This window comes from Hippopotamus amphibius, chromosome 3 (genome assembly GCF_030028045.1).
Source record: "Hippopotamus amphibius kiboko isolate mHipAmp2 chromosome 3, mHipAmp2.hap2, whole genome shotgun sequence".
NCBI lineage: Eukaryota > Metazoa > Chordata > Mammalia > Artiodactyla > Hippopotamidae > Hippopotamus > Hippopotamus amphibius.
The window spans coordinates 197,018,617-197,090,705 of NC_080188.1; the positions used below are offsets into that span (position 1 = coordinate 197,018,617).

Below are 72,089 nucleotides of genomic sequence, written 5' to 3' on the forward strand. Positions count from 1 at the left end.
GAAGACACATAATATACATTTTCAGAGCTAGAACCATGGTTGCTCGACTTTGAGATACTTGAGGCTGCTCCTTGCCAACTTATCCCAAGGGACATTGAAGAAAACATTAAAATACTTAACTCAAAAAGCAGATGAGTGTGTGGTCACAAGGTATTGCATAACAGAATTGACAAGGTAATTGAATAAATATCTAAATAAGAGACTGAGAAACTTGGATAATCTAAACTTTTAACTGCCTGAACAAACGCATGCTTTTAAGAGATGAGGCAATTATTTCAGTATCAGCTTGTTCACCTCACTTAACGAATTTGATTAACATTCTAAGAAAATATGAAATCATATTGATAATATTAGAAAAATTGGCATTTATCATAAAATCTATCCACAAAAAAATATTTTTGGCAATATACACTGCTGTATCAGAGGTATCTGGATTTTTTTTCTTAAAACTTAAGTTATAATATTTTCAGTGCCCTACAGGAAAAAAATCCTATTGTCAATTATCTTAGAAAGTGAGAAACTGTGTTGTGAAGCAAATATTTTCCTTCTTATGCCAATTTACCTTCCATTCTCTTAAAGTGAACTCTTCAGATGCCAGTCACATCCTGGCACGAAAAACAATTAGATTGCCCTTAGAAAAAGGAGATTAAAAACTGAGCCCATCCATGCCCCAAAAACACTCTGCCCAAGAGCAAGCAACCTGAAGCTTACTCCCCATCCGGAAAACTGTTCATTCACAGCCCCTCCCATTTCCTCAATACTGTGACCTTCCCCCAGCTGGTGAGCCAGTCCCACAGACCATTTAGACTCCACCGCAAAATAAAATGCACACATACTGTAGCTGTAATTCAATTAATCTTCTCCTTGGGTTTCCTCTGCTCCGTGCCAGGGTCATTTGTAAGGCCATCACTCACTCCAAACTGTTGCACCTGTGCTGCTATGGAAACACCCCCTTCCTCCCTCCCCGTCTCCATCCTCCCAGGCATGGTGCCCTAATCACCTTTTTCCCAGGCACAAAAGCTTTCCTCTGCAAGTGAGGAAGGCTAGAATTCCCCCAAGCACTGGCAAGGAAATATTTAAATGTAATCATAGGATCTTCCTTTGTTTTATTTTTTTTTCCTGGGGAAATTAATCTCTCTAAGGTATTCCATGTATTCTTTTGCTCTTCCGTGAGGCCGCATCACCACACAGTGGCCGAGTGGTCCCAGCTTGCAAAGGCTAAACATTTATTTCTCTTTTCTCTGCGGACACAGATGATACGTGCCTGCTTCTCTCAAGCATCTCTAATTGAATACTTTGATTCGCGTAAACTGTTGTAAACTTGGCTGTGAGACGTGTGTGCGTGCCTCTTCTATTCCTCCCCCACCTGCAGCGCGGATGCAGAATCACCGGCAGCCGCCGTCCCCCGAGAGCCGCCCCTCCCAGCCCGCTGTTCCACGGCCTCCAACAAGCTTCACAAACTTCTCAGCTCACTTCTCCCCAAACACTGCGAGTCTCGGGTCCTTCCAGTTTCATGGAGTTCCCAGTAGAAAAGCTAAACTCTGTTATATATTTTCAAAAGGTTAGAAGTCAAACTGGCCTTCAGTCTCTGCTCTGCCACTTTGGAGCTGTGTGAGCTTAGACACATTACTTGACGTTTCTGAATTTCAGGTTCCTTATTTATAAAGTGAGGGGATAATGTCAACTCGATGGGGTTGCTGTGAGCATTAAGTGGGATGATGGATCTGAGGTGTCTACCATAGTACCTGGCCCATACTCTGCCCTTAAAGGATGCCACGACCCTCCTTCCCGTATTGTTAATTACTGGGTGTGCTCAGATTGTAATCAGATAGAGCAGGCAAAGACGCAGACAAATCTAACCCCACCGCTATCCAAACAAGAAGAAGCAGACAGACCTGAGGGCTCGCGGGGGTCGAAGCTGTGAGGCTGGGGTCCTCCGCTTCAGCCAGCTTCGCCCCAGGAGAGCTGTGAGAACACGGGCCGCGGCGCCCCTCCTCCGGATTCAAGGCCTGGGTGGGCCTTTGAGAATCTGCATTTGTAAGAAGTTCCAGGTGCTGCTGCTGCTGGCTCAGGGACCATATTTTGAGAACCACCACTTTACAGGATGTGACAAGGAGCGGTTTGGGGGAAATAACTGACGTGACGGGATAAACAAAAATCTCACGTTGGAAAGAATCACAGTGGTGGAGTGTTGAGGGAGCGTTACCCGAGGGGAGCCCTGCTTCACAGCAGTGCCTGGGTTACCCAGACAGAGCTCCCGAGTGAAATACTCTCTCCCAGCCCCGGCAGAGACGCTAGTGTCTCGGGCTTTTTGTTGTTGTTGTTTTTGGGGGGGTGGGGAGGATTGGGGGGGACGGTCGTTTTTCAGATGCGCATTGTTTATTTCCTCTTCCGTGCACATTTCGGCCACTGGGGCCGAGGTTAAAGCCTATGATTAATCCCGCAGAGGTAAAGTACTCTATACCCCACTCTGATGGTAAACAGAGGCTGACGACCACCCCCTCCAACAACCCACGTGGCAGGGATGGTGGTGGGACCCGGGGCAGGCCTCCTGGCTACCCAGCTGCTGGGAGAGAGCAGGGAAGCCCCAGGCGGCACAGCAGCTCTGGGGGTGCTGCGGACTCATTTAATCTGGGATTAATTACTTTCACCTGGGGTTCTGTAAGGTCAATGCGACCATTTCCACATGGAATGGAACAAAAAGATACTGCACTCCAATGTTCACAGCAGCACTATGTACAGTAGCTGAGACGTGGAAGTAACCTAAACATCCATCGACAGAGGAACGGGTAAAGAAGATGTGGTCCATATATACAACAGAATGGTAGCCATCAAAAGACTGAAATAATGCCATTTGCAACAACATGGATGGACCTAGAGATTGTCATACTAAGTGAAGTAAATCAAAGACAGGTATCATATGGTCTCACTTACACGTAGAATCTTAAAAAATGATACAAATGAACTTATTTACAAAGAAATAGAGTCACAGATATAGAAAACATGGTTACCAGGGGGTAAGGGGAGGGAGGAATAAATTGGGATTAACACATACACACTATTATATATAAAATAGACAACTAATAAGGACCTACTGGACAGCACAGGGAACTCTACTCAATACTCTGGAATGACCTATATAGGAAAAGAATCTAAAAAAGAGTGGATATATGCATATGTGTAACGATTCACTTTGCTGTACAGCAGAAACTAACACAACATTGTACATCAACTATACTCCAATAAAAGTTTTTAAAAATAGAAATAAATAAACAAATAAAAATGGAATGGAAATTAAATCTCAGACATCATAAGTCACCTTCCCATTCCCCCCATTATTAAGTGATGTAACCTGGTTTTTTCAGGTCTGACTCCGAGGTTTTATTTCCACTCTGCCGTTTCAGTACCTTTTCTGTAAAATGAGGGGGAGTGAACTCTGACTGCTTCCTTCTGGCTGGTTCATTCTGTGATTTACCAGGTTGCCTCTTCCAAATTTACAGTAAAATTTTTTTAAAAGTCCATACGTTTCCAACACAGCAGCATAAGGATTGTCACCCTTTTAAGCTATCAAATATCAATGCAGATCATTTAATAACAGAATTTTTCCCACCTGTGCCTGGTCTTAAGGCTCTATCCTTCCCCCGGGTTGCTGAGAATGAACTAAAGGAATTTTTGCCTCTAGGCTAGTTAATGACCTCTAAGGAAATTATGTAGGTTGTGAGTGGTGGTGTCAGATTCAGCAAGCTAAAATACAAGACACCAGTTATATTTGAATTTTAGACGAATAACAAATAATTTCTAAGTATGCGTTTACCCCCATGTGGTATGCGGAACATAGTCACGCTGGAAAAGTCTTCTTATCTGAAATTCAAGTTTAACTGAGCATCCTGTATTTTATCTGCAACCTGCCATGAAGGTTTCCTCACAGGTCATCCTTAGGCTCCGTGTTGCCAGAGGACAACATGTGAGATAAAAACAGGGGATGGAGGGAAGACCCTTCCCCCTCTGAGAGTTGCTCCTTCCTTCTGCACGTCCCATGCGGTCAGGAGACGTGTTAACTTCGGCTCCAACATCGGTTTATAAATCATCACTCACTTCCTGTCTATTAACATTGTCACACGGCAGGGACAACTGGTGAGCTATTACCCTTGAGTCAACCCCTTGCTCAGAGGTGCGTCAGGAACATTAGCTTGCTAAGTAAATTTGTGCATTTTAATACAGACTTGCTCTTTCCTAAGTCAAATTCTAACTGCCTCCACTGTTACTACCTTTTTTTTAACCCATTGATGCCCTGACTTACTTTCCTCTTTCACTACATCATTATCAAATGACCAAACTTTCCAATTCTTATCATTTTCCCCATCATCAGCAATAAAACAAAGATGGTAAAACACCTAAAGCCACCAGATGACGTAAAAAGTCAGTTCCGACCAGGAGGTCTGCCCTCGGGGACGGGGCTGAGTGTGAGGATACGCGGATGAACAAACCCCGCCAGGGACGGAATCCCCCACCCCTTCACACGTTGAAGCCCTAACCCCCAATGTGATTGGATTTGGTGTTTGAGAGATGATTAGGTTCAGGTAATTCCCAATGAGGTATATCTTCATGGTGGGATTAGCACCCTTTTAAGAGCAGAGAGCTTGCTCTGCCTCTCCATCTCTCCCTACTACATGAGCTGAGAAAGAAGATGGCCGTCCACAAACCAGAAAGAAAGCTCTCCCCAGAACTCGGGCCTCCAGCCTCCAGACCTATGAGCAAACACACTTCTGTTGTTTAATTCACGCAGGCGAGAGTATTTTGTTGTGGCCGCCTGAGCTACCTAATACAATATCCTTTTGTGAACCCATCTAAACATGTAGGAAAATTAAAATGATTTGGAAAATATCCATCAGCCCTCTGGTTGTTCCCTGATGCCCATTCAGCGTACAATTATCTGTTTCTTGGAATTGCCTCCCCCTCCTCGAAAAGCAGGTCCTGGAAGCAATCTTAGTGGCTTCTTTGTGTCCCCAGCAGCTTGGTCATGACTAGTGGGACTGGGGGCACTGCTAATGCAAGTGGCGTCGATTGTATGTCCACACCTGGAAATCTGGGCTTGAGACTGAGAAACAGCAACTGAGCCTCTGAATGTGGTCGGAGCTAGGCTGTGCAAACCAGAGTGCTGGGGACAGAATCATGCCATCTGTGCACTAGAAGCACGGAAAACGCTGGGTACAGAGAAAAGGAGGAAGCAGACAGAAACAAGAGAGGGGAGCCTTTTCTTTTTTACTCACCCATCCATTCAAGATCCATTTGTTAAGTGCCTGCCACACGCCACACATGGCTCTAGACTCTGGGAACAGAGCAGTGACAAGACAGCTGCTGCCCGAGATTAACAATAAATAAACGGAAGGAAGGAAGGAAGGGAAGAAGGAAGGAAGAATATATGTCAGATAAGTGCTAAAAAGAAAAAGTGGAACAGAAATAAGAAGCTCTAGAAAGGTGTAGGACAATTTCAAATAGAGTGGTCAGGAAAACCACTCACTGAGAACTAGATGTTTCAGAAGAGATGGAAGAATGAAGCAGTGAACGCCTTAGGGGAGATAATTTGGCACTTTGGAGGCATTCTGAACTCAACCAGCTGAGACGGCCAACTTCATCATTTAAAGTCTAAAGTACCTTTGCAAACTCCCTGCGGTAGAATAGTCATCTCCTCTGCCTTTGGCAAGTATTCAGCAAACACCTGTTGTGTGTCCACTGTGTGACGTCAAAACAGACAGCTGGATGGAGTGGATGTAGCCCAGTGACCCAGAGGTGCTGATATCAGGGACGAGAAGAGGCAGAGTGACACGTGGCAGAAGGAAGAGCTTTGGGTACACAATGTGGGGCACTGGGTCACAGCCCCCCACAGGCCATACGGAATGCTCATGGCCCCTTCTGTGTCCCAGTCCAGAATTCTGCAGGACATGAGAAAAGAGGCTGCCACCACTCAAGCCTGCCCTTCAGAGAAGCAATATCCTGGGGGAAATGTCAGTGTTCCGTTAAAAGACAGACGTGGTCCAGAACCAAGGTCAGCAGAAGCCACCATCTTGAAAGACCTTGTATGAATGGGTAGCTGAGGACGTTTCATGCTGACTAATGATCTAAAGATAAAATATATTTTGTGCTCTTTATTTAAATAAAATGCATTAAAAGAAAGGCTGCCTCTATTTGTAGATCAGACTATAAGCCAACCTAAAATATGTTTTTATGATGTCATGAAGTCAAAATAATTTGCATAAGCAACAAGTGGGATTTCCTTTGGATGAAAAAATTAGGCATGGCAAACCAGTCTTCACAGGTTGAAAAGCAAATTCCTGAGAGCAGAGAAGAGGGAGAGAAAGTACTTTAAAGGGAAGTAAATAATGATAAAGAGTGAATCATTTAGATGGGGGTGGTAGGGGTGAGCCTGAAATTGAGGCATTAGGGCGGCTGCTGGCGGCCCGGCAGCCGGGTCACGACTAGAGATGCCGGAGACGGAAGAGTTCCCTTTCCTCTGGGTGTCTGCCAGTCTCGGGTGCCACCACAAGGAAGCAATCCGTCTGAATTATTACGCAGGGTGCAGTATTTTCAATCATTTCAGGCTTCATTAGGTTACAGTATCACATAAGTCATATTACACTGTGCTGGGGAGAAGAGGCACGTGTTTATTCCTTTTCTAGGAGTTAAAAGATGGGTTTCCCCCCGTTTCTTTTAAATATGTAAATATCAAAGCTCAAATGACTTCACTTTAACCGATCTATCAACATACACCTTGGCCATAACTATCACTGTATCACAGCGAGGTCAATAGGAACCAATGATGCCATCCCTCAAATCATGTTTTGGCTGCAAATCATCTCAGGTTTAGGATGGAGCGGGGAGGTAGGGCGGAAGCTGAAGCACAGAAGGAAAGGAGAGGACATTATTCGAATGAAGGAAAAATCAAGACCGGAGATGGCAGAGTAAAGACCACCATCACACGGGAGCGCGACTCCGACACCGCCTGGCTGATGCAGCCGGTCCACCCGCCTCTCATCAGAATAACCCATCTGCAGGTGCCGTCACACCTGAGGATTTCAAAATGTCTCTCCCATCCAGAGTTGGTTTTCCCGCTTTTTCTTCCCTAAACGTCCTGCCCTGTTGTGCACCTGCAAACACTGTCTCTCAAGATGCAACGCAATCAGCACGCCCCTAGAATGTTCGGATCATTTGCCTCTCCCCTCTCCCCTCCATGTAAAATGGACCATTCCCTCCAGCGTGCCGTTACAGTGCCAACAGAACACCAGTTATGTTAAACTCAGCTGTCTTCCTACAAGATGGAAAGTTCCCTGAGGCCAGGAATGGTGTCATTCTCATTAGGACATATTTAGATACCAAGATCTACCAACTAAAAGACAAGCAATTCAGTTACATTCAGTCAATTCTCATGACATCAACTGGTATCTTTCGGGTAATTCTCTGATCAGTAGGGAATTCAAGCTAAAACACCTTCTTTCCAAGCTGACCAACTGAGCTTTAACCTCCAAATGACCCCAAGCACAACACATTTGGAAAGATACTGCTAAGAAGCAAGAGGCCAGCTAGAGGAGGTCACCACAGCCTCTTCAGCCCTTTCTGGAAGAATAGGAGTAAAGCAAAGAATGTTTAACTTGTCAGTTACTTACCCTTGAGAGTTTGGAGAAGGGACTCTGTGTGGTCAGAGAGCCAACCTCTTAGCTTTTCTGAGAGGAAATTCATTTCAAATCTTTATCTCCTTAATTCTAGTTCTGTTGTATCCACTAACTATTGGGTATTTCCATGTGGAAGCTCTGTAGTTACTCAAACACAGCTGTTCCAAATTCAAACCCATCCTTGCCTCGCTTAATCATCTCCTTCTGCCAATAACCTCCCCTTCTTGGATCACCTGGCTCAGATACTGGGATCACTGTTAATTCTCTCTTCTTCACACTAGTCTCACACGCTACCATGTTTATCTTGTATTTGCATGAGGCATTAGAGTTTTTTGAACTGTCATAGAAATTGCCTCACGTAATCCTTACAGTAAACCTGTTAGAAATAAGGAAGGTGAAAATTGGAAACATTGATGGAGATCACTAAGTTAGAAGTTAGTGACAGTGGCATATCTGAGATTCAAATCTCACCTTCTGACGCTGAACTCAAGTCTCACATGCAAGCACGAATGAGGTCTACTGCATTTTCTTTGAAACACCCGTCTCTCCCCCAGACTCCTACTGCCATACAGCTACATTGGTGCTGGCTTTCGAATCTTCAAGCCTGGATCTTGGCATTTGTCTCCATGCATTGAAATTCACTCATCTCCGCCCATTCTCTTAATGGTAACACCAAACTAACATGCCTCAGACGCTGCATTTGTCATAGCCATAACTGTACAAGAGACTTCAACAGCATCCTATTGCCCTGAGAATAAACACCAGGGAGAGCAGTTTAGAAATGGTATGGGGTAGGCAGAGGCACTCCCATACACTTCTGGTGGTGGTGGAGATGGGTATGACCTTTCTGGTGATAAATTTGGAAATATCCACCAAATTCAAAATATGAATACCCTATTCCTTAGCAAGTTTATTTTAAAGATTTATTTTATGGAAAATGTTCTTAAGAATACAAATATATATTAAATTCATGATCGTTGCAGAATTGTTTTCAACAGTTAAAATTAAACAATGTAAATGCCCATCAACAGTAAAGTCGTTACTTAAATAAGGTTTCATCTATAGATTGGAATACAGCGTAGTTGCTTAAAAGACTGTTATAGATCTACATGCATCTACATGACAACATGGTCTATATAAAGGGAAATAGACAATAAGGGAAGTGTATTATGACCCATCCCCTTGTGTTAAAAATACATGTATGTGTGTTTGAATAAGATATATGTATTATGGTTATATTCATGTACATAATATTGATTAAACTAGAAATCAATAACAGAAAGATATCTGGAAAAACCCAAATTTTTGGAAAATAAAGAACACACTTCTAAATAACCCAGGTGTTAAAAAGAATATCTCAAGACAAATAAAAATATTTTAAACTGAATGAAAATGAAAATGCAATACATGAAAATATGTAGTTTTGCAGCTAAAGCAAAGATTAAAGAGAATTTTTATAGCATCAAATACATATGTTTTAATAAAAGGTCTCAAATCAGTAACTAATCTTCCCCCTTAAGAAGCTAGAAAGAAAGCAAATTAAGAACAAGGAAAACAGAAGGAAGAAAATAATAAACAGATAGAAATCAATAAAATTGAAAACAGGAAAACAATACAGAAGGTCAAGGAAATCAAAAGTTGATTATTTCAAAAGATTAATGAAATCAATAAACCTCTAGACAGACTGATGAAGAAAAACCAGAGAAGACCCAAATTCCCAAATCAGGAATAAAAGAGGGGGCATCACTACAGACCTTGAGACATTCAAAAGTTAATAAGGGAATACTACCAAAAACTTTATGCCCACAAATTCAACAGCTTAAATGAAAAGTTTCAATTCCTTGAAAGTCAAAAACCACCAAAATCACGCAAGGAGAAATAGAGAATCTGAATATTCTTCCATCTATTTAAGAACTTCAATTTGTAGTTTAAAGCTTTCCCAAAAAAGAAATTTCTAAGCCCAGATAATTTCATTGGTGAATTGTACCAAACATTTAATGAAAAAATAGTAACAATTCTGCATAACATCTTCCAGTAAAAGGATGCCTTCCCAACTCAGTTTATAAAGCCATCATTACCCTGGTACCAAAACCAGACCAAAGCATTATACAAAAATAAAAGTATAGATTAATGTGCGTCATCAACATACATGCAAAATAGTCAACAAAATATTATCAGTCCAAACAAGCAATTTGTAAAAAGAATGAAAAATATCAACTAAGCAAGTTTTTCCCAGGAATACAAGGTTGCTTCAACATTAAAAATTAACCCATGTACTTCATATTAGTAAAGAAAAAAGCTGTATGATCATCTCGGTAGATGTGGAGAAAAGCATCTGAGAAAATTCAATATCCATCCACTCTAAAACCTCTAAGCAAATTGGGAGTAGAAGAGAATTTTCCAAACTTGATCAACAGAATCTACAAAAATCTACAATTAACATTACAGTTAGTCACAAAACATTGACTATCCCCCCAAGAGAGAGAACAAGACAAGAGTGTCCTTTCTCACAACTCCTATTTAATCTAGTACTAGAAGTGCTGGCCAGTGCAATAGGGGGGAAAAAAGGAATAAAAGCATTGAGATGGTAAAGGAAGAAATAAAACTGTTTCTATTAGCAGACAACATGACTGTCTATAAAAAAAAAAAAAAAAGATTCCAAATAACCTACGAAATCTAAAAGAATAAATAAGAGTTTGTCTAAATCATAAAACATAAGGCCAATATACAAAAAGAACTTGCATTTCTATAAAATAGCAATGAATAATTAGAATTCAAATTCATTTTTTTTGAAGTGTCGTGTATAGCATCACCAAAAAGTAAAGAGGAAAAACAATACTGAGATGTAAATCTATATCTAACAAAATATGTACAGATCCTGTATGCTGAATACTATAAAATACTGATAATATAAATCAGAGACCTAAAAAACTGGAGTCCTAAGAATCTGTTCATGGACTGAAATACTCAGTATTATAATATTGTATTGAAATATTATATAATACTGTAATATTATACAGTAATGTAATTATATTATAATGCATTGCATTATATTACAAGTATGTTGTAATTTATTATAATTACAAAATATAATATTGTACAATATTGTTTCATAATGTTGGACAGTATTGTAAAGACAATGTTGTGGAGACTCAAAATTTATCGATCAATTCATTACAGTCACAATCAAAATCCATGCAAGATGGGTTTGTTTTTTGGTTTTTCTTTTTTTCTTTTCTTTTTTTTTTTTTCCAGGGGCAGTGGGGTATAGATTGGCAAGTTGATTTTAAAATGTATATGGAAAGAGAAAGGAACCAAAATGGCCAAAACAATTTTGAGAAAGAACAAAGTTGAGGACTCACACTACCCAATTTCAAAACTTAGTATAAATTGTCAAAAAAGAGACAACAGGCCCCAAATGGAGTCCCTTGTGCTTAGCCTCACATCAGCAAACCAAGACTTAACACCTAACCTAACTGCAGTTTTAGCCCCTCCTGGGAATGTGAACTTTAACCATCAGTGTGGAATTACCTGTTCAGCACTAGTGAGGTAATCTGCCTGATAGACCCCATCTTCCCCCAAAGGAAGGTGACCTTGCCTGAAATGCTCTTTCTAGAATAATGTCCTTGCCCCACCTTCTCCTGCCTAGAAAATCTTCCATTTTGTTTGCTGAGTGGGGTGCTGCAGAATTCATGAATCATTGAATAAAACCAATTAGATCTTCAAATTTACTCAGTTGTATTTTTTTAACAAAAGTGAGATTAATAAAGACAATATGGTAACAGTGAAAAGGTAGACTCAACAGTCAAGGGACTTCCCTGGTGGCGCAGTGGTTAAGAATCCGCCTGCCAATGCAGGGGACATGGGTTCGAGCCCTAGTCCAGGAAGATCCCACATGCCATGGAGCAACCAAGCCCATGCACCACAACTACTGAGCCCACATGCTGCAACTACTGAAGCCTGCATGCCTGGAGCCTGTGCTCTGCAACAAGAGAAGCCACTGCAACAAGAAGCCCATACACCACAAGAAGAGTAGCTCCCCACTCACTGCAACTAGAGAAAGCCCACGTATAGCAAAGACCCAACACAGCCAAAAAAAAAAAAAGAAAGAAAGAAAAAAAAGGTTAAAATCAATTTCCATATAATTAATGTTTAAAAAAAAACCAATCAAATAGAACAGAAGTCCAGAAATAGACCCACACAGGTATAATCAACTCTTTTTTGAAATTAAAAAGTTAAAAAATACACTTAGAATCTGCACTTAGTTTTACCTTAATATTCACTAGATTTCTGTACCAGCACAGCTGACAGATACATACAGTTGTTCTGAGGAAAGCTTGTTTGATCTGGTAACCAAGTTTTTCTGTATGTTTTTCCTGAAATGTTAGGGAAATATTTCCATGTCAAATGAATTGGTACAATGGCCAGATTCAGAGAGAATGATACAGATTCCCCCCTAGAAACCTCCAGCACCTCGGGAGAGTAGATAAAACTTTGGGAAATCTTTCAAGAGTTCCCTAAAATTAGACTTTTCTAACGGCATACATGTTTTTCCATGGATTATTTGTGTTTGTTCTCAAAGGGTTTTTTGTTTATTACATGAGGGAATTGAGGGAGAAGTCACACTGTATCTTTACAATATAGCTTTCAACAACATCATTGGTGAGATTTTATAATCTTGACAAATGTGCAGAAGTCTCAGTATGCTTGATAAAGGTCCTTACAAGACAATGCAATGGAATTATTAACATATTACAACGTCTGTCTTGTACTTATGGGCATGGATGAATACTATTGCAAATATTCTGGTATCCTGGGTACCTTTAGTGAAATCCTCAGCATATTCTGTAATTCCCCAGCTTCAATTTCCTGTGAATGTTCAAGATCATCTAGCAGCGATGATGTGAATGAACCACTATGACAGACAGTTAATAAAAATTATGCTAATGACTTTGCAGGCCACGGTTTCCCTGGGTGGTCTTTTGGTCCTTTTTCTTACAGAACCTTTAGCTCACGTTCTTAAACATTTAAATCAGTTGCTGTTGTAACTCTACAAAACCTGCACGGGAATTGGCATCTCTGAGCGTGTCTGCAGATATTCTAGAGCATGCTTTTCTGGTACTGAGCTGTCCCAGTTACACCATGTTATGCAATGTATGAAATGACCCGTGTTTCTATTAAGTTACTCCCTTAATTACTCTCCCAGGTATTGGCGAAGGTCACTCACCAAACCTCTCTCTGAGTCTTCAACATTTTGTATTTGGTTCAGGGAAAAGACGTAATTGGAAAATATCAGTTTCACATTCACATTATAGTGATCAGGCAAAGTAGCATTTTTTAAAAATCTCCAAAATTAGAAGTGCCTGTCTCACAAGCAGCAGCATTCTCAGACGGCTCTTAGTAGCAATTATGAGATACTTGCAATGAGAGGTGAGGCTGGCGTCATTTATAATTACAAATTTATAAAATATCATAATTGTGGGATTTATCATTTCAATTATATCATAATGCCTTAGCTTTGAGAGTTCCACATGAGTAGTATCACAAAGTACTTCTTTTCAGTGATTACTATTTTATCTCCTTTGGAAAGAGAGAAGATCAATCTATGAATCTAGAAAACAGGATTAACCCGAATCACTATAACCACACACAACCCAAGCATCCTAAGCACAAGAGTCTCAGCAATTTCTGAGTACAGATTTTATTCAATAGTTGGTTACATTTTTATTAAAGAATTTATACTTTCCATTTTCTTCAGATTTCCTTTGATCAGGATCCTGTTCTTAATGCTAGAATACCTGCTGGGATAGAGAAAGGTGATTTTGGGGAACAACCATAAGATAACTGTGCTTGTTCAGATGAAAAACGCATCACGGCTAATCACATTTTAAAATCTTCGAGTCTGGGACTTAGCAACTCAGAGGAACCATTCACTAACAGCATCGTTGTTTCCAACTTGTGTCACGATAATTCTGGAGACAAGAAGACAGAGAAAGCAATCGTCACTAACTTTGTCAAAGCAGGCTGTACCCCATGCTGTCAGGTCTCCTGGAATATATACCTAAATTCAAACCCAGAAGCTGTCCAGCAAGAGGGAGAAAGTCTGGCTTTGTAGAGGTAGATGAGGATTGGCATTTACTTACATTCAGAGAATAAACTCCTGCCCTGTCATGCTGAGTAGGGCTTTCCCATAAATTCAACTCTAATTGTATTCAACCCAAGAGTCAACTTTGTTTCATTTTCCCTGTGTTTTTCCTCTAAGTTAGAGCCTCTGTTCCCTGGGGTGTTGCAACCTCAGCAGTCTAACATCTCAAAACAGGCTCCCTCTGACTCTCTTAGCTTCAGCGAGCACCTTGAACTCTTTCTTCAGTGATCTGTCTTTAACAAATACATAACACAGGCTAAGAAGACCTTTTCCTTCCAATTTTTAAATCCACATTTATTTGAAGAAGTTTATATATGCCTAACTGTTTACCCTCAAATCACCAAGAGAATTGATAGTGAGGCTGATTTGATCACCAGGAAAGCTTTATAAATTATGATACATTTTCAGAAAACTTTTAGACATTTTTCTACAGGAAATTGGGTTTCTTCTGACTATAGCTAATGTGGAGCTTCAAATCTCAGCTCATCTGCTTCTACATGATTGAAACAACCTCTATACTTGGAGACACGCATTTACTTAACCCACAAGGCAATTTCTTTCCTCCATATTTTGTAATCAAATTTTAAAATGTTTAGCAGAGATACGGTGTGAATATCTACTAATTCCAGAGCAGCCCAATTTAGAAATATGCAGACCTACAATACTCCTTCAGTGTGTGTGTTTTTTTTTTTTAATTGAAGCATAGTTGATTCACATTGTGTTAGTTTCAGGTGCACAGCAAAGTGATACACACACACACACACGTGTGTATATATATTCTTTTTCATATTCTTTTCCAGTGTGTATTTTAAATGTAGAAAAATCTGACCTCTGAACTACCAGTTTCAGTTAGAATTTTGAGATAAACAATACCAATCCCTGGTCTTTAAAATATAATTTCAGGTGAACTCAGTACTTGGGAAATATAAGTGAATTAATAGAATTAATTGAAATGTATAAAGACAGATGAAGACACCTTAATTAGAAAGCACACATATGCGTCTAGGTTCTTCACTTCTGAACCTTCTTAAAGAATCTACTGTTTCACCAGAGCTGAGATGTTCTCCTTTTAATATAACAGCAAAATAACAATTCTGTATGTTCCCAGAGTAAAAACAAGGATTGTGCTGATATCATATTTACAACCATCTCTTCCCCGTGTTATTCGTTTATCTCTTCCTCAGCTCGGGTCTTTCATCAGTCAGTCAGCGAAGGTCAGACTCACCTCAACGGCTCAGCACACCAGTCTTCTTTCCATTCCATCTGGAGGCAGGAAATCTGAATCTCTACCATGCTGACCTTATTGTTTTACAAGCTATTGATTGTGGCTATCAAGTCCCAACAGTTCACCGGGGTCAGTCTCTGGAAAAAGAAAGGTAGAAAGAGAAGCCACGTTCCTCTCCCTCCTTCCACCGCACTGACTCCTCCATTAGTTAGATTTGGGTGTAATTAGGATGAATCACTGCAGGCGGCGGCCCCGGTCTCTGCCACCCGCCAGTCGGCTTCACCTAGATTTTTGGCCATACATCAGCGTGCACATCTGGTAGTCATGAGGGATGTGCAGAGCGGAGAGGGGAGGTCAGCGCGAAGTGAATGGGTCCTCCACGGTGATGATTATAGAGTTACTGACGCGCAAATAGATGGCACGTATCACACTCCACAACACTTCGGAAGTGTAAATCTCACCTCTGACATGCCCTTTGGCGAGAGAGAGACTATATGAATCTTTTTCACATCACTAGAGCAGTTTTATACAAGGATACCCTGTCCTGGCATAACTCTCAGCCTCCAAGTGCTTTCCTTATCTATCAGGAGTACGCTTCTTCACCGTCATTTTTTTCAACATATGAAACCTTTCATACAGCAATCATTAAGCCACAGCACTTCTGCTTCACGTGTGATCTTCTCCCTGGGCTGTTTGCCTTCTAATCTTGATTCCTCTAGTAATACTACTATTTATTGAATGCTTGCAACACTCTAGGCATTGTGCTAGGTGATTAACATCATTCTGTAATTTAAACCTCAATAATCCTACAAGGAAGAGTTGTGCTGTTATCTCTACTTCATAGGTGAGAAGGCTGAGGCACAGTGCTCACAGTCACACAAATATTAAGTGCCAGAAACCAGACTTTGAACCCAGGAAATATGTCTCCATACCAGATTATCTCCTTTCCATTAAATGAACGAATAAATGAACTAAGCAATTACCCTCCAGCAACTCTGTGCCTGATCTGCTTGCTCAGTGCTGGGAATAGAAAAGTGAATCTGTCATTGTCCCTGAAGTACGGCCCAGAATAACAGCGGTATGTTCCCAAGTAGTGTTATCACAGGGTACAATTATAATAAACCAGCTAACACAGATTGTGTGTTACGTGCCGGACACTGCTTGAGATGCTTCCCCTTCCTTACTTGATACAAACGTCACAACTCACCAAGGCAGGAACTATTCTTATCCCCATTTTACAGGTAAGAAAAACAAAACACCGGAGAGTATAGCTGCCTGGTCAAGGACAGCCAGCTATCAAGGGGCAGATGTGAGGCACGAAGTGATGAGGGAAGAGCCAGAGACACATCGATAATGGAGTAGATTTCATAGAGGTAAACGCTTCCCTTCAGTTGAGAAAAATCAGGGAAGACTTTGTGGCAGAGATGGCATTTGATCTAGACCTTGAGATCTAAGAAGTAAGAGGATCAGCTAAGACATAGGTGCAGAAAAACACAGGGCAGGGCTTCCCTGGTGGCACAGTGGTTAAGAATCTGCCTGCCAATGCAGGGGACACAGGTTCGAGCCCTGGTCTGGGAAGATTCCACATGCTGCGGAACAGCTAAGCTTGTGGGCCACAACTACTGAGGCTGCACTCTAGAGACCACAAGCCACAACTACTGAGCCCACGTGCCACAACTACTGACGCCTGTGCACCTAGAGCCCATGCTCCACAACAAGAGAAGCCACCACGATGAGAAGCTCGTGCACCGCAGTGAAGATCCAATGCAGCCAATAAATAAAATAAATAAATTTATATTAAAAAAATACAGGGCAAATACTGAGAACAGTAAATACTTCAGAGGGAATTACACTGAGCACCGTAATAAATGAAGGCCATTGTTATATGAAATCACACGTGTGACACTTTTGAAAATTGTAAAGCACTATAGAATTTTTTAAAAATAAAAAACTAATTTTAAAAAATAAAAATAAATCCATGCTATGTAGATTTTAATCCCCATGGAATCCTTGAATCGGTGCTGTTCAATCACACAATGGTAAACAGGGTACAGAATTTAACTTGTAATTCACCTGTGAAAACAGAGGCACACGTTTTTAAAAAATGGTTCCTCCCATTTTCCACGCGGGACCTGGATTGTGGCAGGTGGAGTGGAGTGGCAGCCACGTGCCGCCCAGCTCGTGACTGTCACTGGTGTGATCTCAGGGCAGATTTTCTCACCTTGTTTTCATCAGGCACTGTGTCAGTCAGGGTCCCAACAGGAAACCAAAGGCACAGGGCAAATGGGATGCTTCTCTGGAGGGTCTGTTTTCACGGAGACTGTCGTAAAGGTGTGAGTGCAGCACAGAGTCAGCCGCCGGGACGGTGCAGGAAACTGGGACCAAGAGTCACAGTCTTTCCCTGGCTCCGCTTACAGGCATGAGAGACAGAGCGGTCAGGACCCAGAAATGTGAGACAGCCCGTAGAGGAGGTGACCTTGAAGGCAGCAGTGACCCTCAGTGGAGGGCAACAGCCTGTCTGAGGAAACCTTGAAGGGAGCGAAGGAACTAAATGCTTTATTTCCCTCCTACCCTGTAGATCTGGGGGAGGGGGAAGGGGAGCGATGGGCGGGACTGCCCACGGGCCTAAGCCAACCGGCAGCCCGAGGGCGCGGGCGCCACGGGTGCTGTCCAAATAAGTCAGCATTGGGAGGAGGGCGTGGGGATGCCTGGAGGGGCGAAAGGAGCACATCTCGGACATGTGCACAAAAACGTGTGCCGCATGTACGTAATGACTGTCGGTTCTTCAGGAACATGCGGTTTGAATAATCATTAAATATGAGGGGATGCCCCTGACGTCCACCGACTGCTTTAGATGATTCCACAGGGTCACTTGAACCTACCGACCACCTTAACAGGGACTTCTTATACCTCCAGAGTAAATATACACTGCAGGCACTAAGATATGCAAACAATTATGTTATAACGCTTGATTCAGACAAAAGAAACTCCAAGGAAAATCATTTGACATTTGATATTTATTTTAATGGTTGAAGGGTTTTTTAAATAGGTATGGAGTTTTGCATGAAAACGTCCATTTAGATCTCGGTTACAGGCTGAAATCCCCTGGAGAGCTCTGAAAAACACTGATGCCTGGGACCCACCCCGAGAGATTCAGTGCTACTGGTCTGGGTTCCACTCTGCCACCAGAAGTTCTAGGTATTCCCCAGCAGAGTCTGATTTATATTCAAGGATAAGCATCACTGCTTTAGCCTATAGTGATGATTTACATAACATAATTGTTTTATTTATCAGACATAATATAATTGTATTATTCCTATTAACTCATATGACATTTAGTCTTCTTCAAAAATCAATCATAAGGACCTCCTAGGTGGCGCAGTGGTAAAGAATCTGCCTGCCAATGCAGGGGACACGGGTTCGAGCCCTGCTCTGGGAAGATTGCACATGCCGCAGAGCAACTAAGCCCGTGCACCACAACTATTGAGCCTGTGCTCTAGAGCCCGTGAGCCACAACCATTGAGCCTGTGTGCGGCAACTACTGAAGCCCACGCACCTAGAGCCCATGCTCCGCAACAAGAGAAGCCACTACAATGAGGAGCCGGTGCACCACAATGAAGAGTAGCCCCCGCTCACAGCAACTAGAGAAAGCCCACGTGCAGCAACGAAGCCCCAATGCAGCCAATAAATATATAAAATAAATAAATAAATAAATTTTTTTAAAAATCAGTCATAAGACAATCTACCATATTGTTAAATAAACAGAAATTCACACAGGAACCTCGCCACCACCCCTTTAGTTTCACTCCACGTCAACCTTACCTGAATCAATTATGTTTTACATGGAAAGCCTACATTTTATCCTAAACTTGCTAAGGAAACAAGTTATTGAAGCACTGACATGTTTAAACTACTACGATGGTGGTTTGAGTATAAAGAGAAATTACAGAAGTGAAAACACTAAGGGGAATTGCTAGACATGAAGAGAAAAGCATGGACTTTGATATCTGAGAGCCCTAGGGACTAATTCTGATACTAGCTCTTTCGACCTTGCCCTTCCAAGTGTGGCCCATGGACCAGCAAACAGCTTCAGCGTCACCTGGGAGCTTCTCAGGCATGCAAATTCTCAGGTCCCAACTCAGACCTACTGAATCTGAATCTGCACTTTAATGAGACCTCCAGGTGATCTGAATGTACATGACAGTCTGAGAAGCATGGAAGTACTGGATGTAGAGCATATTCACCAGGGCTAGGTGCAACTGCAGGTGGAAATACACAAGCAATAGTGGTTTAAACACCATCAGAGTTTATATTTCTCTTTCATTCAAAAGAACTCCAGAGGTAGGTGGTCTCGAGTTGATGTCATGTTCTGTGCTGTAGAAGCTATACTGCGAGGGCTTTCCCGTTCCTCGTGATGGTCTCCTCTCACAATCTAAGAAGGCTGTTGGAGCACCAGCCATCATATCAACTTACGTTCCTGACAGAGGAAAGAAGAAAGTGGGGGGCGGGGAGAGATACACTCTCACTTTTAAGGACACTTCTCCGAAGTCACACACATGTGCGAAAACCTCATTGGCCAGAATGTAATCCCACTTGACTGCAACAGATGCTTTAAAAGCAATCTTCACGCCAGGCATTCTTATAGCCAGTTAGTAATCCAGAGAGTTTATTACTGATGAAGTTGGAAGGAGTAAATATTGGGAAACAACCAGCATTTCAGGTAGCGTGGAGCCTTGGGCATATTCCTGAATCTAGTATTCCTCTATGCAAAATGGGACTCATCATAGCCACGTAGGAAAATTATCATGAAGATGAAGTGAATGTAAAACATCTCACACATAGTAGGGCCTCAGTAAGTAAGAGCTCTTATTATCTTAGAAGGAATGCTTCAAGATTTCAGTTGCTACATTATACACAGTGCTGGTCAAAAAAATAGCAAGTAAATGTTAAATGTTATTGCAAATATTAAACATCGATTACAACTTTGTCTTTTAGAAAATTCGGGTACAAGCAGATCCTACGGGAGGTTTTATCAACTACAGTGGCATTTTCCCTGCACCACACCGTGGCAGTCCTGTCCAGCATCCTTTATCAGTGCTAGATGAGGGTGCCTGTGAAAGAAAAAGCAGCACAGCATAGGAGTTAGGGACTGGACTCTGAAACCAGACCATCTGAGGTTGAATTTGGCCCCATTGCTTTACAGCTGTGCTATTTTTGTCATCACGTCTCAGCTTCTGTAAAGCTGAAATCATAATTCCCACCTCACGGGGTTATTGCGAGGATTACCTGAGTGGATATAAGTAGAAGCACTTAGAAAAGTGCCAAGCTTGTAGTAAGAGTTAAGTGTTTGCTATCACTATCAACCATGCAACTTGGGCTGAATTGTGTGCTAGGAAAAAGTCTTTTTCTGCAGCAGGATTTGTCTGTTAAATAATGCATCCGTTTACCAACCAGGATTTAGTTAACATGCAAAGGTCATTCACACAGCTAATTCTTGGCTTTAGAAAGTATAAGAAAAAAATCAATAAATACACAATTAAAAAGAAAAGGAATTAACGTTTTCATATTTACACGGCTGGCACTCTTAGAAGCCTTCCTGATGAATACTCGCTGAAACTACAATCAATAAAGGGAAGGATTTGAAGATCACATCTCCCAAGAAATAGGCAGCAAATGGAGAAAAAGTTCATTCAAGTCCTTTAGGATATAAAAGAATAGAGTTAATTTTAGATAAAGTATTTAGTTGAATGAGGGTGATTCAAAAATTGCCTCGGTTAGAACACATTGAAGGTTTTCCCTCTGCGAGGAGACAGGTTCCTGCCCCATTTGCATTCATGTAGTTTATATTGTTCTTACCTAATGAGATATAGAAAACCTCCCAAACATTGACACATTTAAAGCATGCTTCACTCAGCATGAAGGTTTGAGACCGTCAAGGATACCTTGAGCATCCTCAGATTCCAACAACTTGTCAGACAAATTAGCACCTTCTCAACCAAGGGTAAAATTGAGTTTCACATTTCTCCCTGGTGGGGAAAAAAGAACGAAGGAGAAAATCACTCTGGTTTAATGCTTCCTTTGTTAAGACAAATACAGAGAGCCTTATCATCTCGGTACCACTCTCCCTGACCTCCTGATTTTTAATTCATTGGTTTTAAATGATCCTTGACAGTCAAGATCCTTTTGTCAACTCCTATGTGCTTACCCCAGAAGTCAGACTTTCTGACTTTTATTAGTCAAGCTTATTTCTCTTTGTGTGCATTTAACAAGCCAGTCTTAAAGAAAAAATTAAATTGTGCTAACGTGATGAAAAATGTAGGTCATAAATCGTAAATAAGATTAGATCTTAAAATCTTATAGATGGTCACTTTTTAAATTTTATAGATGTTTTAAAAATTCAGTTGCACCCAGTTTGCGGTCCAAGTTAACTACTTCAGGGCGTTAGAGGATCACACTAATTGCTCTAAAGTTCCTCCACGGACGCTTGAGAAGAATGCTACCTTGTACTTGTGTGCAAAGTTTACCGTGTTCCCCCTGCCGTTCTTTTTTCTGCAAGAATCTTTTCATTTTGTAAAATGGGATAAAATACATGAAAAAAACGCTTTGAAAAGTATTTTGTGTGTTATTGTCATTATAGTAAAAACCATATCTTTCCAGAGATCAATCTTATAAAACTTCTAAGCTCCAGAAAAACTTCAGAAACCCCTCCCAGAAAGAACCTCTTTAGCGGTTAATCAAACCCCACACACCTGGCAACAGATGGATATTAAAAAAGCAAAGCTGGTGTCATCAGGGAGAACTTGGCAGCGGTCCTTCTCTGACACCTTGACTGACCCACTCACTCTGGGGGGAGAAGGATGAGCTTCACCGACAGCAGGATCTATGCTTATGAAGATACTTTTTTCAGTGGAACCCAAAGCAGGTAGGAGAATGGATAAAATGCAGAAGAGGCAAGAAGAAGAGTCATAGAGTTAGAAAATTGGAAAAAATCTGGGAAATCATCTTCTCCAATCCCCTCATCTTTCAGAAAATAGGAACCAAGCGCCTCTAAATGACTTACCCATGGTCACGTCACTACCCTGACTCTCAGTGGCAGTGACCACGGCAGGAGTAGTGGGAAAGGCACCATGTGGACGTCAGCAGGGGGTGTTCCCCCACTACCGTGGCAGAGAATACAACCAGCGACCGAGCAGGAGGTGGGACAGGAGGCGGGATGGAGGCTCCCACGTGGGGAGGCGGGATGGGGTAAAGCAGATGGCCCCCCTTAATGTGGGAGGGTGGAGGGGTGGGTACACAGTCCACAAAAGGCTGAGAAAGGGGGAGCTCCTCCTACCTGACTGCTGAGCTCCACAGTGCAGGTCTCCTTTGGCTTTAGACTCTCAAACATCCCGTCCGGGGTCTCCAGCCTGCTGACTGCAGGTCTTTGGGACCTTGCAGCCTCCGTGTCATTTGAGCCAATTTCTTATTATAATGAATCTCTTTATATATACATATATACACACATATGTATATATATATATAAAGAGTATATATATATAGTGTGTGTGAGTGTATACAGAGTATGCGTATTTATAGAGAGTATATGTGCATATATGTGTGTGTATAAATATACACATAGCCTATTGGTTTTGTTTCTCTGAAGCACTCTAAAACTCACAACCTCATTAATTTTTAGCCAAATATATACTCCCTTTCCTATAAGAGTTCAGCTCTTTGTGGCTGGAACTCATCTCAGAATACTAATCAGTCCAGTGGTATTCAGCCAACTGGTACCCCAAAATTCCAACGACACTGACATCGGCTGAGAGTTTTAGCAGTTGCTGTGTCAAAGCAAAAGGGGTTAAAAAGCTTTTCGGAGGGATAAACCCAAGGCTACTTTTGGATGAAGATAGGAGTCAAGTAATAACATTGGAACTCGTCAAAATGATTTAAAAATAGGAGGCAATTCTAATTTGGCTTCTGACCCAGTTGACCATGGGAAGTGCTGGGCTGGCAAAACGCTGCTACAGCGATAATAGCACTTCCCATTTAAAATGGGTGAGAAGTAAATGTGCTCGCGGGAACATGGACGTTTTGTTTTCCTTTCTACCTGGAAGAAGCACAGCAGGGCAGTTATTTGAACTCACAATCAACAGGCGTGGACATTTTTACTGTAATTATGACATCATTATACTCAAGGTTCCTAATGGCTTTAAAAAATAAAATTAAAATTAAATATGTAGGCGGTACAGTAATCTTTAAAAGTCATCATCCAACCACTAAATGTAAGCTGTAATCCTGAATGGGATTCTGGGCCTGGAAAAGGTCACAATCAACAAATTTAACTAAGATCTGAAGATGACTGAATGGAATTAAAGTCACATGAATTCCCCTGTTTTGATGGTTTTGTCAGGCTCAGGTGACATGCTAACTTTGGGAGAAGCTGGGGGGAGGGCATACGGGAACTCCTTGTTCTGTTTTTGCAACATTCTTCTAGGTCTAAAATTATTTCAAAATAAAAAGGTAAAAGTGTTCAATTAAATCACAAAGTCCCAGTTAAACCACAAAGTTGCGGCATGAGGCACCGCATGAGTTAGCTCTCTCCAGAGCTCTTCCCCTCCGCTAGGCTAACCACAGTGGAGCAATTCATTACCATCAGGGTGTTTCCCTTCATTTACCACTTCCTGCTTGCTGGGGCTGAAGCATCCCAGTTGAGTTCATTTCCAATTCCGTGAAAAGGAAAGGGAAGCTGTTGAAAGTGGGATGTGATTGTGATACCACAGCAGCCTCGGTGCGCTGACTGGCAGCCAGGGATGTGCTGCATTCGGGAAACAGGAACCCGCCCCTTGTAACGTGTGCACATCCTAGGCAATTACAAATTTAAAAACGAAAAGCCAGAAACTCCGTGGTGTGAATTTTCCGTGCCAGTCAAAATGTCATTCTTCAGCAGAAACCAAGCAAGGAAAGTTATAACAGAAACATGGAAGCAGTTCCTTTCTCTGCTGCTTTCCTTAGGTACCACACTGCCATTTCTTTCTTTTTTTTTAATTAAAGTTGATTTACAAAGTTGTGTTCATTTCTGCTGTACAGCAAAGTGATTCAGTTATACACACATATACGTTCTTTTTTTAATAATCTCTTTCATTATGGTGTATCCCAGGATATTGAATATAGCTCCCTGTGTTCTACAGTGGGACCTTGTTGTTTATCCATCCTATATATTAGTTTGCATCTGCTAATCCCAAACTCCCAATACTTCCCTCCCTCACCACCCTCCTTGGCAACCACAAGTCTGTTCTCTATGCCTGCAAGTCTGTTTCTGTTTCATAGATAGGTTCATTTATGTCATATTTTAGATTCCACACATAAGTGATATGACATTTGTCTTTCTCTGTCTGACTTACTTCATTTAGTATGAAAATCTCTAGGTCCATCTATGTTGCTGCAGATGGCATTATTACATTCTTTTGTGGCCGAGTAGTTTTCCATTGTATATATGTACCATATCTTCTTTATCCATTCATCTTTCGATGCACATGTAGGTGGCTTCCATGGAAGCACTATTGTAAATAGTGCTGCTGTGAACATAGGGGTGCCTGTGTCTTTTTGAATTATGGTTTTCTCTGGATATATGCCCAGGAGTGGAATTGCTAGATCATATGATAATTCTATTTTTAGTTCTTTGAGGCACCTCCAAAATACTGTTCTCTGTAGTGGCTTCACCAGCTTACATTCCCACCAACAGTGTAGAAGGGTTCTTTTTCTCCACACCCTCTCTAGCATTTGTTTTTTGTAGACTTTTTTAATGATAGCCATTCTGACCAATGTAAGTTGGTATCTCATTGTGACATTGCCATTTCTGGCTAGAAAATTCATACCATAAACCAGGGTGTTCATCATCTCTTGGTTTCAGGCAACATAGTCAGACTCTCTGAACCTCCTACCATTCTGTCAATTACACTCTATAACAATGCAACAACCCAACAGCTAGAATGTTTGTACATCATCTGCAGCATAAAAAGGTTTTGCGTGTTTTTCTGCATGTTTCTCAGGGGAAATAAATGTGTGGTGGTATGAGAGGGATACTTGAGCCTCCCTCCTCACCCCGACTATTTTGGAAGAAACAGGTGTTGTTTTACACCTCCTGCACTGGACAGGACCACTCATCAGGTGCAAATGTTATAACCTATGTCTGATCCTAACATTGGCAGGAAACTTTTGGGTAGTGTTACATCTCATAAAGAACAAGAGGCAATTTGTTAACGAGATGAAGACATACGACCTTTTAAACCATGAGTCCATAACTGTGCTATTTTGACCCAAACGATGCTGCAAACTTCTATCCCGATAGTGGGCTGTCTCATGGTCAATCTTAGAAAAATAAAGAATCAAGAGGAGTCTTCCAAGTGAAACCTTGGCCAAGGCAGATGACCTTTTCCATCATCTGTCCTAGCATGATTTAAATGTGTTGGGTAGAGCTGGTGGATATTACTTTTTGAGAAAGGAAAGTTAAAAAAAAATGCAAAGGTGGATTTTGAACTGTTGCAGAATGCAAGCAGTGTTACAAAGTGGTCCGTGGTTCTCACGTAGGTGTGGGTATAGAGCAAGGACACGAGCTGTAGAACTTTTCACCCAGCTTTGTCTGTACGCAGATGAAGATAATTAGAACCACCACAAGCAAATCACAAAACAAGGGAATTTGTCTTTAATGACGCAGTCTTCCCTCTTCTGCCCCAGTTCTCTCACTTCAAGAAACCTGGACTTTTCTGTCCCCAGAGAGCCTGTCCCCAGGGCAAGGCTCTCTGGGGACAGAACAGGCTCAAACCAGACAGGCTCTGGCACCTGTATTTACCTTCCTGCCCATATCCCATTCTCCCAAGATGTGAGCTCTTCCAAGTGTGCTCAGACTTTCAATTCTGTGGACTGGGAAGCTTTGTTTTCTTTTAAAAGGATGAGGGTGGGGGCAGGCAGGGACTAGATCTGCTGAGACGCAAAGCTTTCTTTCCTGACTCCGTAAAGCAAAGGTTACACATTTTGCTTCTTTTAAGGAACCAGAGGTGCTGAATCAACAAGTGAGTCTCCCTAAACCCTTTCCTGGAAAAGCCTCAGCTCCTCCCTGGATCCTTATTCTCCAGCTCCCTTTCCTGTTAGCTCACCCCTCCTCTCTGTCCATCTCTGGCTGGTCTATTTCCTCTGCTTCCCACACTCCAGCACCTAGAAAAATCTACAGATTAAGGTAAGAGAGAAGAAAAAGGGCTCGTGGGATCTGCTGAAAAGCAGAGGCTCTCAGGAGATTTGTAAGATGACAGAAAGAATCCATACCTTTTAATGATGGATTTAAAAAATAACTCATACTTTAAATTATATATTTAAAAAAACAAAGTGATTGAGGTCAAAGTAACCCCCATTGTAAAAGAGTAATGTAAAAATTTTACCAAAAAAAAAAAAATTCAAGTACACCTGAGTGGCAGTAACGATAGATGTGAGGATGAAACAGGGCAGGTTATTTGGAGAACTTTGTTGATTACAAAGAGGAAGTTAAGCCATGAAGTTAGACTGTGTAAAATGCTCATGATGTTATTACTAGATATTGAAAGAATTATAGAAATTATCTCATTTCATTTCTTATCCAAAGGAGGAAAATCTTATATTCTAATTAAAAACATATATTTCCAAACACAGGAGGTGAGGAGGTGTGAATCTTTACTAACTGTGAGTTCTCAGGCAAAAGTTTACCTTTTCTGGTCCTGAGAGAAGGCTAGGGTCATCTAACCCCAACTAGCCTCTCGGATTCTACGGTAGGATGCACATAGCTTTCAATCTAGGCTGATTTATAAGGTGTTACAATGGTGTTTATAAATTTTACTAAATATATGTTAGACTTAATGTATCGATACATTTAGTTCAACTTAAGAATAAAATCTTCATAGTTTAAAATTCATTACTTCGAGCATCACTCCCTGCTCTTGCAACAAAATGGACAATCAAAACAAGAGGAACGTATATTGTGTGTAATGCTGCCTTATTGATACGTGTTCATGATGTTGAGCTCCTGACAATAGATAATTCATATTTCTGGATGAGACCAAGAGTATCTTAGAGACCCCTTCTGTGAGTTTCCAAGTTTTCATCCAACACTCTGAGATAACCAACACCAAGTCTCTACATACAGGTGGACAACAGGCACATGAAAAGATGCTCAACATCACTAATTATTAGAGAAATTCAAATCAAAACTACAATGAGGCATCACCTCACTCTTTTCAGAATGGCCATCATCAAAAAGTCTACAAATAACAAATTCTGGAGGGGGTGTATAGAAAAGGGAACCCTCCCACACTATTAGTGGGAATGTAAATTGGTACAATCACTATGAAAAACAGTACAGAGTTTCCTCAAAAAGCTAAAAATAGAGCTACCATATGATCCAGCAATCCTACTCCTGGACATATATACAGACAAAACCATAATTCAAAAAGACACATGCACCCCTATGTTCATAGCAGCACTATTCACAATAGCCAAGACATGGAAACAACCTACATGTCCATCAACAGATGAATGGATATAGCAGATATGGTACATACATACAACGAAATACTACTCAGCTATAAGAAAGAATGAAATAATGCCATTTGCAGCAACATGGATGCAACTAGAGATTATCATACTAAGTGAAATAAGTCAGAAAGAGGAAGACCAGTGCCACATGATACCACTTACATGTGGGATCTAAAATATGACACAAATGAACTTATGTACAAAGCAGAAACAGACTCACACACATAGAGGACAGACTTGTGTTGCTAGGTGGGCGGGGGGGGTGGTGAGGGAGGGATGGAGTGGGAGTTTGGGATTAGCAGATGCAAACTATTATATATATAATGGCTAAACAACAGGTCCTACTGTACAGCACAGGGAACTATAGTCAATATCCTGTAATACACCATAATGGAAAAGAATATCAAAAAGACTGTATATGTGTGTATAACTGAGTCACTTTGCTGTAGAGGATAAATTAACAGAACACTGTAAATCAACTATATTTCAATTAAATTTTAAAAAAGTTCTTTCCTCTTATATTTTCCCTGCCAAAGCTGTCAAACAAGGAGGCGCCACCCATTAGCCAGAAAATTAAAATTAAAAAAAAACACATTTATCTACAGGAATATGTGTCCTTTACTTAGGAAAGTATGACAGGAAGTCCTGATCAAGATGGCGGAGTAGGAGGACGTGCGCTCACTCCCTCTTGCAAGAGCACCGGAATTACAACTAACTGCTGAACAATCATTGACAGAAAGACACTGGAACTCACAAAAAAGACACCCCACAACCAGAGACAAAGGAGAAGCCACAATGAGACGGTAGGAGGGGTGCAATCATGTTAAAATCAAATTCCATACATGCTGGATGAGTGACTCACATGCTGGAGAACAGTTGTACTGCAGAAGTCCACCCACTAAAGTGAGGGTTCTGGGCCCCACGTCAGGCTTCCCAACCTGGGAGTCCAGCAATGCAAGGAGGAAACCCCAGAGAATCAGACTTTGAAAGCCAGTGGGATTTGACTGTAGGACCTCCACAGAACTGGGGGAAACAGAGACTCCACTCTTGGAGGGCACACAAAAAAAATGTGCTCACCAGGTCCCAGGGAGAAGGGGCAGTGACCCCATAGGAAATTGAACCAGACCTATGTGCTGGTATTGGAGGGTTGCCTGCAGAGGTGGGGGGCAGCTGTGGCTCACCGAGGAGATGCAGGCACTGGTGGCAGGGGTTCTGGGAACTGCTCATTGGTGTGAGCCCTCCCAGAGTCCACCATTAGCCCCACCAAAGAGCCTGTAATCTCCAGTGCTAGGTAGCCTCAGGCCAAACAACCAACAAGGTGGGAACACAGCCTCACCCACTGGCAGACAAGCAGATTAAAATCTTACTGAGCTCTGCCCACCAAATTGGATTAAAGTCTTACTGAGCTCCACCCATCCAGCCCTACCCACCATCAGTCCCTCCCATCAGAAAGCACCCAGGAGCCTCCTAGACAGCTTCCTCCACAAGAGGGCAGACAGCAGTATCAAGCAGTATCAGCAGTATTTAATCTTGTGGAACTGAAAACCACAGCCACAGAAAGATAGGGAAAATGAAAAGGGAGGAGACTTTGTACCAGATGAAGGGACAAGATAAAAGCCCAGAAAAACAACTAAATGAAGAGGACATAGGCACCCTTCCAGAAAAAGAATTCAGAATAATGATGGTGGAGATGATCCAGGACTTTGAAAAAAGACTGGATGCAAAGACTGAAAAGCTGCAAGAAAAGTTTACCAAAGACCTAGAAGAATTAAAGGGCAAACAAACAGAGATATGCAACACAATAACTGAAATGAAAAATACACTGGAAGAAACCAATAGCAGATTAACTGAGGCAGAAGGGTGAATAAGTGACCTGGAAGACAGAATGGTGATAATCACTGATGTAGAAAAGAATAAAGAAAAACGAATGAAAAGAACTGAAGACAGCCTAAGAGACCTCTGGGACAACATTAAATGCACCAACATTCGCATTATAGGGGTCCCAGAAGGAGAAGAAAGAGAAAAAAGACCTGAGAAAATATTGGAAGAGATTACAGTTGAAAACTTCCCTAACATGGGAAAGGAAATAGCTACCCAAGTCCAGGAAGCACAGAGTCCCAGGCAGGATAAACCCAAGGAGAAACGCACCAAGACATACAGTAGTCAAACTGACAAAAATTAAAGACAGAGAAAAGCTATTAAAAGCAACAAGGGAAAAACGACAAATAACATACAAAGGAACTCCCATAAGGTTAACAGCTGATTTCTCAGCAGAAACTCTGCAAGCCAGAAGGGAGTGGCAGGATATATTTCAAGTGATGAAAGGGAAGAACCTACAACCAAGAATACTCTACCCAGCAAGGATCTCATTCAGACTCGATGGAGAAATCAAAAGCTTTACAAACAAGCAACAGCTAAGAGAATTCAGCACCACCACACCAGCCCTACAACAAATGCTAAAGGAACTTCTCTAAGCAGGAAACATAAGAGAAGAAAAGGACCTACAAAAACAAACACAAAACAATTAAGAAAATGGTAATAGGAACATACATATTGATAATTACCTTGAATATAAATGGACTAAATGCACCAACCAAAAGACACAGACTGGCTGAATGGATACAAAAATGAAACCCATATATATGCTGTCTCCAAGAGACCCACTTCAGACCTAGGGACACATACAGATGGAAAGTGAGGGGATGGAAAAATATATTCCATACAAATGGAAATCAAAAGAAAGCTGGAGTAGCGATACTCATATTAGATAAAATAGACTTTAAAATAAAAAATGTTACAAGAGACAAGAAAGGACACTACATAAAGACCAAGGAATCAATCCAAGAAGAAGAAATAACAATTATAAATATATATATGCACCCAATATAGAAGCACCTCAATACATAAGGCAAATGCTAACAACTATGAAAGAGGAAATCGACAGTAACACAATCATAGTGGGGGACTTTAACACCCCACTTACACCAATGGACAGATCATCCACACAGAAAATTAATAAGGAAACACAAGCTTTAAATGACACAATAAATCAACTTGATTTAATAGATAGCTACAGGACATTACATCCAAATACAGCAGATTACACATTCTTCTCAAGTGCACATGGAACATTCTCCAGGATAGATCACATTTTGGGTCATAAATCAAGCCTTGGTAAATTCAAGAAAATTAAAATCATATCAAGCATCTTTTCCTACCACAACACTATGAGATTAGAAATCAATTACTGGAAAAAAAACTGTAAAAAACACTAACACATGGAGGCTAAACAATAAGCTACTAAATAACCAACAGATCACTGAAGAAATCAAAGAGGAAATCAAAAAATACCTAGAGACAAATGACAATGAAAACACAATGATCCAAAACCTATGGCTTGCAGCAAAGGCAGTTCTAAGAGGGAAGTTTATAGCAATACAATCCTACCTCAAGAAGCAAGAAAAACCCCAAATAAACAATCTAACCTTATACCTAAAGAAACTAGAGAGGGAAGAGCAAACAAAACCCAAAATTAGTAGACAGAGAGAAATCATAAAGATCAGAGCAGAAATAAATGAAATAGAAACAAAGAAAACAATATCAAAAATCAATAAAACTAAAAGCTAGTTCTTTGAGAAGATAAATAAAATCGATACACCTCTAGTGAGACTCATCAAGAAAAAGAGGGAGAGGACTCAAATCAATAAAATTAGAAAGGAAACAGGAGAAGTTACAATGGACACCACAAACATAAAAAGCACCATAAGAGACTACTACAAGCAACTATATGCCAATAAAATGGACAATCTGGATGAAATGGACAGATTCTTAGAAAGGTATAAACTTCCAATACTGAATCAGGAAGACATAGAAAAAATATGAACAGACCAGTCACAAGTAATGAAATTGAAACTGTGATTAAAAATCTCCCAACAAACAAAAGTCCAGGACCAGATGGATTCACAGGTGAATTTTATCAAACATTTAGAGACGAGCTAACACCCATCCTTCTCAAACTCTTCCAAAACATTGCAGAGGAAGGAACACTCCCAAACTCATTTTATGAGGCCACCATCACCCTGATACAAAAACCAGACAAAGATACTACAAAAAAAGAAAATTACAGACCAATATCACTGATGAATTTAGATGCAAATATCCTCAACAAAATACAAACCAACAGAATCCAACAACACATTAAAGGGATCACACACCATGATCAAGTGGGGTTTATCCCTGGAAAGCAAGGATTCTTCAATATATGCAAATCAATCAATGTGATACACCATATTAACAAACTGAAGGATAAAAACCACATGATCATCTCAATAGATGCAGAAAAAGCTTTTGACAAAAATTCAACACCCATTTATGATAAAAACTCTCCAGAAGGAGGGTATAGAGGGAACCTACCTCAACATAATAAAGGCCATATATAACAAACCCACAGCAAACATCAATCTCAATGGTGAAAAACTGAAAGCATTCCCTCTAAGATCAGGAACAAGACAAGGATGTCCACTCTCGCCACTACTATTCAACATAGTTTTGGAAGTCCTTGCCACAGCCATCGGAGAAGAAAAAGAAATAAAAGGAATCCAAATTGGAAAAGAAGTAAAATTGTCACTGTTCACAGATGACATGATATTATACATAGAAAATCCTAAAGATGCCACCAGAAAACTACTTGAGGTAATCAATGAATTCGGTAAAATTGCAGGACACAAAGTTAACACACAGAAATCTCTTGCATTTCTATACACTAACAATGAAAGATCAGAAAGAGAAATTAAGGAAACAATCCCATTCACCATTGCAACAAAAAGAATACAATACCTAGGAATAAACATAACCAAGGAGGTAAAAGACCTGTACTTAGAAAACTAGAAGACACTAATGAAAGAAATCAAAGATGACATAAACAGATGGAGGGACGTACCATGTTCTTGGACTGGAAGAATCAAAATTGAGAAAATGACTATACTACCCAGAGCAATTTACAGATTCAATGCAATCCCTATCAAATTACCAATGGCATTTTTCACAGAACTAGAACAGGAAATTTTATGATTTGTATGGAAACACAAAAGACCCCGAATAGCCAAAGCAATCTTGAGAAGGAAAGACAGAGTTGGTGGAATCAGGCTTCCTGACTTCAGGCTATACTATAAGGCTACAGTGATCAAGACAGTATGGTACTGGCACAAAAACAGAAATATAGATCAATGGAACAGGATAGAAAGACCAGAGATAAACTATGGGCAGCTAATCTATGACAAAGGAGCCAAGGATATACAATGGAGAAAAGGCAGCCTCTTCAAGAAGTGGTGCTGGGAAAACTGGACAGCTACATGGGAAAGAATGAAATTAGAACACTCTTTAACACCATACACAAAAATAAACTCAAAATGGATTAAAGACCTAAATGTAAGGCCAGACACTATAAAACTCCTAGAGGAAAACATGGGAAGAACACTCTTTGATATAAATAACAGCAAGATCTTTTTTGATCCACCCTCTAGAGTAATGGAGATAAAAAACAAAAATAAGTAAGTGGGACCTAACGAAACTTCAAAGCTTCTGCACAGCAAAGGAAACTATAAGCAAGACGAAAAGACAACCCTCAGAATGGCAAAAAATATTTTCAAATGAATCAACAGACAAAGGATTAATCTCCAAAATATATAAACAGTTCATCTAGCTCAATATCAAAAAACAAGCAACCCAATCAAAAAATGGGCAGAAGACCTCAATAGGCATTTCTCCAAAGAAGACATATGAATGGCCAAGAGGTACATGAAAAGCTGCTCAACATCACCAATTATTAGAGAAATGCAAATCAAAACTACAATGAGGTATCACCGCCCACCGGTTAGAATGGGCATCATCAGAAAATCTACAAATAGTAAATGCTGGAGAGGGTTTGGAGAAAAGGGAATGCTCTTGCCCTGTTGGTGGGAATGTAAATTGATACAGCAACTATGGAGAACAATATGGAGGTTCCTTGCAAAACTAAAAACAGAACTACCATATGACCCAGCAATCCCACTGCGGGGCATATACCTGGAGAAAACCATAATTCAAAAAGACACATGCACTCCAATGTTCATTGCAGCACTATTTACAATAGCCAGGACATGGAAGCAACCTAAATGTCCTTCAGCAGATGAATGGATAGAGAAGATGTGGTACATACATACAATGGAACATTACTCAGCTGTAAAAAGGAATGAAATTGGGACACTTGTAGAGACATGGATGGACCTAGAGACTGTCATACAGAGTGAAGTGAGTCAGAAAGAGAAAAACAAATATCGTATGTTAACACATATATGTGGACTATAGAAGAATGGTACAAATCAACTGGTTTGCAAGGCAGCAATAGAGCCACAGATGTAGAGAACAAACATGGACACCAAGTGGGGAAAGCAGGGAGGGTTAGGGGGAATGAATTGGGAGACTGGGATACCAGATTGTACACTCTAAATATATGCTGTTTATTGTCTGTTAACTGTATCTCAATAAAACTTCTTAAAAAAGAAAAAAAAAAGAATGTAAGGCTGGTGAAGGGAAAAAAATATGAAGAAATTCCACATATATGATACCAGCCCTCCACCTTCACTGGATACTGATTGTGATTGACTCACAAAACACCCTCTCCAACTCAAACTGAGGAAGGCTACTTAAACATGACAATTTTAAAGCTTTTAAAGGAGCTAATTAATTCATTTGTTAGTTCCATACAAATAAGGTCCATTTTTATTTTCTTAGCCTCAGGCCTAGACTCTCCAAAGGCTGTAAAGTCTGCATAATGATTTCATCTGAATTTCATCTGAGGGAGTGCTATTTTGGAGCAATTACATGACCAAATTATATTAGTCATCTCAGAGAAACCTCAGACCAAGTTCCCACAGGTACCCCTGCTCATCCTGCTTCTCTCTGTGTCACCACCGACGTGAAGGAGTTGAAAATTCCAGCATTATAAGTTGATGTTATTGGCCTTTTGGAGCTTTTTGTGGATTTGCTCCTGGTAAGTTAATATAAATTATCGTGTAACCAAAGTTTAAGAAATTGTAGTGCATTACACAACATTGTTAATCAACTATACTCCAATATAAAATGAAAAGTTTTTTAAAAAAAGAAAAATGAAATTTTAGTGCATTTATAAAGCTGAAATTAAACTGAGTCTTAAAAAATAAAATTAAACTTACTTTGACTCGCACCATTTGGAAGAAGTCTAATATCCCAGCTACCTCCTCTTGGTCTAACCTGAGTTAACTCCAATTAGGAAGTAACTGTTAGTGGCCTTTCACTCTAGTAATGGCTAATGAACAACTCACTCCAGATACACTGGGAAACTTGAAGAAGTCAGGATATTTGGCCGGGAAGTTACCTTTGCTGGTGAATTATTCTATGAGCCTCCCAGACAACAGAACAAAGTGCCCCAGATATTAAGCTAGCATCCACCTGACTCAGCATCATCAGTGTGCCTTCTGAAAGGGGGAAATTGCTTCTATAAGCTTTCTTGCTTTGAGAAAAATGGTCTTAGGGACTTCATTCTGCCATAACCCAATCAGACTCTCTTCCTTTCTTTTTTCTTCTTATTTTTTTGCCCTTCTTTCTGTTCACCCACTATCCAGCCCTGTCCCCACCAACAGCAAAGGACTACATTGGTAGAGAGCAATGAACATACTTTGCAGCAAACTGGAAAGTAACTCCATTCGGTAAAAGCACTGCCTTTCCCCTTCAATAAAATTGCACCACGATTCTTTATTATTCCGCCATGCATTTCTGGAAAACACCTAAGTCTAAAAAGGTGTCCCAACCTTGTGACTTCCAGGAATGGAATACTTATTTATATATTTTTTAATTATGACTAATGAGTCTATGAGTGCAGTTGCAAATCACCTGGAGATTGTTTTACTGATGCAAGAGAAGAGGATTTGTATAAGTTTACAGCAGAGTAATAGTTTACAGTTTCATCCGAGGCTTCTAGATGGCCCCTCTGAAATCAAAATCTGTTCCTTCAAGCACCCTCAAAATGATAAACACCAAATATCCACGAATGTTAGAGACGGAGGGTGGGAACACCACATCCCAAGTGTAATGTAATAGAGAAGAACTTCTGTGTTCTATTACAAGTCAGTCACTAGAGGGATGTTGCCTATAAGCTGAAATTATATATAATGGCCCTTCTTTGGGAACCCTGCCTCCTAGGTAATGAGTGTTAAGCTAAAATACCTTTGTTTAGCTCTGGGAAACCTCCTGACGAGGCCCACCTGTTAATAGCTGCAGGAAGGAAGAAATTCACACATCCCCTCTGAGTCTGGCCAGAACCAGGACCTTACCTCTTTCCCTTTTAGTATAAATGAAGCCTGAATTCTAACTTGGGGAGATGGTTCTTTGGGAAACTAGCCCACCATCTTCTCTGCCTGCTGGCTTTCTGCATAAAATTGCTATTCCTTGACCCAAAAACTCGTTCTCGATTTATTGGCCTGTTGTGCAGTGACCAGTAGGAGCTTGGACCCGGTAATAGTATCACGAGTTCCTGGAGGAGATTCAGGTGTGTTCCCAGACGTGGCTCCCCATCAAAAGTACGGGGAGCTTCCTGGGCAGATCCCTAAACCACTTCACTCATCAAGAGATGACTGCCCTGGACTGAGTCAAGAAGCCTTTCTGGGGAAAATATTCACAGTCTGAAGAACGGGTAGAAGTGAGAAGTGAATGATGGCCAAGGGCGGTGAGGATTCTAGACCTGGGGAAGAAAATGTGCCAAAGTCCTGTGGTGAGCAGAGCAGGGCCGTGGCATGTCCCCAGAGTCAGAGAGGGGGCCAGACCACAGAGGACAAAGGGAAGTGCCAAGAAGCCCCTGGCGATGTGAGTGGAGGCCAGTGCATGGGGGCTTTGTGGTCATCCACCCCCTGGGAGGAAGAACACCCTCGACCTCATGTCTTGTCTCCCCTGTCGTAGTGTCTGTTAGACCACCCAGCCAGGAACGGTTTTCTTCCTAGATGATTATAAATTCCAAAAAAAATCCCTGCTGCACTAGCATTTGCCTTAGGTCACCAAAAGTGAGAGCTGGGGCTAAAAGGGACTGGCCACCTATCCAGCTGCTGGAGGTGTCCCAACGAATCCTTGGCCTCTGGCTCCATCTAAGGAGGATATTTGGACTCCAGGTAATAAAGGATAAGATTTCTGAGATATTAGCCCCTGTTCTTTTTTTCCTGGCATTTCCCCTTTTACCTTCAAGCAGCCCCCCAACAGTGTTCTTTGCCTCGGGGCAGGGAGGTACCAGGCAGAAGACAAAACCTGCAAAGATGTATGCCTTCTGAAAGCCCATTCCTTTAGGGAAACCTAAGGAACTAGAGTTTGATTCAATGTGATCTTAAATAGACTAACTTATATGGAATTAAAAATTCAACTCCTCAGCCACGCCAGCCACATTTCGAGTGTCCAGTGGCCACATGTGGCTGTGATACTGGACAGGGCAGATGTAGAACATCCTCACACCAGCTGCACTGGACAGTGCTGCCCTGAAGCAGAGACAAAATACCTATGAGAAGCAGAGGTGCGGGATAAGCAGTTTATCCTCCAAGAAACTACCAACTTCTGTCTTTAAGAGAGCAGGAAAAAGACATTTATGCTCCCTTCTTCCCTCAGTAATCACCCTAAAACAACAACAAAAATGAGCAAGTGAGATGTAATTTCCATTGGAGGAAAAGACAGCAAGGATCTAACAGCTCTGTGGGAGATATCAAGACAAGAGCTCTGTGGCTGGAGAAAGCCTACAGAGTGTGGCTCTCAAGGTGGTGAACAGGCTGTGGAGTGATTCCAACAAGTCCTCACCTTGAGTGAGCATTTGGGGGAATTGGATGGGGACCTGCCTAGGATCACGTTTGGCAAAGTGGAGAAGCGGCGTGTGGGCTGCATGGAGATACACGGATACTTGGTCTTTGCTGAAAGTCATTTTCCAGGAGGCAAGGTGTGAGGAGAGGGGCTCTGAGTAGATAGCAGTCTTATAACTGCAGGTCCCCTTCTGGGGGGAAAATAAGTTTAAAAGAATTCACTCAACCACATAAACTAGTGCCGTGAGGAGATCTCCTAAGAGTCAGGGAGAGTACTGTTTGCACCGAAACCACCCTGGACTGTTCCCCAGAGCCTACTAAGAGCTGGTCCAGAGGAACTCATCTCAGTTCAGGATTAGTAATAAATAATGATAGTAATAATAATAATAATAATGGAACAAGCACAGGAACTGTCTACAGATAACATAAGGGAAAAAGGGAAGGAAAGGAACAGGAGAAAAAATAAACAAATGGTAGAAAAAGAAAGTTCACCAGAAGAATGTTACCACGTAGCTGATAAAAATTAGAACCGAATATACTTCTATAAACTAATAATAATTCTTTAAAACAAGAGCTAAAGCAGAGTTGAGAGAAGACACAGCAAGAAAATAAAAGATGAGCAATTAGAGTTCAGGAAAAATTGGAAGGAAGAAAACCCATCATGTAAATAAAAGCCATGATGGAAACAAAAATAGACAAATACGCGCTGCATGCAGCACGGTACAGGACAAGAAGGACCAACGCTTCATAAAAAGTGGGCAAAATAAATGGAAATGAACAAATGATTTTAAAGGAATGGAAAGAAAATAGTAAATACAAAAGACAGAAAAGATAAATTATACATAATTGGTGTCACCAATAGAGAATAAGACAGAGAAAAAAATTTAAAAATATACAATTCAAGAAAACACTCCTATACTTAGGAAAAAACATTATTGGAGAAACATCATTATTTTACTAATGAAAAGAAGGGTATTAAGTGACCTTTAAAGTATGCACAGTGTCACAGATATCACAATATTCCCTGGTCCTTTGTGCATACTCACTGACCTCTAGCCACCGGTAGGGATGTCTCCATGCCTGAGGGCATCCCTCCAACTGTGAAGGGCTTCTCTGCCCACACACAAGGCAGGCCGAGCGTGCCAGAGGATTAATATTAATTATTAATGTAATATTTTATTATTGTACTGGTTAATATTTATATCACAATTAAAGTGAAAAGTTGGTGGGAATGTAAATCAGTGCAGTCATAGAAAACAGTATAGCGCTTCCTCAAAAAATTAAAAATCTGAGGGTAAGTCAAAAATTATCTGCACTCCGGTTATATCAAAACTTCTGTAAATTCTATAGCCAGCGTGTGAATAATTTTCAACTCACCCTCATAGAACTACCATCTGATCCAGCAATTCCACTTCTGGGAATTTAACTGAAGAAAAAGAAAACTCTAACTCGAAAGATATGTACACACCATGTTCACTGCAGTATCATTTACAGTAGCCAAGATATGGAAACAACCCAAGTGTCCACTGATGGTTGAATGGATAAAATGTGGTGTATATACATATATACAATGGAATAGTATTTGGTCATAAAAAAGAAGCAAATCCTGCCTTTTGCACAACATGGATGGACTTGGAGGGCATTATGCTAAGTGAAATAAGTCAGACAGAGAAAGACAAATACTGTATGCTCTCACTTACATGTGAAATCTTGAAGAAAAAAAAAAGCTCGTAGATACAGAGAACAGAAGGGTAGTTGCCAGAAGTTGGGGGATGGGCAAAATGGGTGAAGGTGGTCAAAAAGCACAAATTTTCGGGTATAAAATAAATCAGTCCTGGGGAAGTAGTTTACACCATGATGTCTATAGTTAACAATACTGTATGCGTGTTTGAAAGCTGCTAAGAGAGTAAGTCTTAAAAGTTCTCATCATAAGAAAGAAAAAGTTTTGTAACTATGTATGGTGACAGGTGTCAGCTGGACTTATTGTGATGATTGTTTTGCGACACTGAATCATTATGTTATATACCTGAAACTTATATAATGTTATATGTCAATTATGTCTCAATAAAAATTTTAAAAACTAAAAAATTAAGTGAAAGGTGATAAATATAGAAATGAAACAGCAAGCACAAGCCCAGCTGCACCAGGAAAGGACACTCCTGACACTAGTAGAGGTTCCCAAAAGAGGACAAGCAGAAAAGCTCTAGGTCACTGCAGGTCTTTATTTCCTCTGAGAGTTTACAAGAGCCTTCCTGCAGATCTGTGGGCAAGGCTGTGCGTAAGTCCTGGAGGAGGACTCATCACAGTTAGGGGATCCAGCAAGGACAACATGCTGTCCTGGTCCAGGACATCCAGAGAGAACACGGGGGGAGACAGATCCTGTCCCTTCTCAGAGTACTGTGGCCAGTCCTTGGTTCTCAGAAGGGCAGGTCACAATGGGACCAGCAGTGAAATGAGTACCCTCACTTTATCTGTGTTGCAGGAATGAAACACAAGAGGAGTTAGCTTGCCCTGCCAGATATCAAGACTTACAAAGTCGCAGCATGAAAGGCTTTGTGGTATTGGGACAAGAAGTATCAAAAAGACCAATAAAACAGATGGGCGACCAGACACAGACTGGAGGGTTGATTCATTATAAACTTCAATTGCAGAGAAATGTCTTCATTTAAGGACAGTGGTGTCTTCAACTAATGGTACTAGGTCAGTTAGATATTCCTATGGAAAATAATTAAAATTTGCAAGTAGACTCAATAGCTAAGAACACATTTTTTAAACAAAATTTCAAATGGATTGCAGACAAATTTCAAGAGTTAAACAAGTGTTTAAAACAAAATGTAGAATATTTTCAAGATTTCAGAGTAGGGAAAGTGTCTTTTTTTTTTAACATAACACAAAAATACAAGTGGGAATGTAAACTGGTGCAGCCACTATGGAAAACAGTATGAAAGTTCCTCAAAAAACTGAAAATAGAGCTACCATATGATCCAGCAATTCCACTCCTGGGCATACATCCAGAAAAGACGAAAACTCTAATTTGAAAACATACCTGCACCCTTACGTTCACAGCAGCACTGTTCACAGGAGCCAAGACACGGAAGCCACCCAGGTGTCCATCAGCAGAGGAGTGGATAAAGAGATGTGGTGCATATGTACAATGGAATACTACTCAGCCATAAGAAGGAACGAAATAATGCCATTTGCAGTAACATGGATGGACCTAGAGATGATCACACTAAGTGAAGTAAGTCAGACAGAGAAAGACAAATATTATATGATACCACTTACATACGGAATCTAAAAAGTAATGCAAATTAATATGCACACAAAACAGAAACAGACTTCAAAACAGACTTATGGTTACCAAAGGGGAAGTGAGGGGAGGGATAAATTAGGAGTTTGGGATTAACAGATACACACTACTATATATAAAATAGATAAGCAACAAGGACCTACTGTACGGCACAGGGAACTCTACTCAACATACCTTGCAATAAACTATAGTGGAAAATAACCTGAAGGAAAACTACATATATATAACTGAGTCACTTTGCTGTATACCTGAAACTAACCCAGTATTGTAAATCAACTATACTATTAACAATTAAAAAACAATTAAACAACAATTTAAAAAAATCCAAAATACCAGTGCTAAAGAAAATTTGATAAATGACACCAACTGGGAAATAAAGAATATATATTCATTTTAAAATTCTATTACTACATATATTCTATTAATATATAATATATTCCACTGACATGAAATAAATACTATATATATAAAAACACATATATATATAAATTGGAGAAGGTATTTATACACAAATAACTTTTTAAAAGGCTCATATCCAGAATATTTAAATAAATGTTACTAATCAATAAGAAAATAACAGAAAACCTAACAGAAAAGTGGGGGCAGAGGGAATCCCTGGTGTCTTAATCCATTTGGGCTGCTATAACAAAACGCTAGAGACTGGGTACCTTATAAACAACAGAAAAGTATTACTCACAGCTCTGGAGGCTGTAAGTCCAAGATCAAGGTGCCAGCAGGGTCCTGTTCTGATGAGAGCTGACTCTCTGGTTCATAGGTGGCATAGGGGGCTCCGTGCGGTCTCTTTTATGAGAACACTAACGCCACTCACGAGCGCTGCACCCTTACGACGCAATCCCCTCCCAGAGGCTCCACCTCCTGACACCATCACCTTTGGGGGTGAGCATTTCAACATATGAATTTGGGAGGGACAGGAATGTTCATTCCATAGCACCTGGTCAGGCACCTCTCAGAAGAAAAACAAACAAACAAACATTCCATTGACATGAAATCTTCATCACAGATCAGGGAACTGAGACTGAAAGCCACAATGAGACACCAGCAAGGGTTCACCAGGACCGTTAAAATGATCACGTCTGACAACATCAAGAGCTGAGGTAGAAGGTGTTGAGCAGTGATTAGTTTCATCCTTTGCTTGTAGGAATATACATGCGTGCACTGACAGACATAGAAAACAAATTCATGGTTATTGGGGGGAAAGCTGGGGGGGAGGGATAAATTTGGGATTGACATATACACACCACTATATATAAAATAGGTAGCCAACAAGGACCTACTGTATAGCACGGGAACGCGTCTCAATACTCTGTAATGACCTATATGGGAAAAGAATCTAAAAACAGAGTGGATATATGTGTGTGTATAACTGATTCCTTTGCGGTACACCTGAAACTAACACAACATTGTAAATCAACTACGCTCCAATAAAATTTTTTTTTGAAAAAAGATATGCTTACCTTATAACCAGTTTGTTTTTGTAAATACAGGCTTATTGGAATACAGCCACGCACATTCACTTCTGTACTGTTATCTGTTATGTCTATGGTGCTTTCTCACAGATTTGAGTAGTTGTGACAGACACCATATGATCTGAGAAACCAAAAATATTTACTATCTGGCCCCTTACAGAAAAAAACTTACCAACCCCTGCCCTAAAGGAAGGCATGAGCACATGCAGCGGGAGATGACATCAGAGTCTCACAGAAACATAACAGACCCAGAAGAGAAGCAGCTCCAGCACCCATCAGAGTACAGAGGTTAATAGGTTGGGAGAGGCTCATGTACCCTGGAACCCCACACAGAGGTAATAAGGGACAAACCCCAGTTACCACCGATGACCTGAGTGAATCGCACCATTAAAGCCAAACGCAAAATAACATCTGTCCTCCCTCTACCCTTCCTTTCATGTAAAGTCCAGAAACAGGTGGCACCAAACCAGAGCGTTCAAGGATCCACATTCCATTGGTAAAACAGAAAAGCAAATAAGCTCTTCGTGTAAAAGGCAGGGCCGTGGTGACCGTTCGCGGGAAGGACTGAGCTGGGACGAGGAGGGGCCCGGCAGGGAGCCTCGGGGCTGGCGGAGGGCGGGGGAGCGTGTGAGTTATAATACGAAGTTCAGATGTTTACATGGTTTACGTGCTCTCATATGTGTGCTGATGTTCATAGCAAAATGAGGCTTAAAGAAAATGTATTACTACCAACCGTAAACTAGATGGCCAGTGGGAAGCTGCTGCAGAGCACAGGGAGCTCAACTCGATGCTTGGTGACGACCTAGAGGGGTGGGGTAGGGAGGGGACATGGGGATATATGTATAAATACAGTGGAAACTGGCACAACATTGTAAAGCAATTGTACTCCAATAAAGATCTGAAGAAGAAAAAAAAATTTTAATGAACAAATGCAAAAAAAAAAAAGTGTACTGAAAATAACTTGCTAGGTTCTACAACCCAGAGTGAAGAAAAGGAAATGGGAGGAAATGTAAGTGAGCTAAATGTCCTACTTTGATGGGAGGCCGTCAGTGAACACTGATATATGAGCGGAGCATTAAGAATGACACGAATAAAGACCAGAAGATCTAAAATCAGAAATGGTCAAAAATAATGATATCCAGAGACTGGTGGGAGAACTGATAGTACGAGGAAAGGATTATTGTTATTTTGATTTTGATTGTTAACCTCTTTTTCGCTGCTTATTTTTCTGTTTATACATATTATCTGGACAATAAATATTAATAAAGTCCTATTCTGATTATAAGCATAAAAAAGTGTAGAGGGCTAACAAGCGTTGTACAGCAGGTGCCACTTGACCGCTACAGCTTTACTGTAGGGTGACTGGCTGGTCCACTGGGGGAGCGCCCTGTGACGTGGGTTCTTTAGGTCTTTCCTCTCGGGCTGCCCGGCTCTGGTCCCCCAGAGAAGGCTCCTCCGATGTCCGGCCTGGAGGATGAGGTCTGAGCTGCAGAGTCCTGGGATCCAGAGCTGGCCCAGGGAGGGTGAAGGTGTCCACTTCACACTTGCGTGTGTGTGGCCCCCCTGGGCTGGTGGGGCGTCTGCTCCCCTCGCCTGCTCCTGGGATCCCCGGTGGCAGGCTGGGTTCCACCTTTTTCAGAGGACAAGCCTTGAAGCACTCGTGGGAGTTGAAGTGGACAGTCGCCTAGTAGCAAACCGTGGGATAGGGTATCTGAGGATCTCACAGTTTCCAGTAAACTCTTCTCGCCTGAGCTCACACACCTTTCGCCCCACGTCCGGGAGCACCTGGTGCTGAGCCTCTCTGAGCCCTCTGAGGATTCTACATCTGATTGGATCTCTCTTTCCACATTTTGAGTGAGGATTTGGCTCTCTGGGGTCTGTCCAGTCCGTCGTCCCCCACCCAACTGCTTTCCAGATTTCACATGTTCTACCTTCTCCCATTTTCCCCATCCTGGTGGTTTTATTTTTCAAAAATCTCTTTATTGTGTTTTCACCGAGATGTCAAAAGAAATAAAGTTAGATGCATATATTCGATTTGCCATCTTTCCACAGAAGTTTTGCTTTCTTAGTCTCTAAAATGAACGTAAAAATAAAAGCTGTAAGCTATTATATATGGAATGGAACACAACAAGGTCCCACTGTAGAGCACAGGGAACTATATTCAATATCCTGGGATAAATCATAATGGAAAAGAATACAAAAAAAGAATGTGTATATATATATATAGAACTGAGTCACTTTGCTGTGCAGCAGAAATTAACACAACCTTGTAAACCAACTATATTTCAGTTTAAAAAAACAACCACCTCACGGGGGTGGCTTGACTTTAAAAGAGGTTTATGTACGAGTATTTAAAGCAACTAGCTTCTTTCCTCGTGGCTGTTGAAGTAGAAGGACATAATGCAGGTGAAACCACCGCCGCCCCCACACACACGCCCATCCCCACCTCTCCTCCTCCCGCCCAGGGAGACCCTGTAAATGGGATCCATTCGGACGTGGATCATTCAGACATGGAGCTTATTGTGAGTTTGGGGCATGCTGAAGCCATGAGGAGGAGCTATGACTGACGACAGGAACCCTGAGGATATTGAGACAGGAAGCATCACGCGTTCCCTTGAAAGACACTATTAAAATAGGATGCAGAGTCGTACTCCGTTGTGCATCTGGGGAGACGTCGGCAGCGTTAGCGAGTGTTAGAATGTGGTCTATTGCCTGGCCTGTGAAATCTAGTAGCAAAAGAAGATCACAGTTCCCTGCTAATTAGGACCAACCACAGTGTTGGAAACCTTTTTGGATGATCAAAGAGGAGGCATACTTAACGCGGGAGATGTTGACAAGCTCTCCAGCGGGCTAGCATAATAGAACTTTCGACTGAGTGCCTGATTACAAGTCCTTTCATGTTCTGCCACGGGTTGGGTTTCATTCACAGTTTTTAGAGAAACTGTCACCTAAACAGTGAAAGCTAAGTGGGAACTCAACGTTGTGCCCATCTGTGTATCACTTAATAGTGAGTGTATTTTTTTTTTTTTTGTGAGTGTATTTTTGTAATGTTTCTTCTCACGGCAAGAATCATAAACTACGTTACTATAGTGAGAATGTTATTTTCATTTTTGAGTCTGCAAAGGAATCCTTAAAGATCTGAATGAGACAGGCTCGGATTACATACAAGATCACCTGTTTCCTCCTTGTCTTCTTCACAGCAACTCAGATGCTGGTCTCTAATGTTAAAACTTCAGGGAATTGAGAAAAATGCGTTCTTGGTAAGGAGTCTCAGATCAATGACTTCCTGAGCTTGAGAAAAAAAATTCTAAGCCTCTGGTTTAAATAAATAGTCTGTGTGGCACAACAGAAAGACGATTTCCTTTGGAGGAAATAAACATGCCCCAGCTGCCCACACCACCCCTCACTGCCTGAGCACTTCGGGATGTGTTGCTTCATCCTTCAGCTTGAAAAACAAGGGTCCTAACACCAACTTTCAGAGTTGTGTGGAGGCGTGGAGAAGAAAATAATAAATCACCTGGCCCATTGGTTCCTCAACAAGTTGTTTTTTTTTTTTACTAATAAACAGGCTCTCGATCTGCGTTCTTTTTTCACTTAAACCAAGGATAAAAGTCATTATTATGGAAGGGGTTGATGTACTAGTAGAAAAAGAAATATTATATGGTATTTAAACTAAATTTGTGTATAGTATCATTAAAATACCACTTCCTTCAACCTACTCACTACTAAAAGGCATCAATCAGTGAAGTTCATTTTGTTAACCAATATCTCTTGAGCACTGAGGTGCCAGTCAGCGTGTGGACCTGGGATGTGATGGGGACCCGGGCCGTCCGGACTCAGCAGACAGAGGGGGCTCCCTGGCCGTTCTCCTGGTGGCCTGGTGGCCACCTGTCCATCCTCTGTGAGCTTATGGGATGGGTACCAGTCCCTTTCTGCATCCACGAAGTAATGTGTAACAAGGGAAGGGAACACAAGTCTATTTTCTCTTTATGTTTCTCACCAAATGTTGACCGTGGCTTTGCAATATCTTTGTTAGAGAACAGAGACGTGCAAAATGAAAAAGAAATGTAAAAACGGTGCATGATAAACTGCCCATTGTCAAGTATAAAAGAGGCAGCAAATCGCCTCCAGGGGAGAAGCCCTGCTGGGGAGGGGGAGGGTTGTCCGTGAAGCTTCTCCCCTCCCTCGAGGGTCCCCCTGCCCCATGTCTGCAGTTCAGGGACCAGACGTTAAGGCGTGGGGGGCAGTTTGTCAGGAAACAGGGCTGGCGGAGCAGGCTGGGGCCAGGCTGGGGGTCTTGAAGCAGGGAAGCCTTGTGATGAGGTTAGCTTTTCGGGACAACTCCTTCCCGTGGAAAATGGAACAGGGGGTGGGGTGCGGGGGAGCTGGTGGAGAAGTGTTTAGGGAACCAATTAGGAGACTGTTGCCTTATAGGACTCACTTACACAATAACTATGTGTTATTCTATAAAGTATCTCTGCGGACCTCAGAGTCCCGTACCTTTTCATGTTTATTTAATATTCGACACAATTTTATTCCCTAAGCATTTTCCTTCCCTTCTCATTAGTATATGTTGAAATGCTATCCTAATAGAAAATAAAAATTCAGTCCATCAACTGTAAGATAGGCATGCTAATCTCCACTCTTTCAAAAGAATTAAGTGAATAAAACATGCATGTTCACCCTATACATGGATATGAACATCTTAACTTTGAACTTAAAAGATCCTATATCATTCGCAAAGATGTTTGCTTCCTGTTCCATGGTACAGTGTATCTATTTTCCAACATAAACTAATGTCATAGGTGTAGATATGAACTAGATGTTACATGGTACAGCATCAAACTCTGCTAAGCTGGCCACCTGCTCTAGAGCACTCTGTAACAGGTGTGAACATACATGTGTGTACATACGGGTGTATCTGAGGTTCCACTGAGCCTACCCGGTCTAACATAAAATTACTCACGGAAGTTGCTCAAGTCTCACTTTGGAAACTCATTCTTTTTAGGAGTTGTAAAGTAGTCATAAAAGCTGAAAAACTCTGCAAGCATTTGCATTGATGGATGTTTCCTTATCCTCCATCAGGAAATGATGTACTTGAAACTCATTATAGATCTTCATAGAAACGCGGCAGAACGTGCCTTGGGCTTTGCGCTCGTCAGCACATACCGAGTTGTCTGCATAATTCATATCTCTTGTGTCACATTTAATATATAACATGTATTTCCTGTTAATTATGAAAATAAAAACACATCATATATTCCAAGAGCATAATTATAAAAAGGCTGCAAAAAGTTGCAAGTTTGAAGTCCCTTAGCCAATTTCTCTTTTAAACATGTAAAGGGAAAGCGTTGTTTTCTTCTGCTTTTGTCAAATCGGTTTCACAATGCTTCCTTTTTCCCTTCCACCTGACTCTGCAGAATGATATAGAGGCTCCATAACATAGGAAACAGGAAATAATAGAGACAGAGGAGTTACCAACCCTATCATCTCGAAACTTTTAGACAAATAAATAAAATGAACTCAGGACTTTCCAGGACAGAACGGAGATTGTCCTCTGGATAGGAAGACCAAAGCAATTCACCGATTAGTGATTAATTATTTTTTCTCTTTCAGAGACATCATTTTTTAATATGTTTGTAGTTCATGGGAAAACAAAATTCCACAAAGGCCCTGATCCTATAAGCCTCCCACAGTAAAAACTCCCTTAGATAACATCTTCCTCTGTAAAGAGGAAATATATCATGTAATTAAAATTCTAACTACTTAATAATTTTAATTTGGCTTGAGAGGACTTTTTAAGTATCATGTAGGGTTCATAAATCTTGAAGTGCATGTGAAGTTATAACCCCTAGTCAGTCTCAGCTTTCACACCTCCCTAACATACAAGCTTTGCTGTGTGGGGCAGCCACCACTCTTTGGTTACTAATTAAACAGGCATGATATGAAAAATTAATTAATCACATAATTAATATTGCATACTTGTCATCGGTAGTTATTGTGCATCTTTTCCCTTGACTCAGAAGAGAAACTTTTCAGCATTAAACTTTCGTGGCTTAATTTGATTCACTGCTTAAGAAGCGGGTTGGACTGTCATCAGACAGGAACTTCCCCAAATAGAAGCTTGAAGAGACTGTTTTGCCACCAAAAACCCTATCGAAGAAAAATAGTGTGGCTTGTTTATTAATACATATAATGTTCCTAAACATGTTTGCTCATTGATTTGCTAGTTTATCTACAAGAGCCATCAGAAACTAACATGTTTATAAAAATGAATATAAAAATTTTTATTTGCCGACGTGGCGAACAGGTTTTACCTGACCACTCACTTTCAATCTCTTGGCATTAGCTGCCTGCCATACTCATATGAGTTCAGCAAATGTCAATAATAATAATAATAGCTGTTATTTTATAATAATTAGATCTTATAATTGAAGAATAAAGATGGTGATCTGTGTGCCAAATATTTTCAAATCTATAATAAAGAATTACAGACACAATTCCAGAAGCTTGTACAACATACAGTACAGGTACCGAGAAGAGAATAATCCAGTCTCCTTATGGCGTCATAGAAAAAGTATCTCTTGGTGAGTTGAGACACCCTAGAGGAATTCCAGTAGAGATGACCAGTGAGCAGGCGCTGAGGACAGGTTTGGGCTTGAGATATAGATTTATGAGTTATCAGCAGATTCTTGAAAGATATGGAAATGTTTTCTAGGTGGACCAGGCTGGAAAGATATCCCAGGCAGAGACACCAACTTGAGCAAAAGAACATTCGTCTCAGCTTATTTTATAGTTCATCACAATAGAAACATGAGATGTATTTCCTGGGTGATGAGAGGCAAATGATAAAGCATGAGAAACCTAGTTGTCTAGAAGAAAACGTTAAGCTAGAATTTTACTTTTCATCAATTTATGTTCTTTGGAGATGAAATATGTCACCAAATTTACATCTTAGTGTATTTATATTATATATTTACATACTTTAGCACTCCTAAGTGTTAACTTAAATAGGTGTGAAATCCTGTTACTCAGTAAACTGTTCTCTTTACTCAATTACAACTGCTTCTCTGTGAACCTTGTCAATTTAATATATATTTGAGGTAATAACTCCAGTGCCACTTCCCTTCAGTAATGATAAAAACCTGAATGATATTTTAATAAACATTTTCAAATGCACTTATACGCCTAGGGTTTTCTAATTAATAGAATTCTTGAATATATATAGGACAGATACACAAACTTTTAAGGGTTTGCTTAGATGTGTCAAGGCACACTTCATAAAAACAAGTTTGGGGGTTTTTATTCGACAAAACTGGTTTCCAAGCCTGCGCAAATTGTTTAAAGTTCCCTAACATCTGCTTCTCCTCAATTGAAAAACTAGGCTGTAGAGAGGACGAAACAAGATAAAGCATGTGCCGCATGAAAATGCTGATGAATGATGCCTGCACTCTTATCAGAGCATCTTATTATGAAATGGTGTACATGTGCTATGGAAGAAGTTAAACGCGGCAGACATTGGAACCCATACCATGTAGTTCCTTTTAAGCAATTTACAATTTACAATTACAATCGAGTGATGTAATAAATAAAAGCTGTCAAAGCCGGTTTGCATTAGGAAAGCACCTAGTGTACACGATGTTGTCCACCGAAATCTGACCCATCAGCAGTTTACGGATGATGGCTTTTGTAACGTAGGAAAAAGACTCACAGAATCTAAATTTTCAAAAATTTCTTTTTAAAGAGCAACTTCTAAAAATGTGATTTCAATATTATGAAATTATTTGATAGCGTGAAGCAGTAAATTTTAAAAGGCTTACAATATTTGCTGAAAACCAACTGTCTCTTTGACTCAAAGAGTTTTATATTTGTAAGTTGTTTTTGAGCCCCAGTGCAGACACACTCTCATTAGTCAAATGAGAGATCGATGGCAGTTAGGAACTTTCTAGTTTGTCCTCAGAATGGAACCCTCTCTCCCCCCTTTCCCTCTTTCTCCTCCTTCCTGAAAAGATTTATTCGGATTTGTTTCCTGTTTTCCCAAGATTGATGGTTCAGGGCCTGCTGCTCCACATTCACCACGACCAGGCTGGGCGCAGAGCCGCGAAGACGCGGGCAGCCCGGCTGAGGACTTCCTGCTGCAACAGGGGACTGTTTGCTTTTGTTCTGTCGCAGTCGGGTCGAGGGACTTGCTTCACCTGACACCTACTTTGCTCTCACCTCCGTGAATATTTTGCTTCGCTGTCACAAGCACCTTGAATATTCTCTGCACTGAGAAGTGGGAACATAGCAAGAAACGATCATTTTAAAGCGAAGGGATAAGGGAATTATTCCCAAGTGCAGGATGGTGGGGCATAAAAGATGGGGTTAACCCATCAGGCCCTGACAGAGGAGCAGGAGTTACCCAGAGGAAGAGTGTGTGTGTGTGTGTGTGTGTGTGTGTGTGAGACTGGGGTTGGGAGCAGAGCGGACACCTCAAGCACGAAACGCATGAGCTAAGGCGCCCACCAACTTTCTCTGTTCGGCGCGGCTGAAACTGGCCGGTGCGTAGGTTGGTCGGGTTATGGAAGGAAAGCCTCGTGTGAAACGCTCACGCGTATAAACCACAAGTCGCGGATATTTTTAGAGAGAGAAACGGCAGGAACTGCTGTTCCTAAACCCCCAACCCCACCTCTGGAGGCTCAACGACAATTTTATATCCGAAAGTTCAGGAAAAGAAACACAGCATATTTATTTCTTTCTCTGTCTACATTTATTGCCTAGGTGATCTCATCCGGTCTCATGGCTTTAAACACCATCTGTATTTAGATGACTTCTGACTCCCGAATATCTATCTCCAGCCGCAGCTCTCCCCTGAGGCCAAGCTCACGTGCAGCGCTCTACTTGATTCCCCATCGAAGGTCTAAGGGAGGCCTCAAACTTGAGGTCCATGCGGAAATCCCAGCACCCCCTCCCCAGTTCGCCTGTCTCATTAGATTGAAACTCCCACCTTCTAGCTGCTCAGGAGGAAACATCACCTCTCATCACCTTTTCTCATCTCTGAGGACAGCCTGTTGCCTCCTCCTTGAAGGTCTGAGCAGAAACCAGCCGCGTCCCACCTCTGTGGCGGCCAACCTGATCCAGCCACTGTCTCTCACCCCCGTCATTCCAGCCATCCTCCAACCGAGCTCCTTGCTTCCAGGTTGTCCTAAAGTAGACGCTCCACACAGCAGAGCAAAGCTTGACAAACGCCAGTCAGAGCCCACGGCTCCTTCCAATGCCCCCACCCCTCACTTAGGGACCAAAGTACCCACCATGACCTACAGGAGTTCCTGGGTGGCCTCCTGCATCTCCCTCCTCTCTTCCCACTGCTTCCTCTACTACAGTCCTACTGGCCCCCTGTTGACCCTCAGACACCCCAAATTCACCCCAGCCTCAGGACGTGTACACACATCCTTTCTCTGCTGGGATCCTCTTCCTGAAGTACTTTCCTACTCCTATCAGGCCTCCTTTGTGGGGAGAGAATGTCCTCTTATCATCCAGGTCTTTCTTCACCACAATATACAAAGTAGCCATGGTTTCCTACACAGAGAGAGAGAGAGAGAGAGAAGGAGAGAGAGAGAGGGAGAGAGAGAAGGGGGCGGGAGAGAGAGAGAACTGACAATTCTCCTGTAACCTACTTTATTCTACTCCCTGGCACCCTCATCACCTGTCCATGTTCGCACGTGCAGGTATGTGTCTACATCTAGGTCTGCATCTCTACAAATGGATGAATCTGAGGCTGCATCCCACATGCACGCTCTCCGAGTGAGATGCTCTGGGCTCCTTCTGCCCCTCCTCCCAAGGCCCACCCTGTCCCATCCCCAGATGTGAGCTCTCTCATTCACTCTTCATCTCTGTGCCCAAGGTGCACCCCCCGATCCCTGTCCCTGCTGTATTTGGCCCAGGAGACACAGGTGTGGTTTCACAGATCCCTTCATGCTTCTGAACCACCATCATAAGACAGTAAAAGCTACTTCAGCCAGAAATAACTCCCTTCCCCCCGCAAGCCTAGCTTACCCTTCTGATGGGGAGGAAACATTGACCCAAGTCACTCCATGCCAGAAGGTGGACCGTGTGCCGTCTGCCCCATGCAGCAGTCCAGAGTGCCCTTCTCTCCCTGCTCACACAGGATGGACGTGAGTCTCCAAAGGGGCCCAGAGGTGGGTTTGTTGTGAGGTTAGTGACATACGCGTCGATAACAGAACTCCTCAATTTCACGGACACCTCCTAAAGCCCCAGGCCTAATTGCCTATTCATAATTTTGTACTTTCTCTCTGAAAGAATGCTGCACTAAATCTTTCAAACTTCAAACCCCACGCACCCTGGGTGACGTGGGAATTCTCCTAAGTCAGAAGGAAATGAGAAAACGTCACCCCTCAGGCTTAACCTATCACTTTCTTACCTCTCACCTGTTCAGCCCCTACCTGTCCATCCGTCCTCTTCAAATCCACCATGTTTGAGAACATCTGAGCTTGACATTTTTAAAACCTAGACTGATTTTGTCTCTTTTCTTATCATTATACGTAATAATTTTCATTCTAGATTTTTTCCGAAACTCTTACTTCTTACAAACGTTGCATCACAAAATCAGACAATGATGTTTCTTGTATCCCAGCTTTCCTTGTGCTTCATTTTTCTTATCCGCCGAGTCGTGGCAGGTTTCTCACTGTTGTTTTCTTTTCCTCCTTTTCAATTTCTTGCTCTAATGTGCAGTCTTAACGGTTGGCGTCTCTCCGTGGAACCTGTGATTTACTGAGGAGGCTACCGTCTGTCAGCTCTACCGCCCCTTCTCTGGCCTGTTCTCCGCTGCCATGTTTCCTTTCAAGGCCTGACACAGCACTTGGCATGAGAGGCCCAAGGTGAATACACGAAATGTAAATCTAGAGGAATTTACCTTTGAAAGGCACATGGTGCCGGCTCCCATAAGGAGTTCAGAGCTGCCTGCTCGTTCATGAATTCAGAATCCCCGAGTCATAGTATTCATAGACTCACCCACGGCATAAAGCTGTTCTAAATTTGACATTCATGGCATGGAAGCGAGAGCCTGGATGGCTCCATGGACTTTATCTAGGGTCGGGAAACTCAGAGAATTCGCCATTTCTTAAAATATTTTTAGAAAGAAGAACCGCAGACCCTCAGAGTAAAGGGCACTGGAATTTATAAGGTTACACACTCAGTCAGCCAGGATGTTACTTACTGATGTCAAAGGCTTGGCAGGAGTGGGTCACACGCCCTGACATCTAAAATGTGGGATTTCTGGTTGTCCAAGCATTTTCTATCCCTGTAAACTTCCTTCTAGAATACAATCTGTATTTTAAGCAACTGATTTCTGTGGGATTTCAGAAGAGAAAAATGATTTTTACTTCCATCAACACAGAGAACTTCACAAAGAGCCAACCTCACCATTTTCCTTTGAAAGAGCTCATGCTTAATACGTGCACGACACATTTCCTGTGCTAAGTAGACTGCTGCATTCACTCTGTTCCCCTTTCTTGCCAGCCTTTCTCCACGGAGGCTCCAATCTGCTCAGAAACAGCTGGAACAATAGACGAGAAAGAATAGAAGTCACTTCCCTTTGAATCATCTCTCCAACAGGGGAAGAAGGTGTCCTTCCTCACCAGACACGCGAGATTTCATTCTCCTTTCCCTTCTAGCCTCACATCCGTATCATTTAGAGTCTGGTCTGGGGCTGGATCCCTGTGTGTGTGTGTGTGGGGGGGGGGTGCCACCAGTGATATGTGGACACAAAGTGGACGCTATAGAAATCACACTAAGAGGAGCATTCTGTTTTCCTCTTTCCCACTCCCTGTGAGTAAATCAAAAGGAAATTCTCAGTTTGGTGCTAATAGGATGTGCAGTCCTCCTAACTCTCACTGGTACTCCTTTTTCGTTAAAAGGCTTCCTGACCCCTCAGGCTCAAAGCCCTCAGCATGTCACAGTTAACCAGCTCGACTTCAACGACATGAGTCACTCGATTGACCGGGGGTATCTTCCATCGACAAGAATCTGAAAAAGAATGAATATATGTACGTGTATAACTGAGTCGCTGTGCTGTACACCGGATACTAAGACAACATTGTAAATCAACTATCCTCCAATAACATTTTTTTAAAAAAGAAAAATAATATTGGTTTCCCATTTGCAGGAGTGACTCAAAGTTTTCTTGACATCAAAATCACGCAAACATAAAAAGTAAATTTGAGCTCAGCTCAGTGCTCTGTGATGACCTAGATGGATGGGATGGAGGGGGGGGAGCGGGTGGGAGGGAGGTGAAAGGGGAAGGGGATATATGTATGTGAATAGTTGATTCACTTTGTTGTACAGCAGAAACTAACATTGCAAAGCAATTATACTCCCCCCCTCAAAAAAAAAAAGTACTAGGTGATAAATAGACCTGGCAGAAACCCTGAAGATTGTACAGGAACAGCGAACGTTTAAGAAACAGGAGGCTGATTCAACGGCATTCTTCACAGAGGCTTTTAGGAAAATATTTTCCACCTGGAGTGGAAAAATGGCTTTTGTGGCTCCAAACTGTCCTGGTCACCTGGATCCCTTGTTCGTGTAAGCGGCCTGTCTTTTTTGGAGGAAAGCAGAAGCATTATGTTCATAATGGCGGGAGGCAAGGTGCTTTGGCTGTGGTTGAAAAGCAAGTGGAGGAGAGTGGGCAGCCTGGTTCCAGGGAGCAGGACCCGTGGAAGGACCACAGGGAGGAAGACCCTCGCCCCCTGGCCTGCAGGGCCTCGTGCTGGGCTCCCTGGGAGTGGGGAGACGGCGGGCTATTTGGGAGTGGATACCCCAAGCTTATTCCCGGAGGTCCGCGTGCCCTTGAAGGCGGGAGACTTGAAAATAAAAAGACGCCCGTCTTCCGGGTGGAGATGCAGGCGCAGCCGCACCCAGACAGCTTCCGGGTCACTGCCTGCTCTCCGCTGCTCACCTGTCAGTCTCTGCAGGCATCTCTGCAGACCCCAGACGCTGCATCACTCCCTCCCTGACACCCTTCACCACCCATGTGGACTGAGACCCCAGCTCCTAGAACCCCGCTACATTCCAGGAAGCCTTCCAGAAACGGAAAAACCGTCAGTAACCATCCCTCTGTCACACACGTGCTCTCTCACCCTCCCTTCCCGGCAACACCTTACAAACAGCATCCAAACCACAGAGCCCCCCACCCCGCCTCAAAAATTACCACAGACTTCCTGGGGGTGGGGGCAGGGGGGGGATACAAATCTGGCTCGGACAATAAAACAGAAATGGATGCTCTCTTAGAGAGAGTGAAGCCTGTGGGTTTGCCCAAGGTCTAAAGTTTACAGATGAGGAGCAAGACTTGGAGACTGGGACCAGAACACGGCGGAAGGAAGCAGGAACAGAATTTTAACTGAATTGGAAGGTTCACCAAGATCTCAAGACATCAGTTAGTCTTTTTCTTACCAGGGACTGTTTCTAGAATAAAACTCAGCCATCTGGGGGTTGTTTCAATGAGCTTTGCACTTCACCACCTAAAAAAAAAAAAAAAGGTTACTAATTGGACGTGCTATTGGAGCACTCTTTTAAATTCTATCCAAAATTAATGAGGGCACATAGCAGATAAAATGCACAGAGGGAGACGTTTGAACATCTTACCTAAACGCAGCTGGTAAACAAGTTCACAACATGCATAAAAATGGCAGTGGGCTTCTACCTGTGAGAAAGCCTCCGAGGGATTCACATCCCCAAGCAAAATTTAAAAGTTTCGCCACAGACTTTCAGGTCTATTGTGATATGAAACCAGCCCTCGGTGCCTGCATAAACAGTTCGTTTCATTTTACTCTTTAATTACATATGGTGATGGCTGAATATTAATCTCACTCCTTTTTAAAAGGAACATGTCTATTTTTGTCTGTCACTCAGAGTTGTTACAAATTCTTCAGATTTGAAGCAGTCATCCCAAAGCCTACCCCTCCCCCGACTACCTCTGGGTCGCCAACGGTCCACACAAATAGGAGGTAGAATGACAGCCATTGACCTTGGACTCACCAAGTGTTTTATGAGTGCTCCCATTTCCAGAAAAAGGATAAATTTGTTTTCCAGATCCACGCTCTCTACATGTGTCCAGGATGAAGGAGGCAGGCCTTCTTTCATGTCACCAAAAGCTTTGTTTTGCAGAAGATACCGAAACCAGAAGACGATTTGTAACAATGAATTTAAGGCTTCCAATATTAAATTACATTGTAAACTCCTGCACTAAAGTAAAATTATCCAAAATGAATGTAGCTATGAAGATAGCAATGACACCACCAATGACACCACCGTATACTAGTGTATCCCTGACTGCAGGGCATCCAGGCACGTGAGGAAGCAGTTTTTCCTGTCCCTTTAATAGCTCCCCATAGGTTACTTTTCCACAGAGAATGTAAGACCCACTGAGTTCTGGTGAGTTCTGCTATCTTGCAGTAGGTAAGTTTACTGCCCTTCTTCTTCTCCTTTGCTACGTAGAAGGTTCCACATCCCTAGGACCCAGAGGAGATGTCAGAAGTTATCTAACAAGGGAGTGTGTACAAGGGAGTTATCTAACAAGGCACACAGAAAAGAGCCAGGTTGACAGAGCACAGACAGTAGGAAGTGGCAGAAAGAATGGTTTACAGGCGTAACGTTGGCTGGACCCAAACCATAATGAGAAAAAAAAAAGAAAAAAGAAAGAAATCTCATCTACGACTTCGAATACACAGACTGCCTTTCCAATGCTCGGTTAGGTTCCCTGCAGCCTCTAAGGATTCACAGACATAGTTATTTTCTTTACTAATACATGGTTTGTACAATTCAAGTTGTTTTTCTGAAAGCTCTCTGAGTTGGAGAGCCCACAGAATGACGTTCCGCCTGGCCCTGAGTCCGAGACATCTGGTAGACTAGGGCTGCATGTGAGCACACGGATCATTTGTTTTATGATTTGCTTAATTCATCCTAATATTTCCCTCTTCTCCTTACTCCCCAACAACATCGATCTGCTCTTTCCCAAAGCAGAGAATCCAGGTCCAAATCGAACCTGTCTCTGGCAATCACAGGCTCTCCAGGAGACGGTTCTATTTAGAACGTTTCGTGGGCCGTCTCGTTATTTGTTCATTGTTCGGGATGGTGAGAGAGACTGTAAGGGCTGAGCAGTCTCAGCTGGCTGCTGGAAGGAAGACCGGGGCTGCTATTATTAAAAGCATAGACGGTATATTCTATGCCCTATGGAAAATAGTTTGATAATACATCTTGACCCAGAACTTATTAAAAAATCCATTACCTTTTTCATGCAAGTCCATAATGCCCTTTGGAATTTCAATTTAGGCATTTCTTACCAAAATAATAGGTAGCTTTATAACTGGACACGGGAAATAGAATGTCTCCCACCGACAATTCTAACATGACGGTTACTAATTTATTACTGACGGATTCTGGTTCTTCAAAAAAGAAGGGTGGGGGTGCATATCCTTTCCTTGGGAGTAGACCTTAGCTCAGCTTGGCTGTTTCCTTGCCTTAATCGTATGGAGGTGCACAAATTCTATTTATTGGGCTGCGAACCTTTGCCTAACAGGACCGTGATCAATCCCTTGGATTGCTCATAAAGTCCACACCCTGAAGACAGTGGACTCTGAAAACACCTGCACACAAATATTGAGAAAGGACAGTGATGTATACAGAACCTGGAAGATCATTTCGTTTGCGATACCAGCGATGGCACATGGCCACCAGCGGGAGAGCCGCTGGCCACCTCTGTGGCTGGAAACCTAACACTTTCACCCCTCCTAAAGACACACACACAAGACAAACACGTGCCCCATTGAAAATAATACCACTGGCTCTCATCTGTTGTCCTCCCACATGCTTGGCTTTAGACGGTGCCTGTATTGGGGGCATTGGGCCCATCAGCATGTCTGGTACCCCTGCACGGTGGGCCTCCTGAAAGGTCAGCCTGTGGACTGGCCACGGCATCAGCCACTCAGAGCATCCTCCCATCTCCAGAGCCAGGTTGATCTCTACTGTGTTCCTGAGTCTTTTGGGTTCCTCTTGGATGTGCTGACACAACTAAGCGCTCTCATAGCTGTAGCTGAAGGCAAAGCAGTGCCTTCCCACACCCTGCACCATCCAGCTAGTGAAGGTCTTTTCAAACCGATTTTCCAGATTTCTTTTAAAATAATCTACGAGCAGAAAATTGTTTATCTGAGAATTGGGTGTTTTGATGATTGTTCTAACTGATCCAAGGAACGAGTGAATCCAGACTAGAGATGTAGTGTGATGACACAAACTTTGCTTATTACTTCCACATTTGGGCCACAGATTTTACACATGTATCTCGTGGGTCAAGCGTGATTACAATTGTTGGCACAGCCTGGAACTCTTGGAAGGGCTTCAACCCGTCAGGAATGTATCACTATTAAGAAGAAAGCCTCAAAACAGCAGGTACATCTCTACGGGATTCTAAGAATTATGTAAATTATCATTTAAATAACTTCACCTGTCTGTCGGGGGAGAAAACCTGAGACATTGTGTGTGAGGAAAACAATGTCCAACGCCCTCTCACTTCTGGGCTTTTAAAGGTCAGTGGCCTTTCTTCACGTCTCAGCCCCAGCCTTTCCCAGGAGGAAACAGTGAAGAAAACAAGTCCATTTGGCATGAATGCTCCAGAGGCAGGGTCGATGATGCCTTTTGGGGGGATGGAGGGAGAGCTTCAGGCAGTGAGCACTTAGGGACACATTAGCTTGTTTTAAAGGTTGTCCTTAAAATGCTGGGGAAATTACCAAGGGGGGGAATGGGGGGATGAATAAACTGGGAGATTGGGATTGACATATACACACTACTGTATATAAAATAGACAACTGGTATGGACCTACTGTGTAGCACAGGGAACTCTACTCAATACTTTGTAATGACCTATATGGGAAAAGATTCTAAAAAAGAGTAGATATATGCATATGCATAACTTATTCACTTTGCTGTACACCAGAAACTAACACAACATTGTAAGTCAACTGTACTCCAATAAAAATTAATTTATAAAAAATAAGGGACTTCTCTGGAGATCCAGTGGTTAGACTCTTCACTTCCACTGCAGGGGGCAAGAGATCCCTGGTTGGGGAACTAAGGTCCTATGCCACAGCCAAAAAATAAAATAAAATAAAATGATGGGAGAAAAGAGAAAGTACCCTTTTGTCTTAATTTTTTTCTTCGTCCATGTTCTTGTAATGTTCCATCACTATTACTGTTTCTTGAAGAATGCGATTTTCAGCAAGTTTTCAGCCTTTTCCATTCTTTTTCCTTAAAGTGTCCTTTTATTGTTATTGAAGTGCAATCGCCTGTTTCCCTTCTAAGAAAAATGGCTTTCAGAAAATTAATGAGGCGATGTTTTCCCCCTTGTTAATTTAGAGAATAAGAGAGCGAGAAATTCCCCAGTAACTCTGCAGGGAAAGTCAGAAATCGGTGAGGTGTATTGAGAATAGATCTCGTCACATTTAAAGAAGGCTTAAGAAAATGTTTAAAGAATGGGACACAATAGCAGGAGCACATCCACCAGCCAGCGGTGGGCAGAAGTGATACATGTAAGAGAGCCTGGGAGGGGTTCTAGAATCAGAAGGCCAGTTGTTGTTGTTTTAATTGAAGTAGAGTTGATTTACAGTGTTGTGTTAATTTCTGCTGTACAGCAAACTGATTCATTTATACAAATATCTATCTACCTATCTATCTCTCTATCCATCTATCTATCATCTATCTTCTTCTCCATTATGGTGTATTCCAGGATATTGAATACAGCTCCCTGTGCTGTGCAGTAGGACCTTGTTGTGTATCCATCCTATATATTAGTTTGCATCTGCTAATCCCAAACTTCCAATTCTTCCCTCCCCAACAAGCTTGGCAACCAAAAGTCTGTTCTCTTATGTCTGTGAGTCTGTTTCTGTTTCGTAGATATGTTCATCTGTGCCATATTTTCGATTCCACACATAAGTGATATCATATGGTATTGGTCTTTCTCTTTCTGCCTTCACTTAGTATAGTAATCTCTGGTTGCATCCATGTTGCTGCAAATAGCATTATTTCATTCTTTTTCATGGCTGAGTAATATTCCATTGTATATATGTACCACATCTTCTTTATCCATTCTTCTGTCAATGGACAAGTAGGTTGCTTCCATGTCTTGGCTATTGTGAATAGTGCTGCTGTGAATATAGCTGTGCAGGTATCTTTTTAAACTATAGTTCTCTCTGGATATATGCCCAGGAGTGGGATTGCTGGGTCATGTGGTAGTTCTATTTTTAGTTTTGAGGAACTTCCGTACTGTTCTCCATAGTGGCTGCACCAACTTATATACTTACCAACAGTGTAGGAGGGTTCCCTTTTCTCCACGTCCTCTCCAGCATTTGTTATTTGTAGACTTTTTTATTAAACAAATATGCAAGACTAACAATCCAGTATAGGGGATAAAGAGCAGTCAGCCTCAAATTTCTGCAGACCTGGAATTTACTACATATGCTTTAAGATTCAGAAAGTTAATAAAAAGGCAAATGACCAGCAGTAGGTATAATGCTGTCGATTGCTTTAAAGATGAATACTTATTTCAGCTAAAATAATAAGTCCAGCAGAGCAACATGAACGGCTTAATTGGTAAATTGGTAAATGCTGTGAAAGTCAGAAATACCTATATTGACAAAGAATATTTGGAAAGGAAAATATAATTCGAAGATATTTCTGTAGCAGATTTTCACAAAGTGTTCAGTAATACCAGATCTTGTCAAAAACCCAATCAAAACATTTTGGTCTGAGTAGTGATTTCTTTTGAGTCATGCTATTGAAGAAGGTGTTCTAGGGTCTCCTGCAGCCATGTCTCAGAAACAATGGCCTGCCTTCCGTGCACACGAAGAACTGAGGACCACGGGAAAGGAAAGGAGCCACACAGCAGGTGGCTAAGAGGAAAGTAGGAACTGCAGCCAACTCTTGTACAATATTTCTCTGCACGAGGAGCTTCTCTAAGCACTTCTTACATATTAGCTCATTTGACCCTCCTAACAATCCCATGAGGTGTATACTCTTATTATCCCCATTCTCCCAAGAAGAAGATGAACCTCCCATAGCTTAGGTGGCTACCCACATGTAAACAACTAGTCAGTAACAGAGCTGGGATTCAGCCCCTGGCAAGCTGGCTCAGAGCCTGCGGTCTTTCCCACTATACTATGTTGCTTTCGAAACATGTCATAACCTTTTTATATAGCAGTGTATCTCTGGAAGTTAAAGAAAAACAAAGATAATGTTTTGTATCCTATTGACTTGTTCTCAATGCTATTTTTTCCTGAAATTAATAATTAAATGATTTACTTTATTGGCAAATATTCACTAGTATGGATTAATGAGAACTCATATTACTAACATTTTTTTCTCTAAAATAAACACTAAGGGGGCTTTCCTGGTGGCACAGTGGTTGGGAATCCTCCTGCCAATGCAGGGGACATGGGTACAATCCCTGCTCCGGGAAGATCCCACATGCCACGGAGCAACTGAGCCCGTGCACCACAACTACTGAGCCTGTGCTCTAGAGCCCACGAGCCACAACTACTGAGCCTGCATGCCACAGCTACTGAGCCCACGTGCCACAACTACTGAAGCCCGCGTGCGTAGAGCCCGTGTTCTGCAACAAAGAGAAGTTACCGTAATGAGAAGCAGGAGCACCGCAAGGAAAAGTAGCCCCCACTCGCCACAAGTAGAGGAAGCCCGCGCGCAGCCCAACGCAGCCAATAAATACATATGTAAATAAACATTAAATACTCTATGAAATGCATGTGTGGCGAGTTAATCCACACAACGCATGTGTCTAATGGGCTAAAGTAAATTGTGATATTTAATCCATTTGTCTAGATCAAGATGCAGTTCTGTGTGATTTGGCAAAATTATGGGGGAAATGGAAAACAGAATAGAAAAGAAAACCCACCTTTATACCACGATGGGACACTATGTTTTTCTTTCCTCATTCTCTGAGGTTATGTATCAAGCATTCTTCCTACTTTATAATCAGTGTTACTTATTGTTCTCAAAAACCATCCTAATGTACAGCTTATAAGAAATTTATGTCGAAGAGGCTGAACGTGGAGGCCCAGGTCTCGATGAGGAAGAGAGAGCCCTAGGTCATCTGGAAAAGGGTCCTGTTCCCTCTGTGTTACAGTCATGATAATACTAATAAAAACTAATATTGATAACATTGATTAATGGAAGTTTTTATTACTATCTGCCAAGTACTGTGCAAGTATTATTTCATTGAATCCTCATAACCACCACACCTGGCACGTACTTTTATTATTCCCATTTTCCAGATGAAGGATTCTGTTCCAAACCACACAGATAGTGAACGGCCTAGGAGGGTCTGAGCTGGGGAGGCTGGCGGGAGCCTCAGGGGGTCGTGGGTGGTGGGCCTGGGACAGTGACTGACGTGTGTGAGGGCTGTGGGTCTCCACTTAGGAGCTGCCAACCACGGATCAGCCTCTGCGTCTCCGTTTCCTCATCTACAAAGTGGAGATAGTGATACCTTTATCGCGATGTTGTTAAGACAATTCAATTAAAGGGGGTAAGCAAAGCCTGCGACACTTAGGACATACTCGGTAAATAAAAACATCTTCCGTTCATCGAATGCTTATGGTATCCGGACGTTATGCTAAGTACTTTACAAACATTATTCATTTAATCTTCCAATAACTCTACCAGGTAGGTTTTACTATTTCTATTTTATGGTTATATAGCAGCCCTGCCATCAGCTCGCGTGACACAGCCAGTGAGGGGCAGCGGCAAGTGAGCCCTGATCCACGTGGGTTACACGGCCCTGGGTCAGTCCCCGGGGAACAAGGATTTCATGCTCTGTCCCAGGGCTGGGACACCCCTCACCCCTACCCCCAGCCGCTGGAAATCACAAATCAGAATTGAGATTCGAGTTGACAGTCACTATTTGCATAAAGATCTCAGGGTAAGTGTGAATACCTCCTCCCTACTTGCTGCTGGAGACCACGCTCCTTGGGTCCCCAGTGGTTCTGCAGGTCTGCAGACGGAAGCATCGCTGCCTTCGTTCTGGGTGATCTTTCAGGAACCCTTGCTCAGAGAATAACTTTTGAAATTAAAAGACCTACTATACAGTGCAGGGAACAATACTCGATATTTTGTAATAACCTATAAGGGAAAAGAATCTAAAAAATAGTGTGTGTGTGTGTGTGTGTGTGTGTGTGTGTGTGTGTATAACTGAAGCACTTTGCTGTGCACCTGAAACTAACACAACATTGTAAATCAACCATACTTTGATAAAAAATAAAATTTTAAAAAATAATAAAATGAAATTAGAGACAGTATCTTTCTCAGGGCAAAAGGCAGCTCTGCGCACAGGCAGGAGAGGGAATTGGTGTCTCCCTGACGCAGCCGCGGGCAGGCACGCTTGCTGCCCATCAGGAAAGACAGGGCTTCCCCGAGCTTAAGGTCCCTCTCCCGGAACAGAGCCCCTGCTCGCGCAGCTGCTCCCTGGCTGGGGCTCCGGGAACCAGGAAAACAACGGCTGCTTGGGGGCTTGCTGGTGCTGTGGTGTGTATAACACTGGCCTTCACCCCTCACCAGGAGTCACGACACTGCTGCCTGTCAGACCCGTCACAGTTGTTGACCACCTTCTCTGCATAACCCCCCCCACACACACCAGACGTGTAAGCTCAGTGGGAGCCAGGTCCTGTTCACTCCGGCATCGGCAGCATCTAAACAGCCGGTGCTCCATAAATACTTGTTAAATGGATAGAAAGAGTAACATATTCACATTGACTCACTTAAAACTCATCAACGACCCAGTGACCAACCGCAAAACTAGATCTGTAGACGTCCGTACAACCAAGCCCATTTTACATTAGACTGTTTTTGAGTTTTTGTATTACTTCTAAAATCCACATTCTAATGAATAGACCAAAAAAATCATGCAAGAGTATGGAATTCTTACCATATGACTCTTTATTTCAGAACTTAAGCGCAATGTAAATACACTTAACACTACTAAATTGTATCCTTAGAATTGGTTAAGATGGCAACTTTTGTGTTATGTGCTTTTTACCACCATTAAACATTTAAATTTTTATTTAAAAAAAGAACTTGGACACCCCCCAGGAAGCAAACCTCTTTAGTATCTCCCGCTGCCCACAGAATCGAGCTGACGTTGCCTGGCGCTCTCCTCACATACACCCCACCCTCCGGGACCCCTCAGCCTTTACAACAAGGAATCAGGAAGCTCTGGCTTCTCAAGAGCACTCCCTGGATCCCCCTTAAGCTTAAACCCTTTCCCCTATTTTTCCACTGGTCACCGTGATCAGAATGTACCAGGTCTCATACTGGTCTCCGTGAGGAATGTGGACTACGGGAGATATGCAAGATATAAAATATGAAATAAGGAAACTACTTTGTCAAAATTCACGAAGCAGCAGAGATACGGCTCCCTCTAAGCTGTGTTGTAAAAAGGACCCGTGATCACAGGTACATCACAAGCTCTGGGACCTGTGCACAGCTTCGTTAGCTGTATCATAACTGGCAGGTGTGCGCCTACGTGGGAAAGGACGCAGGCTGAAAGAGACGTGGAAGGAAGGAAGACAAAGAGAAGGAAGGAGACAGCTCGTAAGAGGACCCGGGGAAGCAGGGCAGCAAGTCAAGGTTGAATATCCTTTTTGTCAGAGGTACACGTTTGCTCACTCTCCTAGATGCTAAAATCAATGGGCCCTTCATAAAAAGGAACAAAATAGTGCCATCTGCAGAGACGTGGATGGACCTGGAGACTGTCACACAGAGTGAAGTAAGTCAGAAAGAGAAAAGCAAATGTATAATATCGCTTATATGTGGAATCTAGAAAAAAGGTACAGACGAACTTACTGGCAAAGCAGAAATAGAGACACAGATGTAGAGAACAAATGTATGGATACCAACGGGGTATGGGGGTTGGGATGAATGCGGAGATTGGGACTGACATATACACACTACCATGTATAAAATAGATAACTAATGAGAACCTACTGTATAGCACAGGGAACTCTACTCTGTGGTGGCCTAAAGGGAAGAAAATCCAAGAAAGAGGGGATATATGTATCACGGATTCACTTTGCTGTATGGTAGAAACCAACACAACATTGTAAAGTAATTATACTCCAATAAAAACTAATTTTAAGTAAATAAATAAATAAAATCGACGGGCCCTTTCAAAAACGCAAAGGTCCAAAGTGGACCCTTTGCTCACTGAGCCTGTATCTCCCTGGCCGCGTGGCCTGGCTCCTCCAGCTGCCTCCAGGGGCAGAGAGCCCTGGACTGGGTACTTATTTTCTCATCTTTCTGGAGGCTGGAAGTCCAAGGTCGAGGTGTCGGCAGCTTTGGTTTCCCCTGAGGCCCCGCTCCTTGGCTCTAGGCAGCCGCCTTCTCTCCGCATCCACACGAGCTTGCCCCTCCGTCTGTGTCTTAACCTCTTCTTCTCATAAGGGCACCAATCATATTGGATTAGGGCCCACCTGTATGACCTCGTTTTCCCTTATTTACCTCTCTAAAGGGCCTGTCTCCAAACACAGCCACACTCTGAGGTGCTGGGGGGCAGGACTCCAGCACACGACGTTGGAGGGACAGTTCAGCCCACCCCTCCCTCCTCAGAGTTACTGAGGGGGCTGAGCGACGGGTCACAGGTCAGCCTGCAGCACCTTCAGAGCCTTCCCTATGAATCTGCTGCAGGTGAGCTTTTTTCTTCCTCTGGACTTATGCTGCAAGCCAAAGAAAAGACAAGAAAAAACTAAATTAAATTAAATTAGAAATAATGTCATAGCTAGATGTAGGTGAATTTACTTCACTGTTTTGACTATTTTCTATTTTCCCTGTTTTGAACTATAATATACGGACCTGGATTCTGCCCTAGAATTTCACCTTTTCACAGTTTCCCCTCCAGACATAGCAGGACTAGATTGTTTCTCTGTACTGAATACAATAAGTGCAAACAGTTCCTGTCATCTGTCTATACAAATGTCCCTGTTTTTCAGTCATCCCTAGACACAAGCAGATAGAAGCCCGAGTTTCGGGATATTTTGTTTATGGCTCTCTTCTGAAATGATTTGGATATTGAGTGGTTTGTGTAAGAAATACTGTAAAATAAACTTTCTGTCTGAATAAAGTGTTTTGATAGGATAATTTACATTTAGACTTATTAACCATCAAGCCAACTTATTGAGACATGTCATGAAATTGAAGATACATAGATTATATCGTTTGCTATTAGCATTAGAATAGAGTTTAGGAAAGCAGATCCTTTTTTAAAAAACAGTTTATAGTTACTTGTATCATTTAAGGTAGATTTGTGATCAGGTAATGAATTTACCAGTTCACACATATATTTTTACTAGACTTCCTTCCTCTGAGAAGGTGCAGATAAAAGAAAGTGTTGATTTTTTTTCCTCTTCACGTAGCATAAAATATAGACCGATTATTTGAAGGGGTGAGTATACTACCCTCTGTATTTTCTATGATGTAAATTAACTATGCAAAGTACCTAAAGGGATCGTACTGATGTATTTAATGACACTGCATCTTGGGATACAAAGTAATTAAAAGAGGGGAGGAGGGAGGGAAATGAAGTTTGAAATATGCATATAACGTCTTTGTTCCATTTAAGTCATCATGCAAAACAGAGAAAAATAGTTCTATTAATTGTGTTATTGTAATAGACAATCTTAAATTAGTTTTCTCCTTAAATAACTAAGGTGTTTCTGGGACCATTGTAACTTGCAAATTTACTGGGTTGGGGCGGGGGGAGGTGTGTAAAATTTCCAAGAGGCTTGACGTTTCTGCCCTCGGGAAGCCCACCTCCCCGTGGTCTCCTGAACTGCTTTATTTTCCCTCCATCTCACCGTGTAACATCTCCTATGCTGTGTTAGGTGCCCTTCAGACCCACCCTTCCTGAAGGTACCATTAAAGAAGTGAGAGGCTTCAGACTCAGACCCCTTCCCGAATCCCAGCTCCACAGCTAGGTAGCTCTGTGACCTTCGTAAGCTTCCTAGTCCTCAAATGCTCAGTTTCTTCACCTGCAAAATATGACTAACAAAAAATAAAAACAGTAAGTTTTCTCAAAACCACAGAATCCTTTCCTTTCTCGTCTTTAAAAATTTTACTTTAAGTGTACTTTCCCAAAGACCCCAAGGGTTTTGTTCAACCTATCCTCTTTCAATTATTCAAGGGTAGACCATCCCATTATCGACTGTCTAAAATGTGTAACTTCTTCCACCTGCTTTGCTGGTCCTGACCCACCGGCCATCAGGTGCAGAGTAAGAGCAAGTGATGTTAATCTAGGACAGCCTTCAAAGCAGGGAAGCCCTGCGAGCAGGAGCCAGGCTCTCAGGTGTGTTTCACAGATGCTCTCCTCCCTGGAACCAACTGCCCTTCTTCACAAAACGTCAACATTTTTCTTCTTCACCTTCTCAGAACCCATCTTCTCTTCTTACGCCAACCGCACTGTGCAAAAGTCTGCCCATTGGCTCCTGTCTCAAAGTGGATTCCCCTTTTATTAAATCTCTTGCTCGTTTGAAACATCTTGCTTGGGACACGTGTTATCATAAATGTCATCGCCTAGTAAGCACCTCCGACGTAAGAATGACATTAACACGTGATGCAAAAGGTAAATACACAAAAAGAACTGATTTGAGACATCCGTAAGGACCCTTCTTTTCTCTCTGGGCCACTTAAACATTTTTATTTTCACTTTGTATTTACACAGTTGTCAAATGCACCTGGAGGAGCTCCCCAGGTTGCACCTGGAGGACGGAGGAAGCTGCTGGGCTCTGCTCTCACGGCAAGTGGAGAAGCCAGACCCACACAACCCAGCGAGCTGCCACACGGTGACCTGACTCATAGCAACCCTGAGACACTGCGCACGGCGGATGTAAGATAAAGAGCTCGTGTTAAAGAGACCTTAGAGGCTTCCCTGGTGGCAGAGTGGTTAAGAATCCTCCTGCCAATGCAGGGGACACTGGTTCTATCCCTGGTCCAGGAAGATCCCACATTGCCACGGAGCAACTAAGCCCGTGCACCACAACTGCTGAGCCATGTGCCGCAATGCCGCAACTACTGAAGCCCGCGTGCCTAGAGCCTGTGCTCCACAACAAGAGAAGCCACCGCAACAAGCCTGTGCACCTTAACGAAGAGTAGCCCCACTTGCTGCAACCAGAGAAAGCCTGCACGCAGCAGCGAAGACCCAACATGGCCTAAAAATAAATTAATTTTTAAAAAAAAGGAAAGTCACATTTTTTTAAATAAATAAAGAGACCATGATCTTCACCCAAAGGTAAGACCAAATCTCTTTGAAGAGGAGGTTCATAGCAGATGGTGTCTGTAGTGGCAGAAAAGACCCCCACCATCTCAGAATGCTGCTGCCTTCTCACCACTCCAGCTTGGTGTCACGGTCAAAGAAAACTGACTTCTTACTGCATTTTAAATACTCAGGTGTGTACACCTTATTGTCCAAGTAACATAGGCCTACTTACATGCCCAGGAAAGGCTTGCCCATATTTTGCAGTAACTATCAATGGAGTATGACCTTTAAAAACTGGGAATCACTACATTGTACACCTGTAACATATGATATTATACATCAACTGTACTTCAATAAAAAATATATAGATATCTGAGAAGATAATGGCTTTGGCTTAGGGGGGAAGAAAAATAAGTCTTAAAGTAGGCTCTCTGTGTTCATCTCTAAGAAGGATGCTGTTGTCTGTATCTTCTGTATCATTGGAGAAAGAAGTCCTTCCACACAGGAGCAAGTTTGTCTGAAGTTTGCTCTGAGCTGGTGAGTGAGGTCGGGGAGGCTCCCCTGAGCTGTAGCCTTTCACTCGCACCATAGGGAGGCACTCAGTATAAGGGCTGAGTCATCAAACCACACAATTGCTTTAAAAGTGAGCTTGCGGCAGCACCCTCAGGCGCATGTAGCAGTCCAAGGCGACACACCTGTGGGTGATGCGGTCACCATGGGAACAGGCCGGGGCTGGAAGGAGCCTGAGTCATCATCTCAAGTCCATATCTGAAAAACGGTTGAGCTTAGATAAGCCTCTCCTCTGAAATGGTAGAATCAGGGAAGTTGCCCTCTAGCTGACACTGATGTTTTAAGTGAAGCGCAATGACCTTCGGGAAAATAAGTTAGACTACAGGGAAGAAAGGAGCTGTGTAAACCCAGGGTTCTACCCCAACTAGCCAGTGTATACTGATGTTATCAGACACAGGCTAGGTAATCATGCCCCTAGCACCACCCAGGATACTTTATGAAAAGTATTCTACAGATTCCTTCAAACTCAAGATAGGTTGAAATGACCTTGAAAGGGTCTCAACAGCGATTTAGTGAGGGATAGATTAAATTGCAACACTTATGAAAGAATCATAAATTCCAGCTGCCCAGTAGGAACCATGCTCTAAATTCTCCATCAAACAGGGAATTTCCAAACCGAGAGGGGAACAGAAAGGGAATTCAGTATAAATATGATTAGTTTGTAGCTCTTGATGTGATGCTCCTAAGTTGGCACACTGATGTATTTAAAAAACCCTCAAAAGGCCCAGGACTTTTGAGGGTTTGAGGGAGCAGTCAGAGCTATTACATCACCCACATTTGATCCAATATGGCAGGAGGAGAACTGACCATCCAAATGGTGCTTTGGGATATACTGTGAATGAGACAGTAAAATCCAACCTGGCCTAGCGCACAACTGGGCAGTCTTTCAGCAGAAAGGGATGCTGAGTTGCTGACCAGGTGTTGGGAGGTAGAGGGGGTTCAAGTAGGGAAAGCAACAAGCCTTTGGAAGCTCCCTCTGTTCAGAAATCCCTTCCTAATTCAGGTTTCATTTGCAATAAACGTTCTCCTCTGTTTTTTTTCTTTTCTTTCTTTTGGCTATGCCAGGCGGCATGTGAGATCTTAGTTCCCTGACCAGGGATCGAACCCGTGCCCCCTGCATTGGAAGCTCAGTCTTAACCACTGGACCGCCAGGGAAGACCCAGTGCTCCTTTTAAAATACAAATATTCCTTGAGAGGAAGTTCCTTCGATCAGCTCAGTTTCTGGCTTGGTATAGGTGGATCTCAAACTGAGAGGAGTTTTGCTCAGGGACAGGTCAGATGAGGGGAGAATGATGGTTTGGAATATGCATCCCTTTGGAGGCAGCGAGACGGAAGGGCTGTGAAGCAGGAGGACTGTGGACAGCCGAGGGCTCCGAGGAGCCTGGGGCAGGGCGGATGGAGGGGTTTCAAGCCCCGGGAGGCGCACGTGACCAGCGGGCAGGGTTTCCCAGCACAGCCGGCCTGGGGCCACGGAGAAGCCTTTCCTGTGAGTCCTCAGTCTCCAGCGGGGAGGGATGCTGACTCCTGTGAGTCCCTCCCATTTCTTCTGTCTGCCTCACCCTAGAACACTGCTGGGTAGGCTGATTCAGATTGGCTTCCACCACTCTGATGGGTGTTTTTTAAGAACAAACGACTGAATTTCCTTGTGAACCAAAGTTGGTGCCCAAATCTGGATGATGCTAGAAATTTACAACGATAAGCAAGAGTCCCACAGGTGAGTATGTTCTTGTAACCTCCTCTGTCAAACAAGAGTAAGCTGCTTTTTTTTTAAGAAATAAGTCTCAACGCCTAGCAATGTAATGTTCTTGGAAAAGTAATGTTGTCCTCTGCAGAATAAAATGCAAAATGATTTTAGTAGCAATCTAGACCCTTTTGCGGAGGTTTAAGAAGAGGGGAGCAGTAGAACAGATTAGTCCCAGCCAGGCAGACCCCTCGGGTAATATGCACTGTCTTGTGTAATCTCCATGGCAGCCTGAGACATTGCTATCAGCGCGCCCATTTTTTTAAAAATGCGAATAACATTTTAATCAACCAGTGGTTATTTAGGCCACCTCAATTTCAGTTTCCCAACATAAAGTAACACACTTGATCTACACACAAGCCACACAAAATAAAATCTTCATTTCAACACATTTATACAACAGGATAATTATTTACTTACGTTCCGCAGGAGTGTAGTTATTATGTGTTCAGATACAGCTTTCCAATCCTGTGAAAAGCTTATTTTTGAATGTGTGCTTTCTTCTTTGTCTCTCTTTTGTTTGATTAATTTTTATTGGCGTATATGTGTGTGTGTGGCTGATTCACTTTGCTGCACAGCAGAAACTAGCATAACATTGTGAGTTACATCCACTGTGTAGACCCAGAAACTGAAGCAGGAAGAATAACTGCACCAGGTACCACAGCCAGTAAATGCTGAAGCCAGAATTCACATACAGTGTGAGACTTTCCATAAAGGGCTTGATAGGAAGTATTTTCAGCCGCTGCAGGACGTACAGTCTGTCTCACAACTATCTGAGTCTTTCACGGCAGTGGCAAGGCAGCCAGGGAGGACAGGTAAACAAAAAGGCACGACTGTGTCAATAAAGCTTTGTTTACAAAAACAGGCAAGCAGAGGACTGGATTTGGTCCCTGTGGCCCTGGAGTGCCAATCCTCGCTCTTAACCATCCTTACACGGTGTTGCCTTTTGGTATACTTCGCTTCATTCTGGAAAAACTGAAAGTCTTTGTTGCTTCTGTACCTTGGTTGCTACTTAGCACCACTGACCTTGTTATTCTGCTAAGTAGCCCAGGATACACTGGAAATGCATCAATCCCTTTTATAAAAGCTTGGATTTTAGCAATTGCTGCCTTTTGAAGTATCTGTTGGACGTCCCGTGACGGAAAGAGAGGCTGTATCTTATGCCCGTGCAGTCCTCCAGGACGCTTGATGTGCAAGAAAACTCTCTGTTGGCTCGAAAGCCTGCCCCACAGAGGGCATCCAGCCTGGTGGTGAGGGTCTTGT

At 42.1% G+C, this 72,089-nt stretch overlaps 1 long non-coding RNA gene across 1 annotated transcript; it reads right to left on the reverse strand.

Annotated features, from left to right (window-relative positions):
• Positions 1-13,388: 13,388 nt before the first annotated feature.
• LOC130847924 (uncharacterized) lies at positions 13,389-34,851 on the reverse strand. Its single transcript, XR_009052504.1, has 3 exons — positions 34,789-34,851; positions 15,038-15,174; positions 13,389-13,639 (listed from the first exon to the last, which is right to left on the reverse strand). It is a non-coding gene; the product is annotated as an uncharacterized LOC130847924 (long non-coding RNA).
• Between the last annotated feature and the right edge of the window lie 37,238 nt (positions 34,852-72,089).